At 40.1% G+C, this 70,758-nt stretch overlaps 5 protein-coding genes across 7 annotated transcripts in view; 2 read left to right on the forward strand and 3 right to left on the reverse strand.

Moving 5' to 3' along the window:
* Positions 1-3,164: 3,164 nt before the first annotated feature.
* mfsd2al2 (major facilitator superfamily domain containing 2a-like 2) lies at positions 3,165-14,811 on the forward strand. 2 transcript variants are annotated; one of them, XM_036140893.1, is made up of 13 exons: positions 3,165-3,276; positions 4,140-4,264; positions 4,515-4,647; positions 7,129-7,207; positions 7,903-8,066; positions 9,276-9,384; positions 10,892-11,013; positions 11,144-11,227; positions 11,313-11,396; positions 11,478-11,590; positions 11,801-11,944; positions 12,031-12,195; positions 13,367-13,828. In XM_036140893.1, exons 1-13 carry the CDS (start codon positions 3,178-3,180, stop codon positions 13,500-13,502), a joined length of 1,557 nt encoding a protein of 518 aa, XP_035996786.1. In that variant the 5' UTR covers positions 3,165-3,177; the 3' UTR covers positions 13,503-13,828. The 2 variants fall into 2 exon arrangements, with proteins under 2 accessions (XP_035996786.1, XP_035996788.1); XM_036140895.1 differs by lacking the exons at positions 3,165-3,276; positions 4,140-4,264; positions 4,515-4,647 and having other exon boundaries at positions 6,908-7,207; positions 13,732-14,811.
* A 1,438-nt stretch (positions 14,812-16,249) lies between these two features.
* On the forward strand, positions 16,250-24,263 carry fkbp1aa (FKBP prolyl isomerase 1Aa). Its single transcript, XM_012875568.3, has 5 exons — positions 16,250-16,386; positions 16,490-16,537; positions 17,004-17,116; positions 19,408-19,583; positions 23,187-24,263. The coding sequence occupies exons 1-4, from the start codon at positions 16,350-16,352 to the stop codon at positions 19,537-19,539; spliced, it is 330 nt and encodes a 109-aa protein (XP_012731022.1). The 5' UTR covers positions 16,250-16,349; the 3' UTR covers positions 19,540-19,583; positions 23,187-24,263.
* A 2,705-nt stretch (positions 24,264-26,968) lies between these two features.
* On the reverse strand, positions 26,969-36,232 carry LOC105935256 (syntaphilin). Its single transcript, XM_012875567.3, has 5 exons — positions 35,890-36,232; positions 31,717-31,845; positions 31,487-31,618; positions 31,236-31,385; positions 26,969-30,194 (listed from the first exon to the last, which is right to left on the reverse strand). The coding sequence occupies exons 2-5, from the start codon at positions 31,758-31,760 to the stop codon at positions 28,928-28,930; spliced, it is 1,593 nt and encodes a 530-aa protein (XP_012731021.2). The 5' UTR covers positions 31,761-31,845; positions 35,890-36,232; the 3' UTR covers positions 26,969-28,927.
* Positions 36,233-38,553: 2,321 nt separating this feature from the next.
* On the reverse strand, positions 38,554-47,631 carry rad21l1 (RAD21 cohesin complex component like 1). 2 transcript variants are annotated; one of them, XM_021323099.2, is made up of 14 exons: positions 47,502-47,631; positions 47,048-47,214; positions 46,791-46,920; positions 45,100-45,199; positions 44,763-44,866; positions 44,452-44,562; positions 44,146-44,256; positions 43,924-44,031; positions 43,596-43,825; positions 43,419-43,500; positions 40,263-40,405; positions 40,068-40,178; positions 39,787-39,861; positions 38,554-39,354 (listed from the first exon to the last, which is right to left on the reverse strand). In XM_021323099.2, the coding sequence occupies exons 2-14, from the start codon at positions 47,192-47,194 to the stop codon at positions 39,169-39,171; spliced, it is 1,638 nt and encodes a 545-aa protein (XP_021178774.2). In that variant the 5' UTR covers positions 47,195-47,214; positions 47,502-47,631; the 3' UTR covers positions 38,554-39,168. The 2 variants fall into 2 exon arrangements, with proteins under 2 accessions (XP_021178774.2, XP_012731020.2); XM_012875566.3 differs by having other exon boundaries at positions 38,555-39,354; positions 44,452-44,559.
* An 8,829-nt stretch (positions 47,632-56,460) lies between these two features.
* opn7d (opsin 7, group member d) overlaps positions 56,461-70,758 on the reverse strand; it is a 22,114-nt gene continuing 7,816 nt past the window's right edge. The window contains exons 2-6 of the mRNA XM_012875487.3: positions 62,366-62,456; positions 62,114-62,276; positions 61,755-61,882; positions 61,285-61,619; positions 56,461-60,122 (exon numbers count right to left, since the gene is read on the reverse strand). Of these exons, the coding sequence (XP_012730941.2) occupies positions 59,646-60,122; positions 61,285-61,619; positions 61,755-61,882; positions 62,114-62,276; positions 62,366-62,456 (1,194 nt within the window). The 3' untranslated portion in view covers positions 56,461-59,645. The remainder of the gene's footprint in view (positions 60,123-61,284; positions 61,620-61,754; positions 61,883-62,113; positions 62,277-62,365; positions 62,457-70,758) is intronic.

Here is a 70,758-nt window from a genome sequence, read left to right on the forward strand (position 1 = left end):
ACACAGAACCGAGGAATCTTTTCTAAAGTAAAAGTGATTAAGTTGTAAATTTTTCATAGTTTTTGAGATGTCATCATCATTTTTTAGAATTTAAACCACCAAATGACACTAGCGGTACAATGTTTTGTTTAGTTTTTTGTTAGTTTCTTTTCACAAGCCTGCAAACTACTTGTTTCTTTCCCTTCCTTTGATTCTAATAATAATATTTATCTCTTACCGGTAAGAAATTTGACTGTGAAATGGGAGCTTACTGCTCTGAGTGTTCCATAGTTGCTCATATAGGAGATATTGTGAAAATTCCCATTTTTTGTCCTTAAATACGTTTCGTAGTATTAGAGTCTCTAGGAATGCAGAAATGTAGAATTTAGTCTGAAGGTGCCGCTTTATATTCAGTTTGGGTCATATTTTTCAATCCGTTCAGTTTTTTTCTCTTCTCTGTCACGTTTTTGAACAACAGTATTTGCTGCGGAGCTGCTAAACAAGGTCATGGGCCTGTTCCTTGTCTCTAAAAAAAGTCCTTTGAATGACCTTCAAAAACATACATGGATGATACGAGGGAAATCCGGGCCTACAGCCTTCCGAAAATGAACTAGAAAGTGTGCGCTCTCTTCTCTCCGGACATTTTTATTAATTTCCATCAGGTGGGCTGTGCTCATATGTCATGTCACGCAAAGGATTGTGGGATTCCTTACAGCTCCTTAGACCAGTAAGGGCGGCGGGCTGTGAAGTCCTAACCTGACTCCGCCAGCTGTATTTCGCTCCGCCTAGCTCCACTCACATCCATCTGGGACCTCTCCATAGGAATTGCCTTTACTGAAGGCTGGGTCTTATCAAAAATCCTTGCATATGATTGGATAAGCCACTTGTCTGTCATCTTTATCGACGTGCTATTTCAACCACTCACACCGAAGCTAACCCGTGACGCTGATGAGAGCGACGCAGGAAAAAACAAAAGTTTTTTTTTAATGTGTTTGCGGCTCTAGTGGCACGTGTTTTATTGACAGTGAGCTGACAGGAAGAGGGGGGAAGACAGGCGGCAAAGCGCCGTGGGTCGGAGTCGATCCCGGGCCGACCGCGTTAAGGACTAAAGGCCTCCTAATATGGTTCACGTTAACCGCTCCGACGCAGACGCGCCCCAGAAAACAAAACTTGCCAAATCTGGTCGGGAGAAGGGCGAAAACATGGTTTCCACCAACAAAAGCCTTCAGAGCCGTTCTCTGATGTTCTTTTAATGAAACAATATTAGGTAGATTGGACAACACGGAAGAAATAGCAGCATCAATGTTAACGCTTGCTTCCTCGATGCGAGCCGCCATTGTTTTTTTTTTCATGGTCGCTTCTCCACTACGTCACATCTATGAAACTCCAGCCCTGCGTTCTGATTGGCTGGACAATAAAATTGGTTGGAGAAATCACTCTCTATGGGAGATGTCCCAGATGGATGTGAGTGAAGCTAGGCGGAGCAATATCAATCTGGTTAGGGTGAGGTTAGTGAAGTCCCTCCTTTAGATTTAAAGAGACGACACCAAAACGAGTTGCTCTCAGACAAACCTCAGAACAGGGGTAAAAGAGGGGCTGTTGGGCAACAACAACAAATAATTCAGACTAAAGCCTCGCTGTGCCACTTCATACAGACCACAACAAAATGATTTAAATTAGAGAAGGAGGACATTAAAAACCTTAATATTTACCCCTTTAAAGAAACAGGTTCACTTGAAGCTACTGATACAGAGGAAGTATTTTATGATTTGTGCTTCCAAGGAAATCAGAGTTTATAATTTTAATTTCATGTAGATAGGGTTTTATCCATCTAACTGAAAGCATTCACCTGGATTAATTTTTTGCCTTTTAAAACAAAAAGCTGCAACAAGTACCTGCTCTAGATGTAAAATGATCTGACTGCAGGAGAGTTCTGCACTTTCAGACAAAAAGAAGTTGCTCGACCAGATTTTAGTTTCACATGAGTGGGATTTGATCACCTCTCCGTGTGCTTGGACAGAGGTCCTTACGCAGAGTTTCCCAGGAGGTTGTTCCTCCTGCACTGGAACGATGAGCTGCTTCAAAACCTTTACAAAACAGCTGGAGGCGTTAAGGAATATCTGCTCAAAACGCAGTGAAGAGTCGCGCAGCACCGATCAGCAGAGGGTGGGTAACAGCCGTCTTCTGGTTTGGAGTCACAACATTTTATCAGAGCTAGTGGTGATTTCTGTCTTTTCATCGAAAATTACGACCCAGCAGTCCAATCTGAGGATTGACCTTGATAAAGAGCAAAAATAAAGTCAGCACAGGCTGTGTTTGCGCTACACTGGAGTTCATCGTTGATTCTTAGATTGTTCTTTATTCGCGAGTGCTCCGTATTGCTGAGGTTTAATGGTCATTTGGCCAAAAGAAACATTTCAAGTTGCTATAGGAGTTTGTTTTTTTAATCGCCTTTGTCAACAGAACAACTTTTGTCAAAGACAAGACTTGTTTAGAAGAATACGTGACATTTTCAGCAGCTATGGATTCCTCTGCCACACCCAAGTGAGCTCATTCATTCAGGGGATGCTGATAAATTTTGCTTTCCTCTAGTGCTTTTCTGTGCAATTCCCTCCGTCTTGTACCATTTAGGGGTTAGGGTTAACCCTACCCCTAACCCTATTTAATTTGTAGCCATCTCTAAACCTTATTCCCAAAGCACAATATTGAGGTCTGACACTGGTGTTGGACAGGAGGACCTAGCTCTTATGAAAAAAAAATATCTTCTGTCAAATTGAGCTCTGGACTCCGTAGGCCAATCCCGTTCTTGCGCACAGTCTCTTATTTAAGTCTTTTTTAACCTTGCTTTTTGACTGCAGACGCTTTGAAAACTATCGGTTACTATTACTACCGATTTAGTAGCAGAAATGGAAGTGGCACAAATCAGGTGTGTTTGGCTGAGAAGATCAGAATTGGGCCATTCACAGTTCCATTGAAAAAGTGGAACTGTGAGCAACTGTTCTATATGGTCATAATTTTTCTGTAGAAGCAGTTTTAGGCTCAGCTCCCAGATTTTAAACACCTTCGGTCTACGAAGTGAGTGGAACATCTGAATATAATGATTTAGGGTTGAAACCGTACGCATCACAAGATAAGACACGACTAAAACCGCCTGTCTGCCCTTTCTCTGGCCTCCAGGAGTCAGGGGGGATCCCGCTGATGAGGAAGATCTGTTTCGCTGTGGGAGGGGTCCCAAATCAGGTCACCTCCGCAGCTATAGGGATTTCTCTGCAGATATTCTTGCTGGATGTTGTGCAGGTAAAAGTCTAACCTGTTATTGTGACTTAATGTTTGGCTGACTTGCATCTGTAACTGTGAGTGAGCAGTCGATGTCCACAGCAAAACAAGAAAACATCAGTTCTTGGTGACTCCTGAAATCCTACCGAGATCAGGGAAACCCATTTTCCTCTCCTCCGACTAAAGAGATTTACTCAAGAGTCTTGTCCAATAGGATGTGCCGAGAAAACCTAAAAAAAAGAAGAGGCATCCTCATAAAATACCCAAACCAACTCACCTAACTGCTTCAGATACATTTGCTCTGATCCAAGCTCCATTTGGAGGATGTGGCTCTTCAGAAAAAGCCCAGTTGTCCTACAGCAGAAACTCATTTCAGCCTTGCTTCAGTGATGCGCCCCATGCTACCCAACACATCAATGGTCTATTAAAAGCAATAAAAGTGCACAGAATTACACCCCCTTTGGGGCAGACGCGTGCCATGCCTTTTAATTATTAGCAGCCACAAAGTTAAGGCTTCTGAGCTTCTCTTCAAAATGAGAAAGATCAAAATAATATGCAAATTCAGGTAAAACCGGTGTGTTTATATTTATGAATCAAAAAACATTGAGAGAAAAAAAACCCTCCTTGGTTAAATTAGCTAATATCTACACTGAGAGTCAAGTCTACCTTTTTCACACTAAGTGAAGAGAATGGCAGGAGAGGTGATAACATCTCCAGAGGTCACAATAAGAGACCTGCAGCAATTCCTTGGAGTGAATATATATCACAAAAACAAAAGATGAATGTTTATCTGAATTTTTACACATATTTGACAGCGGTGCTATTAATTGTGGAGGGTGCTGTACAGAGAGACATTTTCTGACTCTGACTCTGTCATTTACCAGATGAAAGCCTCCTCTGTATCTATGATTCTGTTCCTGAGCCGCGCCTGGGATGCTGTGACTGACCCTCTGGTTGGATATCTGGTGAGCCGCAGTACCTGGACACCAATCGGCAAACTCACCCCATGGTTAGTTGGTCGGCAGAGCTGCATGGCTGCAGCACTTATTCTTAATTTCTCACCATTCGTCCTGCTGAGTTATATAGATCTAAACCAGGAGGAACTGAGTCCAATCCTCGACGGCTACCGTCCTGCAGCCTTTAGCTCCAGCCCTGCTCCAAGAGGCCTGGAAGCTGGGATGAATCTAAAAGTTGCATGATAGCGGCTCTCCGTGGAGTTGAGCACCCCGGACCTAAACCGTCGCCGTTTTGTCTGACAGGCTGGTTGTTTCCACTCCGTTTGGCATCTTGTCGTACGTGCTGCTGTGGTTTGTACCTGCAGACTCCATGTCTGAGGCTGCCCGCGTGCTGTGGTTCCTCACAGCGGCCTGTCTGTTCGAGACCCTCATGAGTGTAAGTGTCTTTACTTTTAACTGTGACAGGACGTCACCATGTAAATGTACCTTATTTTCAGTGAAGTTTTTTTTTCTAAATTTTGTCATTACATGTGTCACAAATCAACTGTTATTGTTTCACATTTTGTCACATTACAACCACAAACTCATTAAAGAAATTCCATACATATTTTATGCAGTAGATCAAGACAAAGTTGCCCATAAATGCGGAAGGACAGGGATATGTGCTTTTCAACCCTTTTTACGAATAGAAATCGTAAACATTTTGCCATGCAAATATATTGCATGGATGCAGAATATGCAGAACAGGGCTCTCCAACTCCAGTTTGTGGGGCCACAGTCACTGAGTTTTTACATGCATGTATTGTATGTGCTGCAACACACCTGCAGGAAAAGGCTGTGCTCAAGTTCTGCAAAGGTTTGGTTGATTCAGGTGTGTTGGAACAGCAATTCATGTAAAAGTTTCAGGACCGTAGGTTTTGGAGCGCCCTTGTTGGTAGATATGATTCCTCCTGCTTTCTACATCTAGAGAACGACATTTGAACCCATTCTTATTTCCTAAGTAACTCGAGCTAAGCCATATTAGGCGGAGAGCATCTGCAAACATCGATTTTGAACTCTTGCAGCGGATTTCAGATTGGATTTAGGACATGGACATTTACTGTGTCATCCCAACACATGAACAGGCTCTGGCTGTATGTCTGCAGTGGTTCTCCCACTGGAAGATGAACCTCCATTTTTGCAGTCTCTGACAGCTTAATTGGATGTTCTGGTGAAGACAAGCATCCCTACTGCATGGCGCTCCCACCACCATGTTTTACTTTAAGATAGGTGTTACAGAGAAGTGCATTTAGTTTCCTGACATGCACAGTGTTTGGATGTGGTCCAGATATCTACATTTTATTGTCATCTGTACATAGCAGCTTCTTTCTCAAGTTTGCTGTGTCTCTGGTCTTTTTCCAACAAAGACTTTTTTTCCCTGGTCTTCCATAAAATCCACATTTATTCTGAGGAGTACACAACCCATAGCCTGCCTAATCAACAGATTTTCTCCCCCCTGAGCTGTGGATTTTTGCAGCTCCTCCAGAGTTACTCTGGGCCTAGTGGTTGCTTCTATAATCTTCTCTCGGTTTAGATGAATGAAAATGCTTTTTTTGTGGGTTTGCTTTACAGGAGAGATGAAGCTTAGGATATTGTTTTATAGCCTAAACCTGGTTTAAACTTCTCTGCAACTTTTATTCTCCAACTGCCTATAGATCGTTTGAGACGATTAATAATGTCCTCAAGTTGCTGTAGTGCACACAAATGAATGGCTACCACCTGATTTTCTCTGTAATGTTTCACTGAAGTATTTGCTGGTAAAATGAAGCGAGAACAGTTTCTCGCTTCATTTTCAGGCTGGAAAACCTTTAGAGAGCAGCAGTGTTACAGAGATTAAATTAGATACAGGTGTTAAATTTCTGCTGATTAGGTGACTTTCGAAGACAAAATGCAATTGCAGGCATAATTTATTTAAATTGTTTTGTTGTGCAAAAGTGTGCATCATTAAGCATGCAATAAGCACAGAGGGCCGTGGTTGTTTTATGACAGAATGTGTCAAACTTTAAGCATAGGGGTGTTTTTTTGCAAGGCACAACATCTGGATGTTAGACAAGAAATTAATTAAAGTACGTTGTTTTGACTTTTATTTATTCCTCTACTATTGTTTGAGCTACAATACCTTTTTAGATTTGACATTTTTAAGGGATTTACTTTGTAGATCCAAGATGGACATGTCAGGGTTTTTCAATCAGCCGTCATACTTGTAGTTTACTTTCTCTTTCCACTGTAAAGTCTACAAAAGCCACCGTTGTCCTGTTTTCTTTGGGCTTCACCTAAAACAGTGAGATTATCAGATAATTGGCCTGTAGTCCTTTAACAAAAGTTTAGGTCCAAAAGCTTTTACAAGTCTTATGCTTTTGGAGATTCTCAGTGACTAGAGAGTGGTTTGTATATTTGGGACCATATCACATATCAAGTTTGATGAAGTCTTTTAAAATGTTGCTTAGCAGTAAAATTAATTTAGAGCAGAAACAATTGTAACAGGAAAAATGTATCTTATTTAGTTCAGTAGACAAACTGGAGATCTTTGTTAGGAACCATTGAAATATCACAGTTTTAGGTTAGAGTCCAAATTACCACAATGGTTAATAATCAAATTTAGCAATTTATCAGTAAAATAAAAGAAAATTGATTATATAAGGTGAGTGTTTGCTGCTTTTTTTTAGTTGAGAAGGGCAGAATCAGTCTTTGTTCACTGTCCTTCACTTTCTTGTTTTAATCTTTCCCCCGTTGTCAACATGGTCACATGGTGGCGGCACTTCCTTCAGCTGTTTGTGCCGTTATCTCGCCCCGAGCTTCATCTCCATGGCTACTGAGTTTCTCACATCTCCTTGGCTGTCAGCTGGTGTCATGTTTTCCTCCTGTTGTCTGTGAGCAGTGCTACCACGTCCCCTACCTCTCACTGAACATGTTCCTGGGAGGACATCAGCGGGACAGAGACTCGGCCACCGCCTACAGTAAGAGGAACCGCAGCCATTTACGAGCTAATACCTCAGAACCACCGGAGTGCGTCTGAAACATCTACACACACCTGTTAGATCGGCAGATTTATGGGACACCAGAATTCAGTAGTTCATGAACTTTTTCTGCCATTGATGTGAAATTTAGTCTTCAAAATTTAACAAAAAAAAAATCATATCTATTAAAGGGGAAAATATGTGCAGAACCGTATCACATCTCACTGAACATACACACCGCTAATGAGGCATTGTTGTGCTTAGCATGGCGCATTCACATATTTCATAAAGATCGGATTTTGGAGCTTTGGACAGATCGGAACCAGTTGAGCTGAACACTGATCGATTCAAGTCTATTTATTGCTGCATCTCTCTTTGTTGGTAGGACACTACCTTGGCTATCTTGTGATGGACGTCTAAATTGTCCCGGAAAATTTCTTCAATCCCATTAGATTTTGGACCAGTCAGACTTTTTAAGTTACCTGTCATCAAAAAGTTTAAACGTGCCATTGGGATCTTTCTCCTACCGAAATTCTTCTGCTAATGTTATATTTTGCAGAAAAGTTATTTATACAAGGATTTCATCTTACAAAGGTTTTATAGACAAGCATGACATTTCTGCACTGCTGCACATTAACACCATCATAAATTCTTCTGGCCATAACTGGATTGACTTCTGGCCTCCTTTTATCCAGGAACGAGCGTGGAGATGATGGCGATGCTGCTGATGTCGGTGATTCAGGGACAAGTCGTGTCTTTGTACAACACTGAGAAGCAGGAGGCCTGTGAGCATCTGGACCAGGTCCATCAGACACCTGACAGCTCATCAGCACCACAAACTGCCTCTCTGCATGAAACGGTACTGCAACATTAACACAGAAATAGTAGGCTTGCTGTTGTCCTCAACGTGGTCCCAGGGGGATCTCGTTACTGTCATTGGCGTGCCGCAGGCATTTTTGTGCAGATCTTTGGAGATATAAAGACAATTTTAATTATCATTTTGAAGAAGTCTGCATCAAAAATTAGTTGGTTTTCACTGAATACATGGAAACTGTAAAATAATTAAGAAAAATTGAAAGGCACCAACCAATATGCCAGTTTCCCCTGATTGGGTTTCATTAGTCATTGTCAGGACAGATGCTGAAAAATAAGAAATTTTTACATTTCATTAAATGCATCAAAACTGGGAACTCCCATCACTCTATAAACCTATTAACCAATTACATGTAGTTTGATACTTTTGTTTAGGTTTAGTATAAATCAGATAAGGCATAGGGACATATGTTTTAATGCCGGAATAAGGTAGATCTTGAGATTTATTGATTTTGTGTTGAAATCAAAACAGCTACCTCTAAAAAAAAAACAAGAAACTGCAGATATTTTTTAGATTCACATGTTGAATTGTTTATGAAACTAAATCAGAAGGTCAGCTTGGCTTGACAGCTTGGCTTTAATGCTGTCTTACGCTTTTGAGCTCTTAATGATCAGTTTAGGTGTGACAAATCTTTAAAAGGGTTCAAGTGATTGCAAATGTCAAACTAACATCTCTGTGAAGTATAGCTGTATGAAAGTTTTTCCACCTGGACATTAAATGAAGAGAAGTGTTATACCTGTCAGTACTCTGAATGTTGTGTTTTTAATTGTTACTGTTAGTCACACAGTTTCCAGAAGGATTTATTCTGGTAATGCACTGGAGGGAAAGTTTAGCATTAAAAAAAATATTGATTTAAAAGGAAAAGGAAAAAAAGTTACCGTTCAGACTGCTGACGCTTTCTCTATATGTTATGTTTATTCCCCTCATATACAGTTTTTTTTATTGTGATGTTAATTGTGAAAAATATGCAGAGCTGTTTCATATTCTTTCCCTAAAAAGTTTTATGCAGTACATTTTCTTACACATCAAATTTTGAGAAAATAGCCTTCATGCTTTACATTTTACTAACTAAAATTAGAGCAACCAAGTAAAAAAACAAAACAAAAAGGTCAGGTTGTGTTTAGTCTGAGTTTGTAGACAGCAAATCATGCATTAATTATGAGATACACCTCGTTGTGTTCATTTTGCTTCCAGCAAAAGGCTTTCCTGACCTCAGCTGGAGTCACTGGTGGCTTGTTCCTCCTCAGCAGCCTGGTTCTGTTCTTCGGTGTGAGGGAGCAGCGGCATGACTCAGTCCGACCTGGTCGGTGGTCAGAAACTACAAATAAAATACTGAATGCAGTGCTGTTAGCAACAAAACACATTTTAATATCAGGCAGGAATAACATGCACAAAAACAAAATGTTGCTTTCAAATGATGATTTCATTTTACAAAGGAACAAAGTTAATTAGAGTAGCCTGGCCCGATGTCCACATATTATTGACCCTGTCGCTAAAGGATGCATTTTTAAAAAGTGGTTTCAGTTTCCCTGGCCACATCTAGACCTGATTGCTATTAGAATCGAGCAATTATTAAACAGAACATGTCTGACAACATGACTCAGGTTAAAAGACCTAAAAAAGCAACACAGCATGTCCCAACATAAAGCAATTCAAAACAAAAAATCTAAAGCCCCACAGATCTCACTTGCCTCAGTTAAGGTCAATATTCATGATTAAATAATAAGAAATAAACTAAGAAAAATTGGTATTCATGGTGTTCAGAACCAAAACTTCTGCTGACCAACAAGAACACAAAGGAGAGTCTCTTATTTACAGAAAATAATCCCCTAGGATTGTTAGCAAACTATGTTGTGAATTTACAAAACACAAGTGGGACTTTTGGGAAGATGTGCATCAAGTTACATCTTGCATAGAAATAAGATAATTTCAGGAAACGTCAAAGCTACAATCAAACTCAGTGGTGGCAGAGTAATAGTCTGGAGCTACTTTGCTGCTTCAAAACTTTACTGCCCTTTTGTAACCGATGGAACCATGAAATCTGCTCTTTAGCAGGAAATGCTTCAGTTCATAACCATAAGTTTGAGCGCACTTGGGTTACGCAGCCAAAATACCTTCGACTGTGATCCAAAATGCAACAGCCCATCCACTTCTGAATGGCTATAGAAAAATTGGATGTTTTTTACATGGTTTAGTCAAAGTCTAGACTTAAATCTGATTAGGATGGTGTGGTGTCCCCTCATAAAGATTATCTATGGTCAAAAACCTTCGATGTGGCTGAATCAAAACAATTCTGCAAAGATAAATGGACCAAAACCCCAACCCTACCCCTCCACAGTGATGCAAAACACAAACGTGATAATAGGCACTGCATGTTTACAAACCTGGCTCTTTTCTTCATAGGGCCACGTTTGTTTCGGATAGTTTTAGTCCAATAGCAAAGGAAGTCGTCATTAGAAAACTGCATTTCTTATTTACTCATGTTATCTTTGTCCGATGTTAGACTTGCTTTATTTGAAATATTTAAGTTTAACCATTGTAATAGACTGGCGACCTGTCCAGGGTCCATTGACAGCTGGAGATAGGCACCAGCAACCCTCGTGACCCCATTAGGGATAGACGTGTTAAAAAATGGATGGATGGATGGATGGATGGAAGTTTGACCAAAAAGCAAAAACAGAATAGAAAACTTGTTTTTACAGCACTACAAAATTCACTGTACATTTCAGCGATCCAACCTTTTTGCAGTGTGGCTTTTATAAAACGTGGCCATAATTAAAGTGATAAGTTTCTTTTTTTTTTTTCCCCAGACACTTACCGTCCTGAAGATGGAACACGGCCGTCCCTTCTGAGCTGCCTAAAGATGCTCATACGTCACGTTCCTTACCAGCGTCTTGTGATCAGCTTTGTCTTTAGTGTTCTTGCTTTTCAGGTACAGTTTAAGATCACCGTCCTTTTCTTTATTTCCCTCCTGTTAACTTTTTTTGTTCAACTCAAACTCATACATGCGTCTGAAAGACCAAGCCGTTAAAGCGTTTTCTTCTCCTTTTGTTTGGTTTCAGATGTCTTTGGGTAACTTTGCATTGTTTTGCAGTCATGCAGCTGGACTGGGAGCTCATTTTCAGCTCCTCTTGCTGGTCCTATTGGTGAGCTGCAGGTTAATGTTGCAGTTTTAGCTGAATTAATTAACAATACGTTTTCTCTGTGCATTTAAAAATAAATCTTCCCTAGATATCTGCTTCAGTCGCAGTTCCACTGTGGCAATTTGTCCTTCTGAAAATTGGAAAAAAGCCCACAGTTTTCATTGGATTTTCAGTAAGAAATTTAAAGCTTTTTTTTAGTTTCCATTATTGTCTGAACACTGTGTGTCTAAAAGGATCTTGGTTTCTCTCGCAGCTCTTCATCCCAGCAGCGATCACAGTTGCCTGCGTTCCCAGCAACCTCCCAGTCTTCATCACCGCGTGCATTCTGATGGGATTCAGTCTGGCGACCCTGTTCCTGCTGCCTTGGTGAGTCAGCCGCCCGTCTAAGTGAAAAGTCTAAAGTCATTTCCAACGCCTGTCGGATCCAATTTGCATGAAAACTGAATGCACAGCGCATGAATTATTCATCAGACCTGACCTCAGCCAGTGATGAGCACTGCAGAAACTTGGTTTTTTCAGACTATTAAGACATCTGCGCTGAAACAGACATGTAATTTTTATGCCTATATGATACAGGTCAATGCTCCCAGATGTGATAGATGACTTTGCCTTGAGACATCCTTCGTTTAAAGACATAGACCCTCTGTTTATCTCTGGTTATGCCTTCTGCAACAAGCTGGCTGGAGGCCTTTCTGTGGGACTTTCAACGATGATATTACAGTGAGTATAACCTCTGTTCATTCTCTGTGCATTCCTTATACATGTGCACATTAGTTGCTATTTCTGTTTGTTCTGCTTCTCTGCAGGATTGCAGGTTACAAAACAGGCGCGTGTAACCATGGCGGTGAAGTGGTGACGGCACTGACTGTGCTGTTCTCACCCGTTCCCGTCGCACTTCTGCTGATAGGGATGGGAATCTTTCACACCTACCCGATCAATGAGAGGAAAGGCTTACGGCTAGAGGAGCAAAAGTATGAGGCTTTTTGAGAGTATAGAGATCTTTTTTTGATCATCACATTATGTTAATACTGGTCGGAACAATGTTGCTTGTAGATGTTAGATCGAGGCTGGTGCAGATCATTTCTCTCCTTTGCTATATGTTGCACATTTGGTCGTTTCATACACAACATTTAAGGGTATGAACCCCACTGCAAAAACAGAACTAAAAATAAGTAACATTTTCTTAGTGTATTTGTCCTTGATTTGAGCAGGTAAATAAGATGATCTGCCAATGGAAAGAGTATTTTTACCCCTAAAATAACATAATTAGATATAATGCACTTAAAAAAAAGTTGATGGAGACCGGTTCTTCCTATTTTAAGTGCAAAAATCTTATTCCATTAGCAGATTATTTTATTTACCTGCTCAAATAAAGTACAAATACGCTAATTTCAAGAGAAATTAACTTATTTTTAGTTCTGTTTTTGCAGTGCCCTCTCTCATGGGACGTGTCAAGTTCATGTTTTTTACATCTCCCTTAAGGAACCAAGCATTTAAACAAATTTACCATAATCTATTTATAATCTACTGCCTATCCTCTAATGTTAAATTGAAGAACGATATACAGTTAGCGCTTGTTGTCCGTTTTTTATGTATTCTTCTGAACCGTTAACCCCCATTTGGGTATTAGCCGCTAGTTGTGTGCACATACCATTATTTGACTAATCTAATAAACAAATGGGGTTTTTAGACTGCATTAAATTTTGGTTTGATCAAAGATCCTCATCTTGTTAATAGATGTAAGCATTGTGAGAGAGTCAGGGATGAAATGAACAGAAATGCAATGGTGTGAAATTGCGGGGGGAAAAAAGGTGAAATGACTAACTTCCCTGTGTTTTATACATGCAGTCGTTATATTTAAGGTCATGACTGAACTTGAATTTATCCAATTGGAAGACAGCAAAATTAGACTTCCAAGTACAATCGGTAAAACCCCATTAACAAGAGATTTGCTGCTCTGAATCATTCCAGGTTTGAAAGTTATGCTGGTGTCACTTTTTAATGTCTGAAATAACCCCTGAGGCCTTTCAAAACAACCTACAGTATGTAAAAACAGGGAACAATAAATAATCTAATGAAAATAGTAAAAAGTATTAAATAATTCACCCATCTGTTGTCTTCTGCTTATCCGGGATGCCAAAGGCATTCCCAGGCAAGAGGGGACATTCTCTTCATAGAGTTCAGGGTCTTTCCCTGGGTCTCCTCCCAGTGGGATGTGCCTGGAAAACCCCTCATGACCACAGACGAGGGTTGGGATGTAGACAGACTGGTAAATTGAGAGTATCTTTGTGAGAGATACAAAGATACTTAAAGACTGACTGGCAGATTTTTAAAACACTGTAGTATTATTAAAAATCTGCCAACATAGGATAGTTTTGCTTTGTTTAAAATGTAACCCTTTGGTTTTAAAAATGGCCAGAAATCTTGTTTCACAGAATATGGGACAGTGGTGACATAAACCCTAATGTGTTCTAAGGCTGAATATCACTTTTTCCTCCCACACATAGCGAAAGAGCCTCCTCCTCATCATCACCAGACCAGAGAGAGCACTCAGAACAGCCAACAAGTTCTCGACGGTCCCGTGTTGATGACCCAGAGCCCAACAGATTTCACAGGTGTGAACTATCCCCATGCTGTCAGTGCTCAGTCAGGCCATCCTCTTCCTCAGCCGCATCAAACAACCCTGATGGAAATTACAGCAGGAAGGCATCACCAGTTCAGTTACAAGTAAATCCTCAGTGGCAAACACCGATACGCTACCACCCTGATGAACGCTCAGAAGAAATCACGCTGAGTCAAAGCTTCGCTGTTAATCTTCCCCTCTGTAGAAGGTCCCACGTCCGATCCAAGGTGTCCTGGGTGTAAGGGGAGGAGACCTCAGAGTGGTACTGAGGGTTAAGCCGGGCGTACACTGTACAATTTTATTTTTTGCCCTTTTTGGGCCGATGCTTCAGTCCTGCGAGAATTTTTTTGGATCGGGCCGAGTTTCAGCTGCATCGTGTGTCCGGCGTCGTGTCGTATACAGGCGGTAACGAGGGGCGATTAGCCTCTCACGACCGCCAGGAATTGCACGGTCGGATGAAAATCAAACATGTTTGAAATTCACTATAATCTATAGTGAATCTATAGCAGCAGTTTGATTATTTCAGCTTTGTTTAAACGTCGTGTCATTTAATTTCCCTCTGTGTTGTAGATTCAACCGTTGTTCCTGTGTAGCAGTAGATCCAAAATAAAAAAAAACCCAAAAACAATTAGCTGAACCACTCCTTTCTCCTACATCCAGCTGTGACTGCACTCACAGCATGCACCTCTTTAACTAAGAGACTTCAGTTTTACTTTATCATCATCATCTCCATAGCGAAGTGTCCAAACCTAGATGGACGTGGAAACAGGCCAGAAACAGACAGATGACAGAAGGATGACCGGTATCCATCTGCTGTGGTTGAATATCTGGCACCACCCATCTTCCTGTAAAGCTTGGTTACCATGGATACTGGACACAACCGGTGGATGATCATTACTGTTTATCAAGTTTACTTTACTGTTTACTGTTTTATACATCACTACTGGCTGCACAATAAATAATAAATAAATAATAAAATAAAGAAATCACCTTGGGCTAGCATTTACTTATTTACATCAATCTCATTACGTTGTTTTTTTTAGGTATGTTTTACAAGGTCAGAATGCCCAGGAAAAACTAATCCATGCATTTATTTTTAGTAGACTTGATCACTGCAGCGGTGTTTTCACAGGTCTGCTTAAAATAAAATGGATCAGACAGCTGCAGCTGATCCAGAACGCTGCTGCCAGCGTCCTCACTAGGACTAATAATGTAGAGCACATCACCCCAGTTCTAAAGTCCTTCCACTGGCTCCCTGTATTTCAGAGAATAGACTTTAAAATACTTCTGTTAGTCTATAAATCCCTGAATGGCTTAGCACCTAAATAAATCACAGACTTGTTATCAGTGCATCAACCCTCCAGACCACTCAGGTCTTCTGGCTCCAGCCTCCTCTGCAGAACCAGAACCAGACATGGAGAAGTAGCATTTAATTCCTATGCTCCACTTATTTGGAAGAAACTTCCAGAAAACTGTAAAAGTGCTGAAATCTTGATTCAAAGAGTTCCTTTGAATCAAGATTAAAAAAACACATTTGTTTAGGATTGCCTTCGACTGTTCTAGTTAAACTGTTTTACTGAAACATCATTAGTTTAAGTTAGTAGTCCAACTGTTTTTAATATTTGCTTTTAGTCTCTATTTTCCCGTGTCTTATTTTGTTTCTACATTTTATTCCAACTTGCTTTTATTTCTGTTTTATTTTCCTATATTTTAATCCTGTAAGGCACTTTGAATTGTCTTTGTACTCAAATGTGCTATACAGTGGCACCTCCCGAAACGCTTCATAGGGGTGGCCAGATGGAGCCGCTTAAACTCTTGGGATGGCACTGAAACTAAAAGCCATAATTCCATGATTTTATTCTACTGTTGTAACAAAGATGCCTGTAGAAAACTATCAGAAAGACTTAAACGCTTACTAATATCTTTTGGTTTTTAATGTTTTTTTTATTATTTTTAATGTTCCTACTGATCTAATGTGCATAGACCAATAACTGTATAGTTAACATTTGGAGTTGAACAACAATTCCTTTTTATTGTGTAATTATATTTAGAATAAGGTGTACATTTATTAATTTATTGGAAAACAAAACAGTTACTTGGGGAAAGTAGATACTGGCAGATACAAATAAAAGCGTGATAGAAGCTTAGGAAGAGCAGCTGCCTACAATTTACACTGGCCAGGACAGGGCACGGAGGGTCATGGCCACCCCCGGCCACCCCCTGGTGGCGCCACTGGTGCTATACAAATAAATTAGCCTTAAAACTGTTTTATTTACACCAGATTAAGGCTCACCCACAATAAGTACATTTACATTGAAATGTCTTTAAGAATGGCTGCTTCAGGTGTCAGCATTCACAGTCTAGAGGGAGGATTGTACCCAGCTGTCATCGCCACTTGGTGCATTTCCCTCCCCGTCCGCCCCGGCTGCTCCTCGGCGGGCCGCCCTCCTCCGACTCCCACCCTCCAGCGGTTGTCGACAGAGAAGACACGGCAACGCGAACATGGGAGTGGAAATTGAGACGATATCTCCGGGCGACGGTAAGGACAAAACTTGTTTTAGTTAGCGGTTTCATTAATGGTGCTCCGCGGCGAACCTTAGCTTCTTTATATTTTTAGTTTTGTTATTTTTTTTAATTCTTAGGAAGGACATTCCCGAAGAAGGGGCAGCGCGTCGTGGTGCACTATGTCGGTGAGTGGGAAGAATGCTTAAATATTCACACACAGAATGTTTTAATTTTTGGTTACCTTTTATCTATCAATTCAGTCTTTAGAATATAAAAACCTATTTTTTTTATTATTTTTTTTTTAAAGGAGCGGACAAGTTGAAACTGTTTAGCTAACCGCCGGCTAACTCGGTTAGCATGGAAGCTACGGCTCGTACTGATTTCCTGTTATGTTTCTGCAGCTAAATTAAACTACTTTTGTGTTAAAACCAGTTAAATCTGGCCTCTAGCGCGTTCTCGCTGACGCAGAAGTAAATAATTTGTCTTCATTTTGGAGGGATAATTAGTTAGACTGCTGTTAGCTGAGTGGTTGTAAGCTTTGAGGTTAGCCCAGCTAACGCTAGCTTTCTGTGACTTCCTGGAGGCTGCCTATTTCTGGATAAAAAAGCATCACGCTGGTTAAACCGGTTGCTTGTTCCCTTATTTATACAGGTACCCTGGAAGATGGAAAAGTCTTCGACTCGTCGAGGTCCAGGGGGAAGCCTTTTAAATTCAGGATTGGACATCAGGAGGTTATCCGAGGCTGGGAGGAGGGAGTAGCTCAGGTGAGGAAAGTCTCCAGCAGCTGATAAAACCTTCGTCTCCCTTCCTTTCCTTTCAAAGTTTTTAATGAATATGAAGTAGGTACATTAAATAAAATATGTGGTTTAAACATCTTCATTGTCATTAGTCTCCATGATTCCTGAAAATTCTTAAAGGTGAACTGAAATCAAATCTAAAAAACAAAACAAAACAGAATTCCAGGTCAAAGACATCCACAAAACATTGCAGTGAGTAGTTTTCTGATGTAAAACTCAAATAAATAGTTTTTTAGCCTTTTAGTCGATCATTTCTGAAGTGGGTGGTTTGAGTTTATTACGTAATCTGTGCCACTCACTTTTCCTACACGAAGAACATCGCTACTATTCCACCGTTTAATTGCGGACATGGAAGAAAAAGCTTTTCTGTTTATGAAGAGATCCCCCCCCCTGTAAACCTACTTCCAAACTGAAGCTTATATTTGTTAGTGTTCGGTTCACTGATATGTTGAAAGAACAGGTTTTTGAGCCAATCAAGCTGAAAATTTAACGATTCTGTTCATCGGCCCATTTCTAGGTGCTTTTGTACTTTTATAAAAAGGTATTTATTACAAATGGAAGATGTTACACCAAGGCAGTCTGTGCTCACAGATATCATCTATGTGTCTTAAGAATCTATGGGTATGTCTGTTAATGTTAGGAGTTTTTAGCAATCGCTGGAGAAATGTACTTTTCTTCTACAATCTGTCTGTAGACACACAGGAGCATTTTCCGTTTCACCCGTGTCACATTAGATGAATATACACTGTCTGCTGTGGACAGTAAAGTTGGACTGTACGACAGGAAGAGGCGGCATGATTTAAACGCCGTGCCGTAGAAATTTGAACTGATTCATAATGTTACAGGTCGGAGTTCGAGGGTTTCTATGGGTTAAATGCGAGTTTAATGCCGACTTAAGGTCGGTATGGCCGAAAGGGAAAGAATAACCAAAAACAGTTAATTTTCCCCAATCTTTATTGTATATAAATAAAATGCAAATATCAAAATTTTTGCAGGAATGTAAACATACAGGAAGTGACAAGAAACAGGCAAACAAAATAAATGGAAAGGTGTTAGTCCACCCTTACAATTACTTAAAAGAAAACACACAATCCAAACTGGGTGGACTAACAAAAAAAGAAAATCAAACTCTAAAAAAAGGACAGCAGGAAGCATTGACAACCCTGTCAAAACAGAAATACAAAATTACTAAATGCTCATTAAAACACTTCAATCAAATCAGTCTAGCCACATTAAAACACCACACCCCTGTCCCAGACACAGGAAGTGAACTCCTGGCCTCCACCCTTCCAACTTCCCCTCTTATAGAGGCTCAGGCTACGGAGATTGTGACACCTATTTGTGTCTTCTGTTACAAGAAGTGAAAAGCATGAAATGTTAACATTTTTAAATACAAAAAACAGAAAAACACTGAAGGAAAATTTGTCAGGAAATATGATAGTTTTCCAACAGTAAAAACACTCAACATATGTGCCACCTTTTGTAATTTTGTTAAAGGCTATAATTGAGTTTTTATTTATTAACAGATATAATTCCTGACCTTTGATTGTTTTAGAGATTGGAAAAGAATAAACGTCTCAAACGAGGACTTGAAAACCTGAAATATTCTTTGGGAACTGCAGTCGTTTATTATGTTCTATTATTAACTTCTTTACATTTCACCTAGGGCTGGACGATAATTTAATAACAATATATATCGATTGATAGAAAAAAGTGTCGATTTAAAAAGTTCAATAGAATAAAAGTTTTCCTTCCTTTTGCATTCTACTCTATCATGTAGGTTAATATTACAGTCGTTACATCCTCCCAACCAATCAGACGCAGACCCTAGAACACTCCGCCCCCTACAAAGATTTCAGATAGCAAGCTTCTTTTTTTCTTTTTTAAAAACTTGCAATTTTGGTAAAAAGTTGGTTGAATAAAGAGTTGAGTTTGAATTAAATGCTTCTATATCTTTATCTAAAACTAGGTCACTTAGGAACAACATAAAATGGCCAGGGCTGCACTTCTAATATGTGTTTTTTGAATTTGTTGATAATTATCAACATCGATCAATATGATTTCTATTTTATCAATATATACTTTATAATGTATACTTTTTTTTCCCCTATATCGTCCAGCCCTAACTTCACCCAACGTTCCAGCTTTTTGGGGTTCTATTTTGTGCATTGTAATTTATCGTGTGGCCCAGATAGACGACTGTAGTGTGACTCTAATGTGAAAAGCAGCGGTTGGATACGTGTCCCTGTCGTCCACAGATGAGTGTCGGCCAGCGGGCGAGGCTCACCTGCTCCCCAGACTTTGCCTACGGCGCCAAAGGTCACCCAGGGATCATCCCACCAAACGCCACTCTCATCTTCGACGTGGAGCTGATTAGTCTGGAGGCTTGAAACTCGTGCACTCAGCTTTCTTTATTTCCACTCAGATTTTTAGGGTAAGTTGGAAATCACTGATTCACAGCGTGGTCTTTGAAATGTTATAGACGACCTCCATTTATCTTTGGCAGATACCACAGATTCATCCCTCACATATTTCTTAAATGAAGTAAAGCTTTTTTTTTTACATGTAATCTGGTTAACGTGGAAGAAGAAATGACTCTAAACTGCCAAATGATAATCGTTTAACCTGAACTCCCTATCATGTCTGCAATTGAGCCCCTTGGCCCTCATTCTTGGGGAATATTTCTGAAATTTGTCTTTGTCACGTCTTATTCATTACATCACAAAAAGAAACAAGTTTAAAAACTTGCGTTTATTTCAAGCACTTCGTCTGGGAGTTGACCTGAATTCAAAGAACAAAAACTACAAGCTGTGAAACATGCTTGTAAAACAATTAAAAATATAACTAAATGTTTGCTGCTAGCGGTATTTCACAATGGACATGATTCACTTCATGTCCAAACAATTAGTCCACTACTAATTGTTTGGTGCCATAACGACCCAGGCGGCACAATATCAAGTCACATCGAACTACGACACTATAGCAGAATATTGAGATGATGACATCAATTATGATTACCTATTAACCTTTTCTGACTCTTGTCTTACATTTTCTAAAAATGTCCCTGTCACCGTTTGTCAGGTTTAGCATCTCGGCCACAGAGAGTACACATCGGTTGTGGTCATCGAAGGCCGCTAAAGCCAACCAACGGGCCAAATGTGTCGTCGGGCTGCATGGCTCTTGAAAAACAAATATCAAAACTAAATATTTAATTTCATTTGTTGCATTGTATACGGATAGCGCGATAACTGTTATGAGTCGACATGTGCAATGATTTTGTTGCACAAAACAACTGATGCGGATATTAACAGAGTGATCAAAACAAATCTTTGCCAGTTTGATTTCTAGTACCAATTACTAGAAATTATTATTATTTCCATTTTCTCTTCTTGTAACTAAGAATTTGATGGAAAACAGGGCGACGTTTTGACATATGAGCGTGGACAAATAGGCTATAAGCAGGAGTTTGCTTTAATACTTTTTTAGATGTTGGGAACAGCAGAACAGTAGGAAGAGATAAAGCCCACAGCTGCACTGGAGAGAATTAGGATGTGAAACATGAAGGAATCTGAGCAGAATGAGATCACTGATCAATATTGGTGTACAGCAGGACTAAGGCAACCTTGAAAATCTGTTAGAGAAAAACTCCAATGCCATCGGAACCAGAATATTGTTGTTTTTGTTTAAAAAAGTCACATAGAGAGACTGCAGACTGTGTAGAAATGTGGCTGCTACACTTGTTCCTAGAACATGTTTCTGCCCTGGAATCACACCTCATGACTTATCTGCTTCGTTGAGGCAGTTCTTTTAGCCACTCTTCAAAATGGGAAAGACAAGAGAACATGTCGTTAAAGTAAAATAAGAGCGTTGGATCTTAAGTCGGGCAATGGCTACAAAAAAATAGCTACTCACCTGTTCGGGAGTAATGCCTAATGCATGAGCTATGAACAGAAGCAAACATTTGAGGTTTGCTCAACACAGTCGGGTCAGATCAGAAGTGATTTAACTTTTCTCCAACAAACTCTTCCAGTGGGTTTGGCGTAAAACAAGAGATGGATTTTTTCTGTTTCTGGGCTCAGGCTTTGGGACAGCTTAAATGGGGCCATTAGCAACATCAAAGCAAGCAGCAGCAGTTTAAGTCACAGCACAAAGGAAAATGGGGTTTATAGAAGATGAGGTGTAATAGCTGTTTTTTTGTAAACTATTATTATTATTATTATTATTATTATTATTAGATAATGATTAGGTCATTAAGTTTCGCAGACATGAGTTAAGAGGAGCTAGCATTTAAAAAGTGGCCACTCCATCGCACTTCTTTTCAAACGTGTAAATGAATCTATGAGCTTTTAAAGTAATATCTCATCCGTGTGTGATTTTGTTTTCAGTGGCTTGTTAGAACCTGTATTGTTATAACAGACACGGTTCCACTGTTGCACACGGTGGGGGATCTGTTACGCTGTTCTCCTGTTTTCTGTTTCCTGGGAACCTTGTTGGGGTGCGTCACGTCGGGAACTCTTGGGAAATACCGGGATAGTTTTCATGTCTAAGCGTGGCGGCGTCTGCCAGTAAGCTGAAACTGCTTCTTAACCGCCTCTTCAGTAAGGACAATGATTCATAACTAATGTCCAAATCAACACGGAGCACGTTCACCAGAGGTAAAATCCTCCCTCTACGACTGCACTGCAAAAATGTAACTAAAAATAAGTCAAATTTTCTTAAAAATTAGTGTATTTGTCCTTGATTTAAGCAGGTAAATAAGATGATTTGCCAATGGAATGAGATTTTTGCACTTAAAATAGGAACAACTCATCTCCATAGTCCTATTTAGATGGCAGAATATGTAAATATCTTATTTTATAGGTTTAAATACTCATTCCATTGGCAGATAATCTTATTTACCTGCTCAAATCAAGGACAAATACACTCATTTCAAGAAAATTTGACTTATTTTTAGTTACGTTTTTGCAGTGGCTGTTCTCAGGCCTAAATCCTCTGGGGAAACCGGTGGTAAAAAGGAGAGAGGAGAGCCTTAGAGAGGACCCTGGATGATCTAGACCAGGGGTGTCTAACTCATTTCTATTTTGGGCCACTTTGGCACCATGAAGTCATTAAAAAAGGGCTGGTTGCACCTGCATAGATGACACTTTTGATTTCATAATTTCATTTCATTTTACATGAAAATGTAACATCAAAGTAGCCCAGTTTATACAGTTTATCTGGGAATAAAGTTGATATTGGGGTGAGTTACACTTTAAACTCATCATTCTACATAACTTTTTCTCTTTTTGGACATTTCTGGGTTGTTTTAATGTCGGAAAAACTGACATCTAGTGGCAGGATGCTGTTACTACGCTGTTTAAAAAAAAATCAACATTTGTTACATAAGGCAAAGTATTAGCCACTTTATATGGCTGCTGAGGGCCGCATAAATTGCCTTGATGGGCCAGATTCGGCCTGCGGGCCTCGAGTTTGACACGTGACTTAAGAGATTTGGTCCCTTTGGATACTGAGCTGTTGGCCAGATGGGCCTGAAAAAGGATTTACTCACCTGTCAATTAACATATTAACATATTAAGTTTGATTTTTCTAGTTTAATAATTGTAATTAAAGTAAAAGTCGGATTTTTCTAGTTTGTTCATTTTGGGTTCGTGCTACTGAAACCAAATTATGTATTTTAGTCACACATCTTTACCACAGGCGTCAGATCAGGCACTTTAACCATAGTCTTCTACTTAGATTTGTTTTTATTTGTGTTCTCTGGCCTCTGTTAACTTAATGAGAAGAAGATATGGAAACATCTCAGGCTGTACATTATCAGCCATGCATTTAAAAGATTAAAAGAAATAAGGTCAAAGTTGCCCCCTCTGGTGGTTAAAATGCGAAGTCTCTTTATTTTCATTTTGACCGCGTTTCTCTTTTTATTTTCCCTGCAAAGTTAATCCGGAGGAACATCTATAACAAGCTTTGGTCTCTTCTCTCTTTCTCTCCTCAGGAATAATCTTATTTTTTTTTCTTTTTGTTTTTATATATGTTGCAGGTTTGACTCCAGTCCCGGGAACATGGAGGACATAAAGATGATTCCTGCATAGGACCTACATCACTTTTTCATTCTCCTGTCCATTCAGATCCATGCTAAACAATCTCACTGTTTAGGTTAGACTCCAAGTCATAGGTCAGCCCACCCCGAGTGTTTTTTGCTCTGTTACTGGCGTGTATTTAGAAGTTCTGTTTGTTTTTGGACTTAAATTTGACGTTATTGGCTATGTTCGCTAACAGGACCATGCTTTAGGTAGATGTCATCATTCCTGTGGCTCTGTGGTTCCTACGTTGTATCAAGAGTCAAGAATCGATGGTGATAATGGGAGGGAAAAATTAGAAGTGATGGACGGTGGTGGAAATATCCAACAGGGGATAAAAAAAAAAAATCATAATTGAAGGTCTTAACAAATGTGAGACTTTTTGTTCAGCCGCATTGGTTTCTTTATTTTCAAAGTGACTTAATTTGTGTAATGTTTACAACAACCGCAACAAAAAAAAAAAAGGTTAGACCTGCTTCTTTTGCTTCTTCCGAGGACCTTAAGGAGTCATTTTACCCAAAGCACCGCTTTCTCATGCACAGTTTTGTCACACTGCTTGGCTTTTCCTTAATTATGAAGTGTTATTTAATGGTGTTACAGCACAGTAAAAACAAACGGGAAATAAAGGAAACAAGCTTCTTATTTACCAAAAGGAAACAGGGTGATTAATGTGCCATTTACACTTTCTGACAGAAATTAAATATACACTGATGCCCATATAGGTGGAAAAAAAACTTTTTAGATATTCTTTTTTTTTTTTATTGATGTTAAGCTTTCATTGTTGCATTTTTTTTTTTTTTTAGGAGTCGATCAATAACTTTTGAGAAGATCCACTCTCAAAAATCTTAACTCACATTTTCACAATTATTACATAAGAGATGAAACTCATTTTTTTCCAACTTTATGGGCAACAGTGTTGAAGCACATCTGTGAATAAGGACTTTTTTTGCTTTGGATACAAAAGTTGGAATATGGCAATATTAAGTAAACCATATACAAACCATATTTTGCAATAAAATGCTCTCAGACTGCTCAAACTGTCTTGTTGATTGCATTGATGGTTTTGCTCCTTATTTTATAATTAACTAAATCTTTCTTTTGAAGGATGAGTTTAAGGTAGAATAAAAGCAGCTCATGAAGCCCTGAGTGTGTTTAGACTTCTTGTTGAAACATAAAATCAGTTTTAAACTCCTATATTTGTTTCAAAACAAAACATTTGGGAGCTATGCATAATTATGCATAGCTCTCAATTACAAAAAATAAAATTCAATGATTGGTGCCCTTAAAAAAAAAGTCGCCCTTTTGACACCATTTGTAATAAGCAAAACTTAATTCATTGTGCAAAAGGTTTGTGCTATTCTGTTCTTACAGTTAAGGAGCAACAATTATATATATTTTTTGCATTACTTAAGTGTTTGTGATTATTATTTATAAAGGCTTTCTAATAGTGTTTTCAACTTTAATATTTTCCCAAACCAAGAGGATGAACCAGAGAGGTGTCGACACAAAACAGGATTTGGCAAAGACCTGATTTAAAAATCTGAAAGCACCTAAATGTACAACTTTTCCCATTTGGGCTTCACATCCTGTAGAATCACAATTGTCATTATAAAATTTCTTCTTCTGTAATAATCTGTGTCAAAGCATTGGATTGCTTTGATACAGTTTCTTTAAAACACCATGTTTCAAGTGTGTTTAAACTGTTTGGTCTGCCAGATGGACTCAACTGCCCGCGATGTCAACAACACTGTACCTGGGGAATTAAGTATATATATATATATATATATATATATATATATATATATATATATATATATATATATATATATATATATATATATATATATATATATATGAGAGAGAGAAATGCTAAACCCCAAAGAGTACATTGCCATCATGGACAATATTGATCATTATTGGAATCAGTGTACCATATTTTCTGCAGGGTGAGCAGTAAAGTTTTTTTTTTTTTTTTTGGTTTAATCTTTAAAATATATACTATTGACCATTGATAGGACAGTTTGGCTGCCAGAAATTGGGCTTTCACTCTAAGTGAACTCAGAAGAGCTAACAGCTGAAAACTTAGCCCAGAACAGACGAGTGGTTGCATGGTGTCCATTTCTCTGTGTGCTTCTGCTCCTGCATGAACTCCTCATCACGGCATCAAAGCTCTGCAGAAACCTGCTTATGAGAAATGCATTTCAGTCAGGTTTGTGGCAACAAGGAAACATCTAAACATGGGACGTAAGCCCTCCATAAAAAAAACAAAAAAAAACCAACTAAACAGAATTGGGTTATTTTGCCCTTAAAACAATTTTAGATTCATGAGACCTTTATTCTCTTTGCAAAAACACAAAATCGAGCGTTTTGTATCATTGTACATTGATGGCTGAATGTCAAACAAGTCCATCAAAGAATTTAAATATCATGAAAAACTTAAATATTTCTGTCACTTGTTCAATAAATAAACATGTATATGTAGATTCCTTACACGGTGAAATATTCCAAGCCTTTATTTCTTGTCATTTTGATGACTTAAGGTTTACAGATAATTAAAACCCAAAATTGAGTATTCCAGAAATGTTGAATATTACACACCACCAATTATATAAATGAAATGTTTTATGTATATATGTTTTATAATATGATATTCCTCATATACGAGGAAGATTGTTGACTTGATAGATGTCCAAAAGACAAGAGTGCTGTATCCATGCACAGAAGGTTGAGTGGAAGGAAAAAGTGCAGCAAGACGTGCACCAGAAACAGGGATAACCACAGCGTTGAGAGGTTTGTCAAACAAAATCCAGCGAACTGAGGCTGGATTAAGTGCAGCAGGAGACTCTATGCGCAGACAAATCCTTTACATAGGCTGCAAGTGTCACATTTCTCATGTCAAGCTACTAAACTGGTCTAAAACTCCACGATGCTTCAAGCCAAGTGTGAAGTTTCCAGAAGTTTCAGGACTGATTTAGGGAGCCATGTCATCTGCTGCCGTTGGTCTGAACTCCACGCAGCCATTTGCCAGAAAATCTTAGTGTGCTTCATGCTTAATGGAGACGCTGAATTCATTTTCCAGGTACTGGCCCACGCAGCCAAAGGTACCAGAGTCTGGTTGGATGATCATGATGTCCCTGTGCTTGACTGGCCAGAAAACTAGCCTGACCTGAACCGCATAGAGAATCTGTGGAGTATTGTCTGGAGGAAGATGAGAGACACCAGAGCCAACAAAGCAGATGAGCTGAAGGCCGCCATCAAAGCCACCTGGGCTGTCTGAACAGCTCAGCAGAACCACAGGCGGGTCGGTTCCGTGCCACGTCGCACCGATGCAGATGTTCATGCAAAAGGAGGAACAACCACATATTGAGTGCATGTAAATTAACGTACTTTTCATTAGCCTGAAATGTCTGTTTAAATTATAATTTTTTTTTATTGATCTAATGTGCTATTCCAATTTTTTTGAGAAACTGAATTTTTTGTTTATTATCTGTAAGCCATAATCATCAAAATTACAAGAAATACAGGCTTCACTTTCTAAAATGAGATAAAAAAAAAACATTGAACTTTTTCATGATATCCATATTTTCTGAGTTGGACCTGAATAAAATTAACAACCAAGGAAGGGCACAACACTTACGCCCTTCATGCAAGAACTGGTTCTGACTCAAATAAATCTACATTACAAAGTTTTCTTTGGGCCGGAGATTATTTTGTCCCACTTTCTTAACTTTTAAGCAAACACTGTAAAATAATCTGTAAGGTCCGGTACAAGGACTGGAGAGAGAAAGAGTCAAAAAGCAGCAGAAGTCCAAAGAAACACTGAAGGACATAAAGGAAGCCTAAAAGTCTGGCTACTGTATGTGGAAGGAAAACATTCAGTAGTTAGGACAGGTTTAAAACTTCTGCACAATGCTGTGCATACATTCATGCTCTTTTTTTCTTTTTTGCAGATTCTAAAAAATGCTTTCAAACATAAAGTGTTTCATGTGTGAATATGTTGCAATAATAACATAAATGGCTGTTTTTGTTTTGTTGTTGCACTCAGTCACTGTGTCCTGTTTTACCAAAGAAAGATACGCACCGACCGTAAATAATCGCTCTCTTTCTTTAAGATGCAGATAACATCTGTCATTTCCATATAATCAATTTGATTAAAAAAACAAAAAAACAAACTGATCATCGCAACCAGTGCAGAGACCCAAACAAACTGTAAAATGCCGGAGAAAGGAGAGCACTTACAGGCTGTATCACAATCCAATTAGAATATCCTTCTGTTTCACGGGTTTGTTGCTGTTCATTTTGATGATTATGACTTATAACTGATGAAAATCTAAAATTCAGTTTATAAAACCAAAACCAACACAAACATATTTGGAGTACAGAAATGCGTAATGTGCAGCTCAGTAGTTGGTTGGGGCTCCTTTTGCATTATTTACTGCATGAATGTGTCGTGGCCTGTGGCTCTGCCGAGGTGTTTCCTGATAGCGGCCTTCAGCTCATCTGCACTGTTGGCTCTGGCGTTTCTCATCTTCCTCTTGACATAAAATTCTCTGTGGGGTTTAGGTTTGAAAACCGCAGTAACACCACGGTGATTAAAGCAGGTAACGATAAATTCAGCGGTGAGGAGTGACCAAGCCCCGCTGCTGCTAAATGAAATCAGCATCTCCACAAAGCTCGTCTGCGAATTTCCTCCGTTGACCGCAGAATTCATAAAACCCAGCGGACCGACACCAGACATAACATGTCAGGTTCTGGTTTAACACAAGGACCGGGGCAGCTGTGGCCCATTTGCCGGACAGATGCCTCGCCCAATGGGCGTCACAATCCTCTCAAGTCTGTGGTTATTCCATGTTGTTCAATGTCAGTTCTGTCTCTACAGCATCTATAAAAGTAACAAAGTTAAACCATTGTGCTTTACCAGGTAAAAAAAAAAGCAAGCAGGGAAGGTCATAAATTATTAAATTATGTACAACCATGTGAAAAATTAAACCATTAAAACAAACAAATATGATAAAATCAGACTCAAACTGGCTAAAAAAATGGACACCCACTGATTAAACGATGTGATAGAACTCAAATAGATTTCAAATTAAAAGCCAATTAAACAAATATGTTTGCAAGCAGGTTTTAAAAAACTATTTTTTTAAGCATCCTTGTCCCTCCACTGAACTTCCCATTAAGATTCATGGTTACAGCACTCAGTGAAAAGCTTCTTTTGCATTGAGTCTTTGTGGAGGGTGCTAATGGTAGCCCGCTTCGTATAACATAACATAACATAACATAACATAACATAACATAACATAACAAACATAAAATAGTTTTATTCTGTCATATGTAATATTACAAAAACTGAATTTTGGGTTTTCATTTGCTGTAAGTCATAATCATCAAATCTACCATTGAAAAAACTTAAATACATAAACCCTTTGTACAATGAGTTTGCCTTTTTGAACTGAATGAACTTCATGATGATACTCTAATTTACTGAATTACCTATATAAACTGCAGCGAAAGCAGAAGGAACATATACTGTAAGAAAAAAATGCTAATTTTTGTTCTCTTAAGTCAATGACTGAGAGAATTACACGCGGGTTATTATACTCTCGCTAAATGTCCTAAAGGAGGAGGAGTCCAACACGCGGCCGGGTTTTAAAAGTCAGAGTTTGTATCTGCAGAGGGTTCGACTTGTGGGCTGGAGGCGTCAGACTGAAGTCGTCCCGTTCACGCTGGTCGGCCTGCGTCCCCGGCCCGCCCCCTGCCGCCGGAGCGAGTGCAGGGCCACGGCACAGCAGCCTCTCAGCATGGACCCGATGTGATACACGGGCATCACTTCCTGCGGGGCCCCCCTGCACAGCCACGCCATGGTTGGAACCACCGGCATGGCCAGAGCCAGAAGATCTACGAGAAAGTAGCGGCTCCAGTGGGACAGCTCTGGGGGGGCCCCGTCCACGTTGGCTCCCTCTGTGTTGTCCTCGTCTATCTCCACCACAGTAGCGTCCTGCCTAACAGGGAGGGGGTCTACGGGCCTGGGCTGACGGACGTGGGCGTCTAACGGCACCTTTGTGACGCCCCCGGGTGTGTCGGCAGTGCTGGAAAAGAGATCTGGAGGAGACAGAGGAGGTAAAGACGTTGATGAGGACCTTGGCTCCGAAGGCTTGAGCTCTGCTTTCGCTAAAGAAATTACACTCAGCTGTTCGGCACTGCTCTCCTCACTGAGCCAGGTCATAGTAGGGCTGCAGCCCTGAGACCGGACATCGGGTTTCTTCTCTGCCGCGGGGACGTGGACGGGGTTGCTGTGAGCCGCGGGGACATGGACGGGGTTGCTGTGAGCCGCAGGGACAGCGGCCGGTGCTGACGAGACTGGAGGCTCCTCTTGAGGTAAGTGGAGGAACAGGTGATGATGGGGGAGGTAGGTGTGTCCGCTGCACCTGCAGGTGCTGCTGAGGGTGTGGCAGGAGTGAGAGATGGGCAGCACAGCCCCGCCGCTGCACAAACGCTCGAAGGTGGGTGAGCGCGACACGGCTGGGGGCGCCCGGAGGGAGTGGGCCGGCTGTGGCAGCTGCTCGGACAGGAGCGCCGCCTCCAGCAGCAGGTGGGTCTGTCCCGCAGAGCGAGCCGCGCCGCTCGGCTCGGGAGCGTTGGGGCTGCGGTCCAGCTGCAGAGCCTCGCTGCTCCGTCGGGTTAAGGTGGTGCCGCGGCTCAAGGTGCTGGCGGGGGAGCAGCCACAGGAGCGGGACTTTCCCCCGGGACGAGCTCCCTGAAACCCTGAGTAAGGCTTGTGATCGTGAGGGTCTTGTTCATGGACGCTGATGTTGGACTTCACTGACTCCACCACCTCATGGAGGGTCTGGATCTCCTTACGAGCCTCCTTCAGAGCTAACTGGGCCTCCAGACGGTGGCACTCCTCCTTTATCCAGTCTTCCTGCAACTTGTTCAGTTGGGTCCTCAACTCTTCTATTTCATAGTCCCTGGAGAGGCAAATACAAGAGTTATTACAATGTTCCTGCTCATTTAGGATGGAGGGATGGATGGATGGATGGATGGATGGATGGATGGACAGATGGATGGATGGATGGGAGGATGGAGGGATGGATTGATGGACAGATGGATGGATGGATGGATGGATTGACGGATGGATGGGTGGATGGAGGGATGGATTGACGGATGGATGGGTGGATGGATGGATGGATTGATGCACAGATGGATGGATGGACGGACGGACGGATGGATGGATGGGTGGATGGAGGGATGGATTGACGGATGGATGGGTGGATGGAGGGATGGATTGACAGATGGATGGATGGACGGACGGACGGATGGATGGATGGATGGATGGATGGGTGGATGGATGGATACACGGAGGGATGGATTGACGAACGGACGGACGGACGGATGAATGGACGGACGGACGGATGGATGGATGGGTGGATGGATGGGTGGATGGATGGATGGATGGATGGATTGACGGACGGACGGACAGATGGATGGATGGATGGGTGGATGGATGGATGGATGGATGGACGGACGGACGGATGGATGGATGGGTGGATGGATGGATGGATACACGGAGGGATGGATTGATGGACGGAGGGATGGACGGACGGACAGATGGACGGACGGACGGATGGACGGATGGATGGATGGATGGATGGATGGTTGGATTGTTGGATTGATGGACAGATGGATTGATGGACAGATGGATGGACGGATGGATTGATGGGCAGATGGATGGATGGACAGATGGATGAATGGATGGATGGATGGATGGATGGATGGATGGATGGATGGATGGACATATGGATGGATTGATGGGCAGATGGATGGATGGATGGATGGACGGATGGACGGATGGATGGATGGATTGATGGACATATGGATGGATGGATGGCTGGATGGATGGATGGATGATGGAAGGACGTGTTTTTCTGCTGAGTCATCCTTCACTTCGACAAACAGACCACAGAACCCTTCAGAGTAAAATCTGCTGCTGAAGGAGAAGGAGGCTCCACCTGTGCTGCAGTCTCTCCACGTTCTCCCTCAGCCGGGCCCTCAGGTGCCGTATGCACACCTCCTTCTGTTGCAGCGGAGTGAGGTACTGCTCCGGGGCCGGGGGTTTGATCCCATGATTGTTGACGCAGGCCGTGTGCTTCGTCTGACGCCTGACTCAGCACAAACGCAAACAGGGACACAGAAGGCCGTACGTTAACCAGAAAACTTTATCGTTCCCCACATACAGACGCAGCCGTCACAGTAAACCTACCTGGGCGTGCTGGGATTGGTCCGGGCGGTGGGACTCCCATCGGAGGCCCTTATCCGGCCAGGATAGGTGTAAGTGCTGGAAGTGTCGCTGTGGGAGCATCCCCTGCTGCCGCCACTCGTTCCGACCGAGCGCCTAACAGGCACAAGAGATTTTACGCCACAGTAAAAGCTTTAAAGACGCAGACGAGTGAGACTTTAAAAAGGAACGGGGCGAGAAGGAGGGGAAATTACCTGCGCTGACTGGAGGACGACTTCCGACTCGGCGTGAGCGACATCTGGTGTGGGAAAGCAAATCCAAAAGGTCTTCTCTGCTGTTTCTAACGGGGGACACTGGGGGCCCTCACCGCCAGATGGTAATAACTGCAGCAGACAGCAAAATAAAGCACATTACATGATCACAAACGGGCTCAAATCCTGCTAAACGAATCCCAAAACACGCAGAGAAAGGCATTTTTCTCTCCCCTGAGCGATGCGTTGTGTGCATATAGTCCCTCTAACCCAGTGACAACAGTCTAACCCCCTCACTGAAGATGTGGTGTGCCAGCAGCAAATAGAGCCGTCTTTCTGCGAGGACACAAAGCGCTCCAGTGAGTTTGCAGCCGGCGCCGCCGCCTCTGTCTGAGCTGTCCTTCTGCAGCGCAGCTGAAAATAAACATGATTTGACTAAAACTGACTGCTGGCAAAAGAACAACAGAGGACAAAGGCTGACTTAGGGGAGGTCGGCAGAGACATTTACTTACTTTTTTTTTATTATCAGTAAGATATCAGCCTTTAGCCTGCTTATAAACAGCCAGATCACTGCGTTTGCTCACTAACAGTGTAAGGTTTAAAAATAAACAATTCCCCAGTCACGGTGCTCTAAATCCTAGTAACTTCCAAGGATATTATTTTTACAAGTGAAATCCTTAAACTCCCTGTTAAAGCTATATGTACACTATTGTGTTTTATGATCGCACATATAGCTTTTTTAAATGACTTATCTAAATAAATTTGGATAAAAACAATCAGACTATACCTGTGGCTGGACATCCTGCCTCTATGGACATTTAGCTTTCAGCTGAAGCTCACCTTTTCTTTCTCTTTTCTCCTTTAATGGTTCATTGTGACATATGTTTCCTTTTTTATTTCTTGTAAATGGTTAGATTTCAGTGTTCTCGATTAACCATCTAGTGCTACACAGTTTTGTGTATAACTAAATATTTTTGTACTAAAAATCAGCTTTCATGGGAGAGTGAGGTTTAGACCTGAATCTGTTGATCTAAACCTAAAATTAGCCATTTTTGAAAAATACTGAGTCTGGACTATAGCAGAAATATCTTAATTTAGACATGTACAAATGCAGCTTTAATGTTTTTAAAGGGGGAAAAAACCCTCTTTCTCTTCAAAATGTAATAAATATTCTGCCCCTCCGACTTGTTTACATTTTGCTGTGTTACAGCCACAAATTGCAGTGTGTTTTATCTGCATATCTACTCCCTTTTTTAACTTAATTTTATTCCACTTAAATATTTCAGATCACACAAAAAAGGTTTGAAATTTGATAATCTGAGGATATATGCAGTTTTCTAAGGATGATTTGATTTAAGTGTAAAAAGCTATCCAAGATGGCGCCGCGGACGGCTGCCAAGGTGTGTTGGTGTGCACTTTTTTGTCTTGTCTTACTATTTAACTCTGGTTTTTGCGATGATACCCAGAGCTCTTTCACCAGAGAAGAACTCATGAACATCAGGGCTACATCATCAGAGGATTTATTCCCTATGAGTGTATATAGCTTCTGTATATATATATCCATTTTATTTTATTGTATTTTTATTTAATTTTTTTTCTGCACCATCAACACCAAGTCAAATTCCTTGTAAGTTCGAACCTACTTGGTGATTAAACTTGATTCTGATTCTGATACTGAAACCAACATGGCCCGATGTGATAAATCATATTTAATAATAATAAACAAAAAAAACAAAAAAACAGATTACTGCCAGACTGGAAGAATCAACTGTTTAAGTAGAACCTGTCTGACAACATGAAAAAAATTAAAAGATCTCAAAAGGCACAACGTCATGCTGTGATCTGAAGAAATTCAAGAACAGACGAGAAACAAAGTCGCTCAGATCTCTCAGTCTTTAACAAAGCCGCTTCCACAGCACCGGCATTGTTGATCCTCGAGACTATTGACAAAATATTAATTGGTATGCGCTACAGTTGTGATTAAAACGGTCCTGGGTTCAAATCCTGGCCAGCGCCTTTCAGTTTTCCTGTTCTCACTGTGCATGTGTGGGTTCTTCCAGGGTACTCTGGCTTCGTCCTACAGTCCAAACACATCCCTGTTAGATTAGCTGTAGACTCTAAATATTACCAAGGAGTGGATGTGGATGTTCATTTCAGAAATAAAACATTGGTACCGACAGTGAAACATGTCGGTGGTAATATGATAGCCGGGGACTGCTGGCCCGCCCTGATCACTGCCTTGGCTTCACCTGTGTGTGGCGCTACTTAAGCCTGCTTTCTCCTGGGTTCTGGTACCAGATTCTCCAAAACCCTCGTGTGAGTAGAACCATCCAGCGTTCCTAGCCTGCCTTTCTGTGAGTGACCCTGTTCGTGTTTTGGGATTTCTGCCTGTTTGCCTCGCCTTTGTCGGACTCTCCAGGTACTGGAGACCTGTGCCTGTTTCTCGTCTCTGCCTCTCTGCCCAGCCCTCCTGAACCTTTGCCTGTTGGACTGTCTTTGGGTTTGTGGACCCTGGACTGGACTCAGGACTCTTGTCTGTTGGATTTCCCCACTGGAGCCTCTGCTTGTGTCCGTCTGCATGTGTATGACCTTGGACTACCTCCGGATCCCTGCTCCTGCTTCCGGCCGACTGAGGACATTAATTTCCTGCCAGCAGAAACACTTCTGGACCACGTCATGAAACCCCTTTTGGATTCTGTGCCATTTCTCGGATCCAACAAAGTGGCGCCAGTTCCAGATGGTTCCCGCACCGGCTACACCAATCTTTAATAAAATCTTTGAACTTTACTCTGGTGTCAGTCGAAATATCGGGTCCAGACCCAGAACCTTGATGGAACCATGACTTCAGCTCTCTACCATAAGATCCAAAACGAGAAAGCCTAACCAATTGGTTTGGGACCCTAAGCTCAGCAATGAACAAGCTTTAGACTCTAAATTGTCCCAAGGAGTGGATGTGGATGTTAATTTCAGAAATCAAGCAAGTCCACATCTGGATGGCTCGATGAAATAAATAAATGTACGTTTTTTTCTTTAAGTGACCTGATTCAGATTTAAATCCCACGCTGGAGCATGACCTCCAAAAGCGTTTCACGCTAAAATAAATCTCCAATCTGGCCGGATTAAAAAATTCTGCAACAACAACAAAAGCGACCTAAATACTCGTCGTCAGTAACAGCTGAGGGTGGGACAACCACTTCTTAGATTTAAAGGACACTTTTACGCAGAGTGTCAGGTTGGTTTGGATGGTTTCCTCTAATAAATGAATTCATGATTTAAAATTTTATTTACTTTTATTCACCCAGCTTGTCTTTGTTGGATATTAAAAGTTTTTAATGATCTGAAACATTTAACTGCACTGAAAAAAGTAAACCCGGGTAGTTGTTTGAAAACAATTTTCAAATTATTATATGTAAAAAAGAATTGGAAAATTTTGAGTCATTTCATTTTCCCAGATATGCACCACAGTTTGTGATTGTAAGGTGAAAAATCAATTGGAAACAGCTATGAAGCACTGAAAATGAGACCTAGCTTCTCCTCTGTACTCATTTGGCCCTCCACCTTCATCATTTGTTAGCAGACGCAGGTATGTGCACAATGCACAGCAGAGAGTAAACACTGAACTTAAGGGGAAAGCTGATGACGTCTTTGTCATGTAGAGCTGAGCTTTTATCCAAGGTGAGCACAAAATGTCCTCATCTTCTCTCAAAACTTCCTGCAGCCCAGCGGAGTTTCAGAGACGCCGGTGATGAACAGAAAAGGGAGGAGGAGGAAGAGGAGGAGGAGGAGGAGGAGCTGCAGTTTTCCAGGCGAACCTGCATCTCCTTTCTAGGACGATCGCTCTGCTCTGCTGTGCGCAACAAGTGGCACAGAGCTGGTGAGAAATACGCAATCACCTTACGTAAGTGTGGAGCGCGTGTTTACCGTGGAGGAGGATGAAACCAGACCGTTTCACTTTAAAGGGATGCGGGCATGGAGCGCCTATATGCTCATGTGTGACAAGGTTTCTTCCCATCTTTCACATGCAGAAAATAATTTAGCAGAAATCCAATAATAAAAAAAATAAAATAAAAAAAAGTCACTGCACAAGACATTGAAGTCGCCACGAATTACTTTCCATTTATATCACAACGAAGCCAGACTCGGCGGTGTCCTACATACAGTTATGGCGGATCCTACCTCTTCGCGTAAAACGGCGCCGGCTCCGGCAGGTGGACCGCAGGAGGAGAGCCTCTGTTCCTGCCCGACTTCATGATCCCCGGCGGCGGCGGCAGGAAGCAAAGGCGCCGGCGGTGCTGATGAGAGTCCATCCTGCAGCCATGAAGCGCCGAGATGAAATGAGGCGAGCGCGTCCGTCTGCTGCATTGCCGCTTCTTAAAGTGACAGCGGGGACCCATCCACGCCTCATCCGGAGCAACCAACCGCAGCATCGCCCAGATCAGCCCCAGCCCGACCAGAGACATGCCAGGCTGGGGTGGCAAAGAGGATGCAGAGACACAGGAACGTCTCACAGCAGCGGAATAAGTTCAACATTGTTTGCTCTCTTTTTTAGAAGATGAATCTCATAACAGAGTGGAGGGGGGAGTATTTCAAGGCTTTTGATTCTTGTAAATTTGATGATTGTGGCTTCCAGATCATGAAAAACCAACATTTTCGGGTCTCTAAAATTAACATTATTACATAATAAAAAGATATTTTAAACAGAAATGTCAAGCGACGCGGCATGGAGATGCTGAGGTGATCAGGAAGCTTTGACAGCTGCCTCCTGGATCATCTGGTCTTCCTCTCTTGACAATGTTCCCCAGGTTCAGGTCTGGGCAGTTTGCAGAGCAATCATTCGCAGCAACCTGATGGTTAGTGAACCAGGTTCTGGTAACCCTTGGCAGTGTTTCCTGCTGGAAAAGTAAATCTGCATTTCCAGCTTGTCAGCAGAAGACATGATTCATTTATAGTTATTTTGATAGTGGACTTAAAAAAACCCAGTGGACCAACGCCAGCAGATGACATGGCCAGCTCGATCATCACTGACTGCTGAAACTTCACTCTGGACTTCCACCCATGTGGATTCTGTGCCTCTTGACTCTGGGTTCTTGATTTCTAAATTAAATTGCAGAAGGTTTTGTAAGTGTGTGTACTCTGGACGTGACAAACAGGCCCATTCTTTGTTTCCTCATGTGAACGATTCATCTGGGCATATTGTTCTCTTGATGCCATGACCCACTGCTTTTTTTTTTTTAAGCTCCTTCTAATTATTTAATGGATTTTTCTTGACAATCCTCTGTAGGCCACTGTTAACCCCACGGCTTTACCTCTTTCCATACTTTTTCCTTCCACTCAACTTTCTATGACTATCCTTTGACTCGGTGCTCTGTGAGAAACTAGCTTCTTTATCAACTGCCTTTTGTGGCTACCCTGTCTTGTGGGCATCTGTCACCCCCATGTAGGTTATCACATGGCCATTAGATAACATATAGACATTAAAAGGTGTTTTTTTTATATATTAGTCTTATGTAATATTCAAATCTGAGAAACTGAAGCCACAAACATGTCTGCCACAATCATCAAAATTGCAAGGCGTAGATGCTTGAAATATTTCCCTATGAGTAACGGATCTAAGAGTTTCACTTTCTGAAAAGAGCGACAAACAATATAGAACGTGTTCACACTCTTCTAATGTTCAGAGATGTATCCGCATACAAGAGAATATATATATATAAAAAATACAATCTAAAACAAATTAAAAACAACACAAGTTCAAAATAACTTTAATACAAACATGTTTTTGTTTGGCTGCACACAAGGTCACCGCTAAAAAGAGCGGGGTGTTCAGAGACGTCTTCATCCAAGAATATTACTGGAAAGTTCAGTGGAAGGAAAAAAAAACTGGTATAATAATACGTGCAACAGGGTCAGCCGTCACCTTGAGAGGATTGAGAAGAACGTTTAAGTGGTGATGAAATTAACAAGTTGTGAACTGAAACTGGACTCAGTGTCTCAAGAACCACACAGACATATATTAGGAACACATTACCCAGTACACATGGGATTCCTCGTGTTAAGCAACGATGACCCCATTAGAGATGTCAGAAGCGTCTTCCATGAATTACGGGAAAAAAAACAAAAATACTTTTGCTCAGTGGTCCAAAGTTCTGTTGGCAGATAAAAGTAAAGTTTGCATTTCATTTGGAAACGAAGGTCTCAGGAAGTTTGTGCCTTCAGTGATGGTTTGGGGAGCCACGCCATTTGCTGTTGTTTTGTTCAATCCAAAGTCGGCGCATTCATCTGCACGGAAACTTTAGAGCACTTCATGGTTTCCTCTGCAGATCAGCGTCACGGAGCTGCAGATGCTAAGTCAGCAGGACCTCCCTGATCTGAACCACAGAATCTACAGGGTACCTTCAAGATGAGCCAACCATGCACAAAAACTAAAGACTACGATTGAAGCAACAAGGGCTTCAATCCATGCAAAGCCTCCATGCAACACTGCACTGATGCAGTAATTCACGCTACAGGAGCACCAACTGTAATCTACCAGCCCACATTTCTGTATTTAATTTCTTACTTGCTTCTACATGCCACATTAATTCTCCCAGAAAATTCATTTTGGGTTCTCATTAACTACAAGACATAATGTACAAAAATAAAGACTTAAAATATAGGCATCTGTTTAACAAATCTGCGTGTTTGAATTACTGAAATGAATTTAGATTCTAATTTGAAATGAAAATAAATCGACTTCCTGACTGACTGATGTAGACCAGATCCAAACCACATCCATTTATTCCAACCACTTATTTTAATAAAGCTGGAAGTCAGAAATGGAGTTGTCAATTTAGAAAGATAGCAAATAAGAGCACTGAATGTAGGCGGTATGTGGTAACCTGTAGTCATCCTCTTTGCCTTGAACCAAAGTTAAGTTTTAATGACTTAAAGGTTCGTCTTCAGAGAGAAACACTTTGTTGTGTCAATACGAGTAAAAATTAAGGGTTTCTTTGCTCTGAAAAAGTTTCAGTAAAACAACATACTTGTTATTGTAACGGTGCAGTGTAATCAAACTTTACTGGTTTAGAAATTATTTGATTTCTTTTTTATTCTTATGGTAATGCATCACTTTTCTTTTCTCTCTCAGACAGGACGTCCCTCACACCTGGAATGGAGCTGCTCTCACATGCAGGGGACATCTGAGACGCTTTAAACAGAAACGGCAACCGAACGCGTGGCTGCAGAGAAGCCGCAGCTGATACCAGATAAAAGTAACATACAGAGAACAATTAAAAAAATAAATACATTTCCTTCTACAGAAACAGACCAAACACGAACTCTACACAACTGAAACGGCCTTGTAGCGTTCGGGCGTGTGTTGATGTGTTTAGCTAAACTTGCTAACGCGCCTCCGGTGGACTCAGAACTGCAACACGTCCATGGAGCCACCGCGAACTGAACAGCTACAGTCACTTCCTAAGCGTAGTAGTTGGGCCCAGGAGTCACGGAGATGTCCTGGTAGGGGCTGCTCTGGAGCAGCAGGACGATTTGTTGCTTTTTCAGCACGAGGAGCGAGAAGAACGTGGTTGCGGCCTGCGATCGAGTGCTTCCTTTGCAGAGCGACTCCAGGCTGAACGTGGGGTCTCTGACGGTCTGGCTGTGCTGCGGACACAGACACGAACGCAAGGATGAGAATTTAAAGTTTCCCAACGGCAATCCTAATACCTGTGCATGCGGGAAGGCTAGAGTTGTGTGTCCTACACTGCAAAAACGAAACTTAAAATAAGTAAAATGTTCTTAAAGTTAGTGTATTTATTCTTGATTTGGGCAGGTAAATAAGATTATCTGCCAATGGAATGAGTTTTTTGACCCCTAAAATAAGATAATTAGACATCCTGCACTTGAAATAAGATGATGGAGATGAGTTGTTCCTATTTTAAGTGCAAAAATCTTATTTTATTGGCAAATAGTCTTTTTTACCTGCTCAAATCAACGACAAATACACTTATTTTAAGAAAATTTTTACTTATTTCTAGTTCCGTCTTTGCAGTGTAAACACAAAGGTTGGAGTGTGAACATTAGGAGGCTTCTTACTTTCAGGTGATACAGAAGTCTCAACGCTCTCCTGGTTATTCTCCTCTCCTCGACTTCCTGGGTTCCCAGCGTAGACTGCGGGTTGGAAAAGCATCATGTTTTAATCAAGGCAGCTGGGCACATTGTCAAGGCAGCAGGGGGGGGGGGGGAATTACCACCTGCCATCTGTTAGGAGACGACAGACTAAAGCTTCTCTACCACCGTTTACTGGCTATTTTCAGACAACGTGTTCTTCAAAAGCCAGAGAGGAGGTCTGCAAAAGGAAGAAAACCAAGAGAAACCTGAGTGTGGAGAGAAGCCGACTGGGTGCACTGCTCCACAGTGGAGGGATGGACAAACATGGAGTCCTCCGACGGCAGGTCTGGGTGTGAGAACGACACGCTGGTTCCATCCTGACGGACACACAGCACAGGTTACAAAGGGAGTAGAAACCCGGTCCCGGCTTTTCCGGGTCGACCGCTCCTGTTAGAGCTCACCTGTGGGACCTCACGGTGGGTCTCGCTGTCGTCATTCCAGAGGTCGAAGGCTGTCAGCTCGGTGTTGTGGGTCTTCTCTGAGCGCACGGATGAATCGACAGCACTGACGCTGTCCGTGGTGAGGGCGCCACGGTCCATCTGAGCTACAATGAAACCAGTCAAAATTAAACAAGTGACGCAGACAACGGCACGTCTGGAACAAACATGGATAAAAGGCCTTAAAATAAATCAATCTTTTAATATCACACTGAAATAATAATAACAATAAAAAAACTCCAGTACATTCCTCTAGTGGTGGATAAATAAATCCCATGATAAGAATAAAATAGGTATGAGCAAAATAAGGGTGGCACCAATTATTGGGACTTCAAAAAACCCTTTAAATGAAAACTGAAGCCTTTTTCAATTGATATATTAGTTTTTCTTAAGATAAGTAAAGTTTGTATGAATTTTTAATTAGCTATCCATGACTTTTTGGTTCCCCTGGACAAAAATATGATGTCTTTAAGCCAGTGGTCACTAGGCTGCACACAGTCAGCAGGGTGGTGAAGGGGTAAAAACCTTCAAAGCTGACTGAGAACTGCAGCAAACAGTGGCATCCTGGGCTCTCTACAACAATCACATGATATGAACACAGTAACCGGTTCTTTCTCAGCCATGTGAGTTTTTTTTTTTTTATATGTCCAACACTAACAATAAGCATGTGCCGTTTGCTAAACGTGACTAGGACTTTATGTGGAGCTGTGTGTTTTGGTCAGACGACAACAAGTCTGAGCTTTTCCACAACAGACACCAGGTGGGTTTGGCCTGAAACGATGGACAAATACCCGGGAAGTCCTCTGATAGCAACTTTTGAGTATTTTGGGGGATCTTATGCTGCACTATAGCTGTAACCATAACTGTAATAACTAATGTGCAATAATCTATTTAATACACTGTGCTATAACCCGTGCAATAATCCTGAAAGAGGTGACTTCTGCTGCTATCACCAAGTGAATATATATCAATACATATGTATATACACATATGTATACATATGTATGTATATATATACATATGTATGTATATATATACATATATATATATACATATACATATATATATATACACACATATATATATATATATATATACATACACACACAGACTAGTACATATAGATATAGATATATATATATATATAGTATATAGATATATATATATATATATATATATCTATATATATAGATATACACATATACATATACATATAATATATATATATATATATTATATATATATATATACACACATATATATATATATATATATATATATATATATATATATAAATATATATATAACCGTGAATGTACATATGACATCATCTGCCTACTCCGATTTCTTTTGTATTTTTATTCTTATTTTTTCTCATTTTCTTTTTGATCCACTGTATATATGAAGATACACTGTATATAACTGATGCACCTTTTCCTACTTTTGGCACCTTCTTCTGACTATTGATTGACTATTGAGCCGATGTGACTAGTGAATTTCTCCAACGTGAGATCAATAAAGCCTATCTTATCTTATCTTAACTGGGTTGCTGTGGGCCTGTTTCTCTTCCAAAGGACCACAGTGTCACAAATTCTTTGAATAACCAGGAGGAATCTGGTCGACTCAACCCGTAAACTGAAAAAGGGTCACAGGATCGTTCAGCTGTATAATGATACGCATCACACGGCCAAATCAGAGGCAACGTTTCAGCAGACACAAAATTAACCCTCTTCCAAGGTCATTCCATGCATCAGACATGAAGGTCAAAGAGAAAAAGACCTCCAGGACTCAGGGAGTGATTATGTAAAGACGGACGGTCCATTAAATTCTGAACAGACAGTATGTCAAAAGTTAATATTGTATTTGCACAGCTGTTTGTATGTAAGTCACTTCAAATTTTAAGCTAATTACATATAACTTTATCCATGCAGAAAGCCTGAGTTCTTTCAAATCAAGATTTAAAACACATTTGTTTAGGATTGCCTTTGATTGTTCTAGTTAAACTGAACTGAAAGATCATTAGTTTAAGTTTGTAGTCCAACTGTTTTTAAAATCATTAATATTTGCTTTTAGTTTCCATTTTCCCATGTTTTAGTCTGTTTACATTTTTCTACATTTTATTCCAACTTGTTTCTATTTTCCTATATTTAATCATGTAAAGCACATTCCATTGTCCTTGTCCTGAAATGTGCTATATAAATATATTTGCCTTGCGTTTCCCCTGAAGTTTGTGTGTATGAGGTCTGGCATGGGACGCCAGCGCTTTTACACCTACAGGTTCCCTGGCTTCAGTGCCTTCAAACACATTATACGGTAACGGTAATGTGTTTTAGTCGACCACTAACAAACCAAACCCTGTTAAAGATGTGCCTTCTTTTGACAAAGGATCTGGTTGTAAAAAAGCTAACAAGAACATCTTGATTTTATTTCACTTAAGAAACAATAGCAGCCAAGTTTAGGGAGGATATTTATTTTCCAGGGTTCTGGGTAAAGACTTGCATGTCTGGCTTTAGATTTGTCACAACAGTAACTGTTGTTTAAGCCCAACTTATAGCTTTTTAAAATTGTCACGGCACCTAAAAAACTTCAGACACAACGACAACACGTGGAAGGAAGGCCAACAAAGTATTTCACAGGATAAACGGAAAAGTAAATTCAAGGAGCAATGAATGAACAAATGTGCAAAATTAGGACATAACTAAAGGTAACGAAAGAGCTTGTTCAGGAACCTTGGGATTATCTAAGAACTAAATCATAGATTTTTAAATTTAACACCTGAAAACACTTAAGACCCTGAAGAAAGCCTCTGTCTGTTTGCTGACACCTTGTAAACGGGTCCTACACCGTACACAGTACATCAAAGTCTTATCAGCAGGGGTTTCAATGCTTGTGCCTCCAGCGGTTTTGCTGTAAACTATTATTTATCAACACTGGCTCATTTTCCTCACTGAATAAATGTACTTAAAGGTTAGCTTTTTCTTATACCTTCTGTTGCATATTACAGTATTGCAATAATTTTTTTTTAACTTATTTTAAAGCTTTTTACACATCTTTATCAGAGCGTTCAGTGACTGCAGCTGCAGCTCATTTAATTTCCTCACTAGTTCAACAAGTTTTTACCTTCGTGCTCCTCTTGCCGTATTTGTTCGACCTCATCCCCCACGCTGTAATACTTGATCTGGAAGACACTTTTGGCAAAGAGCTGCAGACGGGACATTTTTTTTAATATACACAGAAGTCACATGCACACTGAGGTTAGAGAAACTGTACTGATATAAAACACGCGGCAGACTTTACCAGATGTATCTGTGGATTCACCACAGTGCAACAGGGTTTGGAGAAGAGTTTGTCGGCACCTCCGCTCTCCTTCCACCGCATGAGCTGCACGGTGGGCGGGGCCATGTTCAACGGAGCCAGCAGATCTGAATAATCTGAGATCTGATCCTTGATGAATTCGTTGCTAAGCTCCTTGGTCTGGTCCACCACCAATTTACGTTTCCTCTTACCCATCTTTGTTTCGGAGTTTGCTAGAACAAAGATCGATTCTTTTTAAATCAGTAGGCCACAAAGATTTCGCAGTGATCACAGGGAGGAGCCCCGGCTTTTTTTTTTTTTTTATGCTTACGCGTGACGGGAACAGGTTCTAAAGCGAAAGCGGCCTCGTCGTTGGTGAGCAGGGTGGTCTCATTTATTGCGGGAGCTTCTCGCTCCTCAGGAATTCTGCTGTCAACAGCTGGAGAACATGTGGAGCACAAATGAAGATCGTCATCAAACAATAAGCGAGAGTTAAGAGGGCGTGAACTTTCTACAGTACATAAATACTCTGTGTCCTATTAAACAAAGTCACCCATTTGGTGTTGATCGTCACTTATTATAGAACCGCAGGTATTTTCATGTTGTGGCTCATCCTGGGTGAAGTTTGTGGGCTCAGACTGATCACTGGGGATTGTCAGGAAGTCTAAAGGCAGATTAAGATGCAGTCAGTCCATTTCATTCACGACAAAGAGGCAGGAAAAAGAAAAACGTCAACATTACAGGGAAAAAGGTTAACCACCATTTAACTTTTTTTTACAGAATTTACTCATTTATTAAACTTGCTTTATAGGACAAATCATGGTAAAATGTTAAAAGGGAATATTTCAGCACAGACTACCAAGAAGGTCGAAATCGTTCTCCTCATCTCCAAATCCGTCTGTATGTGGTGCGAAGCTGGCAAAGCTTCTGTCCAGCAGTGTGTTTGCCTGGCTCTGTGACTCATCTCCTACTTGTCAGAAGGACCGACGTGGGGGTGGGAAAGATACAGAAAAAAACACAAAGATAACAAGCAGCCTTGACCTAGAAAAAGTGGTGTCGTAGCAAATGCATACTCCCTAATAATACAGTATAAAATGACATCCCCCTATGATCAGCATTAAACTATGGAGGAGTAGTGTGACCTGACAGCAATCTGGCTCTGGCTCTTACCGATGTCTTGGAGGTTCAGAAACTGATGCCCAAAATCCTCTTTCAGAGTAATTTCCTCCGATCGACACTGGTTCAGAGGCAAGGGGTCCACATCGTCAACGTCACTGTTCCAGCGGCACCGCGAAAGCACAAAAACGATTATTGAGTTGACCTGATTTATTACCCAGATGATCACATATTTAGGAGGAAATTGGAAGCACAAAACACCAGAAATATGATATTGTTGATAAACCAATTTGAATTTTTTTTCCCCATGATTGTGATAAAGGTGAAAATGTTTCCAAGAGAACTGGAGTAATGTTACTGGGGGGGGGACGTGTGAACGCTGAGCCGTCACCTGGGCAGTGGCAGCGGGGTATCAAAGGCATTAAAGTCTTCAACCAGAGTAATAGCTTTCACTGTTGCCTCCAGTCCTTCCACTGGCATGTCCGTCTGACCTGGGGAAAACAAAATGAAAAGACATCTTGCTCAGAACTGAAGATAGTAACAATGGCTAATTGTGCTAACTAAGGCAGCATAAGAACAGATATGAAAATTCAACAAGTATTAACTATTCTGGAAAAAAGGATTTTGCTTCTTTATCTGATCTAGTTTACAGCACATGCTGGGATTAAAGGAGTATAGATGGGTTTAAAAAAGGCGACGTGGCCCTCTGGTGGCATACACGTTAAGGACAGAGGTTTTCTCGGTTCACCATGTAAACCTGAGTTCTGTAATAAATATGCCTTGATAATACAAATTTGCATAATCAGTTATATCTAAAATTGGATTCTGAAAACTGTTGGGATTATATTAGAGTTTAATTAAGTGCATCATCAACAACAACAAAACCCTCAATACCTTTGACAAACGAAACACGCTATGGCTTCTCAAGAAACACTTATTATAATTAATACATACAAATATAAATGTATGTATTCTACAATCGGCAAGAAATGGCCTTATATATGTACTATACTGGCTTTTGCTCATTTCTAAAACATTATTATTTAGTGCAGCTTTTTATCCAAGAATCTCAATCATGAGAAATTACAGTGGGTGACTGAAAATGGCCAGCAGTACTCTTTAAAAGTGTAATAATTACTAGACGTTTGCTACTATTAACTCCTATAAATTGTATTTTTAGTAAGATTTTTCTTTTTATGTTGTGCTTCTAAATGTTGACCTTTCTTCTTAAGCAAAGCTTAGATTTCTGTTGGTTTCCTGTAAAACTACTTGTGTGTGAATAAATTTGCATCGCCAAAAAATGGGCTGCTACATTAACTAGGCAAAAATAGCAAACGCCTAAATTTCTATGAAAATTTCCAGCCGATTTTTAACAAATAAATACAAAGACAATATATAAACAGTAGTCGGGCTTTAAGTTTTTAAGCTGGAAACACCATCTTAAAACACACACTGCATGTAGGAGAACAAGCTATGCATGAATAAATAAAACTGCTGTGAACTCCTCTTCTAAAAAGGATGTCCTATTTTATAATGAGTCTATGACATAAAAAAAAGGTGTTTACCCTTTTTAAATTTTTATATCATTTCTGTAACCCCTATCAGTAAAATATTTAGAGTTGTGTTATTTTTGTGAATTAAATTTTTAAATAAAACTTGGGGAAAAAAAAGACTGACTTTATGGTAATTATGTCCATGTTTTACAAATTACGGTACAAATTTAGATTCTTCACCTCTAGAAAAAGATTCAGGAAATAAAGTCTGGAATCTACCCAAGATCTTCATACGCATTTTTCTTCCACAGTAATATAGAGCTGTAAAATACTATATTATATTTTAAGTAAATGTTTTTTGATAATGGCAGATATGTATTAGTGTCCTGCTGCTGTTTCTTATCCTGTATATTTTATCTGGAGCCAGAGTCTGAAGTAAAGTTTCTATCTATTTCACAGAGAGCACTGAAATTGACAATTTCTTGGAGCCTCCAATTTCTTACATATCAACCTTAAAAGGCCTTTTTATGTATTAGTACAAATAAAAAATGACGAACAATAGATAGATATGTATTTTAAAAACTTGTACCTGGCCTAAAAGCTATTTTAATTTTCACCAGGGCATCGCTGCAGTCTGCAAGGAGGTACTTTGTCTTCCTGGAGTAGATCCTGACCACACCAAGCAGCAGATGACCAGAAGTCCTCAAATTCATTTTCATCTGAAAAGATCCAACTCACATCTTAAACAGAAGCTGTGTCTTAGCTGTGTTACTTAGTGCAACTGGATTTGATGAATTTACATCACAATGTGTAGATTTGCTGTTTTACTCTCTTAGCAGGTCGTACCGTAGGGTTAAGGATGTCTCTGATGGTTGTTTCCAAGTTGCATTCAAACACATGGGCCTTTGTAAGCTTCTTCTCCCAGTGAGCTGCCAGCCAAATTTTGGCTAATGGACCCCTCTTGGACGTAAACAGTTGCGTGAAGAACATCATAGTGTAGCGATGTGTGTGAACTAATAGAGAAAAATATACTCATTTTAAAATTGCTTTGGTAATGTTTATTAAGTTGACAACAAACAGCACTGTAATGCATTCAGTGTGCCGTGTCTCTTAAGGTCCAGGTCAGAGTGGCTAACGTTAGCAGCAACTACATTATTAGCTAAAATGCGACGGCGGCGGCAGTTTGAGGCTAAAACATTACGTCAGCTAAATGTTTAATGTTCCATAAGATATACAGATTTAGACGTCACCAGGGATAGCATAACTACAAAATGTATTCGATAATATCAGGCTGACTTACCCTAATTTTGAATAAAACCGCCTTTGACAACCATAACGCGCCTAGCGTCACGAGACGTATCCTGTTACTAAGCAACCACGCTGAGCCCAAGCCAGCCGCCACGACGGTCTAGCCAGGCCACGCTGATTTTTTTGTACGTCACGCATACATCATGCAATACGGTAGCAGCGCTGGTTTGGACCCTCCTAAATAAAAGCGGTACGTTTAACGTTTATATGGATTTTTTTCTCCCCAAGGCGGAAATACGTAATCAATCAGACATCATTGATTAACAAAACAACTTTACTAATTAACTTTTAAATAATTATCTTACACAACCAAAAAAAAAAATAAAAAAAAATACATAACTATTTTTCAAAAATATTTTAATTTTATTTTTATTTATTTTGTGTTGTCTTATTCAGGGTAATATGGTGAGTGGTGACAGGTGGGGCGGCACCACCGGTGAGAACGATAACTGACGCAGTAACGTCGTGTGACTCCCGTTAAGAGTTGTACATGCGCAGTAGCTCCTCCAGGGGCGGATTTATCCTGCGCTCAGAGCTGAATGCAGCTTGGTTTGCACATACCCTCCCGCCACAGGTACGACGGATTTAAAGCACTTTTCAGAAATGGCAAAAAGACACGAGCGGTCTGGGGTTCACGTGGAAAATGCACTGGGACGAGCCATGTTTTGGAAAATAAAGATGTCCTCTCAACTTGATGAAAGCTACTGCTTAGAGATCTACAAACACAATGAGGAAATTGACAAAAACAGGCACATTCTTTCAAAAAGTAGCCTGGGTCAAGTTCTGTGGTGCATTTGAACTTGCCATGATGAAAGTGTACGTTTTTAGAGGATTGGTGGATTTTGTAGCATCTCTGTCAAAACCGTCCCAGACTTCAACCACAGAGTTATTGAGAAATTTGCTTAGATGCTTCTTATTTCAGAATGGCCATTTATTTAAAGTTTCTGTGGTTAGTAAACCCAAACTGTGTTTCCAGTGAATACTTTTAATTTAGGATGACAATAGAACACCTCCAGATGCTGCCCACCAAAGGTGATTAAGATCTGATGTGGAATTTCAAAGTTAAAGCCAAAATCTTTATTTTGGTCACATTTGCTAAACTTTTACCTCAGTTGCTGTCAATAGTGAATGGAACTCTGTTTCCAGTCTATGATTTCATTTCCGAGTGAACCTAGAACATGTCCAGATTTTGCTCACCAAAGGTCATCAAGACCTGATGTGGGATTTCAAAATTACAATTACAAAATGTGGGGAATTGTGAACGACCCCTAACTAAGTGAGCTTTTCAAACTATTAAAGTTCCTTATAATAAATTTAAATAGTCATACCAGTCCACAATAAAATGACATGTTACCTTTTATCAAAACCAACTGAAACCTGAAAACTTGCTTAACAAGATACTTGAGCGCATACATTCATCTGTGTTGTTTCTATGAAAAAAAAGAAGACCTTGGGTGGATGTCTTGTTTGTACTAAATGCTAAAAAAGAGACATTTGCTTTGTGTTTGGAAATAAATAAATAAAAATTTGCTCTAATATTTTCCTGTAATCAGAGAATTATCACACCACCCAGCAACAATGTGTCCCACTCTAGTCATGTTTCTATTTACATGCTTTGTGATCAGTCACTATTTTTGCTGTTGCCTCCTTAAACCTCGTTCCTAACAGCATGGAAGAAGACTGTCTGCCTTTTAAAAAAATCTCTTGATGTTTTCTCCCACATTTGCTAAAGCTGCACGAGTGTGACACATTGTTTTGACTCATATTCATGTGTGGATTCATTTCCCAGCAAAGCCTTGTAGATTTTGATTAGGGTCGTAATCACTCTTTATTTCTGGAAACATCTGCGTGGGAGTGCAGAGCTTTTCACAAGGGGTGCTGTGGGAGCAGTGTGCTGGATTTGCTTTTATTGACCAATCTACTGTAAGAGTGATTATGTGTTTCATTCTGGAGCATGTAACAAAAATAATTTCCCCCTGGGATCATTAAAGTAAGTCTGATTCTGATTCTGATTATAAGACTAGATGGAGTTCAGTTTACATCCACTAGAGGGCGTCAGAGCTCCAAATAAAAAAAACTAACAGGTGTGTGTAGGTATGGCTAAGTATTTTATCTGATTGGTGTCTGTAAATATTAGCTGAATTATTTATTACTTTTTTTTAGCATCATAATCTAAATTTCAAACTACAATTTAGTAAAAATGTCTGTGTTTTTCTCCCTAATACATTGCAGAGTTTTGCAAGCTAATATCTACAAGAAATACAATTGTTGTCAAAAGCTTGGAGCTTTAAATCGTTTTTTTTTTCCACCTCTTATGCTTCAAATAGATATATGCACTGTTCAGCATTTTACAACAAATGTTTTAAATGTAAATACGTGTTTGTGAGGAAGAGAATCACATGTCTTCTCAAGTCATTCAAATCCAGAGCAGCTGCATCTATTCTTAGATTGTCAATGACAACTTTTTATTGTCAGAGCAGGTCTGGAGGTAAATGGAAACTGCTTGAACACCCGAGTGTCACTTAGTAATTCGACAGAGATTACACTTCATTCCACGAATGAGAGAAAACACAGAAGATTCAACCTAAAGATTCATATACAAAAAGTTAATTTATTATAAAACTGAAGGTTTTCAGCAGAAAATCAACCCATCACATGGATGGTTCAGAATTAAAACAGCATTGATTGCACGGCAGGACCTGCAAAACAAATAAATGTTCATGCTTTAACATGAAAAAGAGTTAAACTGAACTCCATCATATTATTTAAAGCGTCTATTCAAGTATAAATTCTGCCATATGCTTTGTTTTATTATTGAACAAATTTGTTAAAAAAGTTTAATAAATATAAAGGTTTGTAAGTGCATTTCTTGTGACCCAATTTGTACAGAGCCTTACTATTTAAAGTAAACATGTAGTTGTGATGCAGTTGTTAAATATTGCAATGATTATATGGATTGCCATTGATCTACATTTCTCTGGCTTCTTTCTCTCTTTTCATTCATCACAATGTTCTCACCACTCTGTAAATGTTAGCATCCCAGGCCCTTTATATACATCCTAATGTTCTCCAACTCAAATCCTTAAGGGCCGGTGTCCTGCAACGTTCAGCGGTTGCTTGCCCTACAAACCTGAATCAAATGGCGAAACTACCTCACTAGCGTGCAGTCAAGCTCTAAAGTGTCCTGCTAATGAGCCAGTATTTGAGTCAGGTGTGTTGAAGCAGAGAAGGATCTAAAAGTTGCGGGTCATTCGCCCTCGGGAACTGAAGGACTGGATTTTGAGTCGGTGGAAAAAAAACAACTTTTATATTTTATATATGAATGCCTCCGCACATTCTCTTCAGTTATTAGATTCTGCTTATCACAGAGCGCTAAGGTTTATAACCGGATATAAATATCCTACCTGCCACTGTGTTATGTGTTGTTTAGCTAAACGTCCGTCTCTTTCTGTACACAGTTTCCCACTGTTACAGTTTTATCTATGAATCAATTCTTGGTTTGTTGCCCTGCTATCTACCGTATATTTCTATATGTTACCCAACCACACCTGTCACAAACCTCCCATCCCAGGACATCATTACTCTCCTTATTCAGAATCAGAAGCAGATTTATTCGCCGGGTACGTATACACCTACGAGGAATTTGACCCCGGATTGCACAACGTTCACAATGTGCTTACTTATACAATAATGCAACAACACAATAATGCAGTAGTACAATCATGCAATGCATTAGCAGAGTGCAAAGGATGCAGGAGTAAATATTATTTCCATTATTGTTATCATTATATATATGCCGGAGGTGGAAGTGATGTGGAAGTGCACATACACATACAAACACACATGTTCACAGTGTGAGGAGTACAGAGAATGAGAATGCTGGAATAAATGAGAATTATATACGGTGTTATGTACAGAAGGTGTGTAGATTTGCTACTGTACTGTACAATAATGACAATATGAACAGTAAAAATTAACAGGAGTTGGGTTTTTTGTCAGTCAGCTGTTGAGTAGAGCGATGGCTTGTTGGTTTTGTTGCACAGTAATCTGTAGCGCCTACCAATGGGGAGAAGTTTCAATTTTAAAAGAAACAGATCAATTAGCATAAACCAACATACTAGATATGCCATTTTATGTAAGCTAAATTTAATTTCATTTTTATACATAAAATTACGAATAAAGGCTCACTTATATTCATTTATTGAACAGAAAAGATTCACATCAATCCTTCAATGAGCCAGCAAGGCCAACCAACACTAGATAGTCACAAACTTTCTGGCAGAACGTAAAAGTATAGTGTGTGCATTTCCAGTATTTTGATTGGACGATCCAGGCTTGGGGCCAGAGGATTTGTGCCCCACAGATTTCTACTGAGGATTTACTTTCAAGAGGATTTAGCCTCTGAGCTTGTCAGTTTTCTGGCAGACTTTGATATTTAGACATAAATGTTTAGAACATAATTTTATTGGTAAGGGAATCAGCCTTTTTTACAATATCACTCTATAAAGAATGATCCTGTCCCACTGATTATTGTGACATAGAGTTCCACAGCGACATTTGGTGAGGCCTGGCGCCACTGGGTCCAAATGCAGAGACGCCACAGATCTTAACCATTCCCTGACTGTGGAAATGTATGGGTCCTGAACAGAGGCCAGGTTGGCACCGATGGTCTTTTCTGCTGTCCTGACCGTCCATTGCTGTCTGGCCCTGTCCTTTTTGGTGACAGATCCAAATCAGACAGTGATGGATGAGCAGAGTACAGACTCGATGATGTGTAGAAGCTCCTTAGGTTGGTTGAGGTTCCTGAGCTGACACAGGAAGTACATCCTCTGCTTGGCCTTTTTGTTGATGGTGACAGTGTTGTTCTTCAACTTTAGGTCCTAGGCTATAGATTCCTCCCTTTGGGGGTCCAACTGGGAACAGACCCCAAGGAGTACCCAGAATTCAATGGGGGGACTATATATCCAGTCTGGCCATGGAATATCATAGAATACCCTAGAATGAGCTGGAAGATGTCGCTGGGGAGAGGGATGTCTGGGTCCTGTTGAGCAGAAGATGATGGATGGATGGATGGATGGATGGATGGATGGATGGATGGATGGGTGGATGGATTGATGGATAGATGGATGGAGGGATGGATGGATTAATGGATAGATGGATGGAGGGATGGATGGAGGGATGGATGGATGGATGGATGGAGGGATGGAGGGATGGATGGATTAATGGATAGATGGATGGAGGGATGGATGGATTAATGGATAGATGGATGGAGGGGTGGATGGAGGGATGGATGGATGGATGGATGGATTAATGGATGGATGGATGGATGGATGGATGGATGGATGGATGGATGGATGGATGGATGGATGGATTAATGGATAGATGGATGGAGGGATGGATGGATTAATGGATAGATGGATGGAGGGATGGATGGATGGATGGATGGATGGATGGATGGATTAATGGATAGATGGATGGATGGATGGACGGATGGATGGATGGATGGATTAATTGATAGATGGATGGATGGATTAATGGATAGATGGATGGAGGGATGGATGGATTAATAGATGGATGGATGGATGGATGAATGGATGGATGGATGGATGGATGGATGGATTAATGGATAGATGGATGGATGGATGCATGCATGGATGGATGGATGGATTAATGGATAGATGGATGGAGGGATGGAGGGATGGATGGACGGACGGACGGACATTTTAGAATGGCCAGTGAACCTAACTTGATTTTTTTCCTTGCTCAGGACACAGTAGCATCACATGTATGAAAATACAAGCAAGATTTAGTAATATTATGTTTATATGATTTACATCTGTACTCTCAGAAGCATAAACTCTTCTGGTGTTTTTATGTAAAACATATGTTGACAATCTAATCCTTTTATTGATTCTCCAGGCGGTGGCTGTCTGACACCTTCAGGTGTGTGTGTGAGTTAGATAGAAAGAAAAGGCAGGGAGAAAGAAAAACAGAATACAGTCTATAATTTGAAAACATGTAACCATAAAAATTATAGCCTAGGAAAAAAAATGAATACATTTGCATATTTTCCACCGTAGATCCCGTTTCTCTTCTGTCACACGTGAAAGTGTTATTTGGAAAGTTATTGAAAGAGCTGTGTATCAGTGTGTGAAAATGTCAGCGTAACCATTAGTGTAACAGAGCTTTGTGTGGAAGCCCATTCATCATTTAATCAAACTGTTGTTTGAGCTTTAAATTCTAACTCTGAGTACGAGCAGCGACCAAAACACCATGCAATAAATGTTGGTATATTTTTAAATCCATTCTGCACAATTGTTTGTGACTTTTGAAGACTTGTGTATCATATTAACTCCTTTTATTCTGATTACTACAGAAGTGCATCAAGATTAACCTGACAGAATTAAAAACGGACTTCTACTTAGATCAGCGGAAAAAAAAAGCTTTTGTTTTTCCTTTATTAATTTTTTTCCGTTCACAGCTACAAAAATACTAAATATTTACTGTTTTCCTTCAAGGCAGCAATGCTGGGCTAAGAATTAAACATGGCAAAATGAATTTCTGCTGTTAACTGGATGCCTGGGGTCGTGCAGCTGCACAAGACTACTTGCTATGTCAAGTCACGGTTTGGATTCCCTTCTAGAGAGAGCTTCAGGGAACCCAAGGGGAAGCGAGTTTATGTAAGAGAATAAGACTTTAAAGAGAAAGATCATTTGAGGATGAACGTGAGTAAACTCTTCATTAATTCTGATTGAAGCGAGCTTCTGACTCAGGCTCAGCTAGGAGTTAACCTTGATCATAAAGTGTCCGTTTGATTAGGTATTATCTCATTTAGAGAAACTCCCTGTCTGTCTGAGTAAAATATATTAAAGAAGTAATTTAATCGCTGCAGGAATCAAAATTAAATTACCCTTTTTTTTCATGTCAGTTCTATCTTTTCTTCAAATTTATTTTCTAATATTATTTCTTAAATCTGCATACCTCCCTCTTTTCTATCGCATTAAATGTGTATTCCTGATAATATTATTTATTATTTCTCAGTAATAAGCAGCTTTGTATCTAAGTCTATTCTTAGTGCTTGTTTGTTTTTTGTGCTGCCTGCAGGAAGGGGAGTTAGCAATTTTTTTTTTTATTTCTGCTCAGCTCAAGTCTAGCAGAAGAAGATCCCTTCAGGAGACGGGTGATATAGCAATATATATTATATTTCTTATATAATTCTACATCAGTTTATGGATTTCTAGCTCCGCAAAGCAGTACCTCCCTGGATAAACAGGCTTTATGTTTCACCATAAATTTATACTAACACTCAGAACTTCTCAGCCGAATGCTCAGCGTACAGGTTCATCTCGCATTAGATTAGTCATCTCATCTATTTCTGTGATTCAATTCGAAAAGGGAATATCATATAGATGCACTACAAACAGAACTGTATGCTTTACAATAAGTGTCTATTTATTTATTTTGACTCTTCTGGTTTACAGCTAATGAAAACCAAAATCTCAGTTTTTCAGAAAATCAAGATATTTTGTAAAGCCAATAAAAAGGATTTTTAATTTGCAAATATTATGGCCCACTCAATCATAGGAAGACCGCTGACTTTGCAGTCGTCCAGCAGACAGCGATTCCCTCACTGAGGCGGACAGGCCACACAACGTTATTGCTATTGTTTGCACGGAGTGGATGTTAATGAAAAGGTAAGTGCAAGGAAAAAGTAGGATAGAAAGAATTGCAGAGGCAATGTACGTTTATGTGTATAGCACATATGACCTACAAGACAATTCAAAGTGCTTTACATGATGAAAACGTACAGAATGAATACACAGAGAAATGTACATGTGCAGTTATAAAAAAGGGAATTAAAGAAAGGTTGGACTACAGACTGAAATTAATGGCAAAGTGAGTAAACTGCAACTGAGTCAGAAGTTTAAATTCACAGATACGTAGGCAGGATATGGACTGCCACAGTCCGAGGGAAGAATGGAGAGGCCCAAAATCTAAGCCGCCTGCAGTCCAGCGGGAGGATTTCAGAGTTCTCGATGATTAGGGGAGCCATGAAATCTGCTGGTGTTGGTCCACTGGGTTTATATATCCAAAGACCCAATAATGCAGCAGAGCTGAAGGCCAGTATTACATCAACTTAATCAGTCAGCAGAACCCCAAACTTATTGCTTCAGTGCTGCACTACATCGATCCAGTAATTCAAGCAAACTGAGATCAGACAAGTACTGAGTCCATATACTGTATAGTACATGGACATACTTGTCAGTAGTTGGACATTTATGTTTTGTAAATATGTTTTTTTCCCTCTCGTAAACCCCAATGTTAATTTAGAGTTTTCATCACCTGTAAGCCATAATTATCAAAATTACCTGGAAAAATTATTACGTTATTAATCACTCTATGCCCAGTGCTATCCATATAAAGTTTGAGTTTCACTGCTTGAACTGAATTACTGAAATTAATGATACTGAGCTGCACCTGTATTTGAAAATGTTGTCTGGGTTTTCCCTAAATATAAAAAAATATGTATTTTTCATCTGCTGAACATTCATAATGTGGCAAGGGCAGTCTTTTCTCTACAAAAATACAGCCCATCTCTTTATTTTGGACCTTTGTGTCCTGGTATTCTTTAGAATAAATAGCTGCCCCCTATATGATCAACACAGCCCTTAGGGGAAAAAAGAAGAAGTAGTTTGCTGAATGAAATTGAAAACCCATGATTCTCAATTTAATGAACAGTTTCCTAAGCAACAGCAAGTAAAAGTCTCAAATATTGACTTATTTATACAGAAAAAAGCAACTATTTGTGGATTTTCATCTTTCTATTTAACAGCTTTACTATGAGTTTAAACATCGAATGAAAAGAAAGATTTTTGTGGATCTTTTTTCAATCCTCCTTTAAAAGATGAAAGGCTCTCCCTATTTCAGGAGAAATATAACATAACAAACCCTGAAGTTCTTCAATTCTTTATTAAATAATTTCTACAATATTTTATTTCTAATTTGTCAATAATATCTTTACATGCACATAAAGCCACACAGCACTGTACCACATGGAAAAAAAGAAAAGAGCAGATTTAAATATAGCAAAGTGCTGTTTGTCATTTCTGGGAAAGCAAATTTTTGGGAGCAGCATGCAGGATATCAGATACAATCATTTCCTCAATTTAAATGGATCTAAGGAACATTTTTTTCCCTGTTTAAAGCTATTCACATCAGCTGCTGGGAAAGATGAGCAAGACATAGATGAAAGGAGCAACAGTTTAATCTCGTTTCCATATCAGATGAGTGGCCTTGATATGTGTGAATGATTGCTTAAATAAAAACATTGAAGCAATAATTAGGGTAACTATATTTTTTGTCAGTTTATAAACCACTTTGGAAATTACATTTTTAAAAAATGTTAATCTTTCCCTGGTTTTTGCTCTGAGATTAATATAAAATCAGTAAAACATTCCTTGTTATCATGTACTAGATTGCAGATGTCTTTCAATTCTTACTTAAATAATGGATCTCCATTAACACAAATCATCCAATATCTTCCAGTATCTAATCACAGTTTGAATGCAGTTAGCCTGCATGATTGTGCTTTCACTATGCACAGATCAGAATCAGCCAATTTACTGTTAATTGGCTCTGATCAGTGATTGGCAGGTCAGATTGTGAAACGTCAGATTGTTTTTCTTTCCTATTCATTAAATGCAGGAACTCACTCCTTTACACTGTCACGCAACATTTTATTTCTATTTTATGTGTTCACTATTCTGTTTCTAGTTTTGGTTTTGCTGCAAAAATCTGCCACAGATGTGTTTTTTTGGACAGGTTGAAAAATTTGACAACATGAGAGCCGCAGGCCTCACACGGCAAGTTCACTTAAGGCCCAAAATTCACACCCATGGCAGATTTCATATTTATTTCATTACACTTTTTTAATTTAATTTAATTCAGGACTCTGGCAACAAAAATGTGTCTGTTGAACCAGTCTCCCATCGCAGACATGAAGCTGTTGGAGAGCTGGAGAGCTCATTCAGTCACAGATTGCTGCATCCTAGGTACATAGAGGAGTTTAATGGTGAATGGGAAATGGCCAGCACTTGTATAGTGCTTCATCAAGTCCTGAGGACGCCAAAGTGCTTTAAACTACACTCAGTCATCCACACATCACACACTCACATGCTGATGGTGGTAAGCTATTTTGTAGCCACAGCTGCCCTGAGGCAGGCTGACAGAATCGAGGCTGTCATTCAATCAGCACCACTGGGCCTTCTGATCACCAACAGCAGGCAAAGCCGGTGAAGTGTCTTGCCCAAGGACACTACAACTGAGACAGTCAGAGTGGGGGTTCGGCAACCCACCGGTTATAGGATGAACTCCTAACTCCTTGTGCCACCGTCGCCCCACATTATTGCAGATCCTTTCTCAGCAGCTGTTACAGTTTATAACCATCAGTGCTCCCAGCAAATTCAATATGTGTTGACATGGCTGCTGTTATTTGCAGTTTTTCCATTTCTTGTACACAGTTTGTTGTCTCTTTAATGCACAAATACACTTGTGCATGTTGTGGTTTTTTTTTTTTAATTATTATCCTTCTCAGATGCATATTCCATTTGAATCGGAGTTTGCTATTTTTAGTAACAGCACAGTATTTTTATATTGTAAATTTGCCCTTACTGTACAGTCACTTATACCCTATTTTCTGTTTTTGTATTTGTGTTAATCTGCATGCTCCAACTTGCCTGTCAATGATGCTGGTACACACCAATTTCCCCACTGAAGAACAGTAAAGGATATTTCTATTCTATTTCTATTGTATTCTATTTTGACAATTTATCTTTGGTTAGGAACTCCAATTCTTGGAGGTTGGAAGGCCACCTTGCATCACTCCAATCTGTAGCTGGAATGACAGATTAGATCAGATTCAAGTGGGTAGTCTGGCTGGGCCTCCAAAATTAAGTAAGTAAATTAAGTAAATCTGCCAGGGGTGTGAATGCTTTTAGTTTTAACTACATGATCTCAAGCTACACTTTGCAGATGCTTCACTCACCCCAGGATGCTGGAGGCTTGAAACTGGTGGCAGCAATTTCTTTCTGATGTCTTTGGCTTACTATCTAACCACTTCTAGTACACATTCGCTATTCAGAACTTAAGCCAGTCAGAAACAACACCCATACATACATCAAAACCACGACAGAACATGGTGTACCCCAAAATCCCCATGGGGTCCTCAGGGTTAGACCCACACTTGTTTACTGCTTCAATGGAAACCAGAAAGAAAAGGGGGTAACAGAAGCTGCAAAAACAAAATCAAGAAATGTTTCCATATCTGCATCAGATGCTCAGAACTGGTATCTGCATGAAAAGCTTGATTGGTGGATCTCTAACAGAAAGTGAATGAAAGTCCAACAGTCGACATAAGAGTTAGAAAATCCTCTTCAAACAGAAATAGCTGACTGACTGCTGGTGACAAAGCCCCACAGATCCATGAGCTCTCACTTCTTCAGTAAATCTTTCTTTTTGTGTCAGGTACTCAAACCCCTGAAGGCTTGAATGGACCATGATACGTGTGTTTGCTCCGTGCTACCAACACACAGCAGCTGTCAGTTTGATTTTATCTTTCTTTTTCCATGGATCCCAGTAACGATGAGGACAAAACATTCACACATGACTTTAGGTCAACAGAGCGTTGGGGGTTTTAGGCTGAGAAACACTTTACAGCTGTACATATACCTTAATTCTTACAATGTGGTCGCCCACGTTTCGTTGTTTTCACTTGTTACCTGACAAATAGTGTTTCCCTGATCCAGCAGGAGCACCAATGTCTTATTGTTTTTTTTTTTTTTACATTTTTGGAATCTTCCTAAACGTCCGTTGGTTAAAATAAAACCATTTGCAACCTTCCAGGTTGTGCGACGTAAACCTTGAGACAAACATAAACGTCTGAGGCAGGTCTTTTCTGATTGACCCAGACCAGTGCAGATTCGTAATTTCAGTCTTTTGGGACTCTGAGTTCATCGTCAACCCGTGGAGTCGCTATGGTTTTAACTATTAGTGGGGAACACAAGTTAGAACAGGTCTTTTCTTGTGTTTGAGCGTGTGTCCAGAGTTGTCTGCTTCATGCGACCAGAAGATCCTGCCGTTAGATGAAATCAGTTTCTGGGTGGTCTGAAAGCTGACTAACTGTCACCTCTGTGTAGGTGGATCCCGTCAGGATGCAGGCAGTCTTTTGCGGAGCGGACGCATTACACAGCGCTGTGTTCTCGGTGTAGTTCAGACATGCCCCGTAGCTCTCTTGCTGTCCATTTGAGAATCTCGTGGAGGCACTCGTGTCCTTGTTGCGCTGTGGAGTAAAGCTAAAACGTTCTTGGGGCTGTGGACTCCCCCTGTAGATCATCTGTCGCAGCACAGACGTGTCGCTACATAAACACTCCCGGAAGTTGGGCTTGCACAGCAGGTAGACCATGGGGTTGTAGATGGTGGAAGATTTGGCGAACACCGCGGCCAGGGCGAACGCAGCAGGAGGGACACGTGTGGCGTCTCCGAAAGCAGCCCACATTGCTATGACGGCATAAGGGGTCCAGGCTCCCAGGAAACCTATGCACACTGCTATGGACAGCTGTGGAAAATGCATCAACACAAGCAGGTAAATACACACAAATGCTAAAGAGAGGCAAAAAAAAAACATAGCCTCATAACAAAATGCATTGCAAATGTATTTCAACCACAGAACTTTGTCCCATTCTGACCAATATTGCCAACCTGCAACCACAAACCTTAGTGTGTTTTATTGGGATTAAATTTTTCTGGTTTATTTTGGCTTCATCAAAAACATTTACCTTATCAGATTACTGACCTAAAATCCTGTCCCGCGCAAAAATCTAAAAACCTAAATCCAACTTTTTGTTTTAAGACTCTCCAGCTGCTGCAAGTGGAATGGTTTGTATTTTTTTAGTTTATGAATGCACTATTTGAATCTATTTTCAGTAATAATATATGTTTCTATTACAATCGCTTATTAAAGGGAAACTTTATTATAATAACGTTTATTAGGTGTAAGAGTGTAGGAGTATGGTATATTTATATAATATAGATTGGTGCAGTTTTATGATTGTATATTGAAGTACACTGTATATTAAAATTATTATATGTAAGTATTATATATAGGAGTAAATAAGTGTATAGTTCTTCCTGCTCCTTTTAGAACTGATTTCTGTATATATATCTTCTCTTGTGTTTTTATGTCTTTTTTGTTCAAAGTTATTATTCGACATAAACTTTCATTCATTCATTTATTCCCTCTAAATTACACGCTTGAAGACTAGTTAGATGCCTTCTGATGCGGATTGGTTGAACTGTATTTTTTTAAGGTATATTATAGTAAAGGGGGGTGAATACAAACACACTCCACTTTTTGAAATTTTTTTTTAAAGACCCCATATTCCTGCCATACCACTTCATAGTAATGCACATTTTGTTGTTTGTATATTGCATAAAGTCTCACTGAAATACATTAAAGTTTGTGGTTGTAGTGTGACAAAAATGAAATCGCTTGAATACTTTAAGATGCTTTATTATGAGAAAAGATTGATTCCCATGTCAGTCATCTTTCTAACTGTTAATGCTGCTTAATTATGTAAAATACATCATGAAAAAAAGATAAAGGGAGTGAAGAATTTTTGTGTTATCTGAGAAATCTTTTGTCACATTCTTTAATCCTGTCGTGTGCAAAACCTGAACAGTTTGATGCCTCTGTATCAGTGGTAGCAACATCCTCCGACCTTCACAATGAGAGCATGTGCATTGGTGGTCTTGGTCTGCGGTGACACATGCTGCTGCACGGCCTGACGGGACCCCCGCACGGTCAGCAGAATGAAGCTGTAGGAGAGGAAGATGACGGCGCAGGGCAGTGCATAGCAAAAAACAAAGAGGCAGACGATGTATGTCAAAGCTAAAAGCTCCTGGTTGGGTGCGTGCCAGTCAATGCAGCAGGCCGTGCCATAAGGTTCAGCGCTGTAATGCCCCCAGTGTGCCAGGGGCCCCAAAGCAAACACAGATGCGTAGCACCACACCCCAGCCACCAGGAGGCGGGCATGTGAGGGGGAGAACTTGTTCCCTGTGAGGGGAGATATAAAAGGGACTTTGCTATTGTAATGTTAGTTTTTTTCCCCTCTATGGTGAACAGATTTTAGAAAAAAAAAAGGTCTGTCGAGTTAACAACATTGTGCTCGTTTCATTATTGTCCCCTCACCATAGGTAGGGAAGCAGACTTTAAGGCAACACACCGAAGAGAGGGCTGTGAGGTTTGTCAGGCTGCAGAGTCCAAACAACACTCCACACATGGCATAAAGCTGGCAGGTAATTTCCCCAAAAAGCCACCTGCACACATGAACAACGAGATGGAGATAGGCCTGCAGCTAAAAAACAAAAAAAACAAACAAACAAACAAAAAAAAATCACTTCCAACCGGATGATGAATCTCTACAATTTTTCTGATTAAACAGAAAAACAATCACAAGTCGGAAGCAAATTTTTCTGTCTGTCGTTTCTGATTAAAATTGATCTGTGGTTTTCTGAAACAGAAAGAAAAAAAATGGGTGCAAGAGATACCTGTGTGCAAAAGCTGATGGTATTGCCAGTGGAAACAAAGACAGCGTCATCCCAAGGTCGCTGATGGAGAGGTTGATGATGAAGAACTCTGCCGGTTTCAAAGTTGATCTCTTGTGATGAGCAACGAGCAGTAAAAGGCAGTTGCCTACGAGGGACAGTACACCTTCGAAAAAAGAAGACCGGATTTGCGGACATACTAAATGTCAAGAAACATATGAGCACTGCGCACATTGGATCATTGTTAGTACTCACAAAACAAGCTGTAGAGGGAACCCATGAGGATGTCATGCTCCTTGGAGATGCTCGAGGCGAACAAAGTGGCTGCGTCTGAAGCATTTCCCATCTAAAATGTTTACACAACCATATAAATTAGATTATCATTAATAATGCTTCAAATGACTGGAGAACTTGTTTACTGAGCCTCTTAAATAGACTAATGTTGAAGGCTTCACTGTAAACAGAAAACAATCAAATACAGTCATGGTAGAAAGAATAATATTCAGATTTGACATTAGGGTTTTAAATGTTCTGCAGTAATAAAAAAATATTTTTTTTCATTATTTATTAAAAAGGCACTTAGCCAAATTTAAAATGCTGTGCACAAAAAACAAACAAAAAAAACTCAGCACATCAATGATTGAATAAAACCAGCTGGATTGTCTTCTGTGCAGCTTTATCAGTCTTTCACATTTTAACCCACCTTATTTAAAAAGTGTTGCTTTTTTGTTGTATGACCCAGACTGGGTTAGACTTCAGCTGTGAGCCAAATGGTTTCACATTGACTCTGAAGGTCTGTACACACCAGGAAAGTCCTTTAGTATGCTTGTTTGGTTTGGAACATAAGCTGACTTTATTTTTTCCGCTGGTGCGGTTTGGTTATTGTACTTCTTGCAAGTGAATTATAACTTGTAAACAAAGCCCCACGTATGATGATCATTGTTCCCATTAGACACAACTTACTATGGCCGGGCGTAGCACAGACCAGGAATCAGAGGGAAACTGAAATACCGCGTACAGCATCACTGTTTTGCACATTTGTGCTGTTATTACAGCTGATAAATCATCGTGAGTGGCAAAAGCAGCTCATTCAACGCAGGTTTCAAGAAGTCTTTTAAAGCTCATTAAACACCAAAATTTTTTGTTTGAGCCATTGTTTTATAGGTTTTCTTCTTCAATATTAGCTTTATTTAGATCTCTGCTTTTGTTCAACACTGTTTCAAATGTATAATGTAATTACTGTCATTGTACTGTGCCAATAAAAACTAAGTTGACCTTGACTTTTAATCCAATCTATAAGAGTTGAATACCATCAACTACAACTGCTGACAAGCCTCCACCACTGTGCTTGACAGTTGCTTTGAGGTGTCTGTCCTAACATGACATTTTTGGTTTACATCAAAGCTGACTACTTCGGTCGCATTGGTCCAAAGGAAATTGTACCAAAGCCTAAACTTTCCACCTAAACGTACATCCACACACTGAGGAAAGGTGGCAGGTGCTCAGCTACGATGAAAATATAGAGCATCTTGAATGGAGAAAAAGGCTCGTAGACGGCAGAACTCCATGGTAACAGCGCCGGTGATGATGACACTGCAAGGTGATGCTTGGAGCACTTGGCTCTTTATCAGACACTTTCAGTCTGACGGGGAGCCAAGTGTTTGAAACATCACCTAGGTGCAACGACATGGTGTAAGAAATGAGGAGGATTGGACTCCTGCAGTGTCATGGTAACATGTTTACTGAGGTTAACAGATGCTAAGATGACGCTCTTCTGTTTTTTTTTTTGCAATTCCTCTGACCCCGGGATAAATTTCCTTGGGACGGTTTTGGGGATATGGCCTATTTGTGATGTTTCTCAGTATAGAATTAAGTACTTTAAATACATTAGAATCAACTGTATAAACCTTATAAGATTGATTTGCAGCAACAAATTGCTTCTCTGACATCATTGCTGATATCCAACCTACTCGCCATGTTGTTAACATAAAAACGAGTCTACAAAACCAAAAAACTCCTGTTTTAAAGAGGGGGTGACTTTGATAAAGTGTATTTGATTTACAGCCAATCCCTGCAACATTCTCCCTTGAAAGCAATAATAGGATGTACTTAGTTTTTAACATGCACTATTTTTTTTTATATATTGGCTTCTGTTAAACACAACAGTGGTGTGGGATCTGTTTGCCTTTTTGTACCCTGGAGGTTAGATTTAATTAATTTTAGAATCTGGTAAAAACCTGGGGCCTCAATATTAGATTTCATACCAGAAGTGTAAAATAATAATAAAAAAATGGCATATGGCAAAAAAAAAAACACTGTAGGGTATAGCACGACTAGGCAGGGTTTCCAAACGTTTTGGCTCGTGGGCCAAAATTGTCCCACAGCAACCAAACAATTGCTGTGAATTTTTTTTACCATCTCTACAAAATATGGTAGGTATAAATAAACAAATTAGACTATATGTATTTAGTCAATTTACAAAAATTAATTCCAATCAGGAATAAATTTTTGTAATTAACGCTCCTTTTATAGACTGAAAAAATGCGCGACACAGATGGTAAAGTGGTGAATTGCAGCCACACTGCATGATGATTCCTGTCAGACGTTCACTTCATATCAGACAACATCGACTTTATCATAAACACTCAAAGCCGCAGCGCTATGCATGCTTGCACTAGTGAATTTTAAATATACGTAAGGATCTTTCAAATAAATAAATATGCCTTTAAGCCAACTTAATTCGTACATTAAAGTCTGCACAACGGCAGAGTTTTCTACCGTCCATCACGTGTTAAAATGTCATCCAACATTTAAGACAGCAATAAGATACACGTTTTAACAAGTTCTTTTAATGTGAACAGCAGACATGCTTTTATCTTTGATTTACGCATTAACAAATGGCTTTCTCTCATTTTTTTTTTTTTTTTGCAGTTTCTGTGCTCTTTTCTCCGTGGCTGCCATTGTTAACCATGTAATAACAACTAACCAGCTGACTAGTTTCAATGTACTTTTAAAACATTCATGAGGTGCTTTGCATCGACCATTTATGGTTGAATCTGGGCGTGTAGAGGGCAGAACATGAGGCGTAACCAGGTACACAAACATTCAGGTACAGCTGTGATCTATGTATGAACTGAAATTGCTTGCTGCTGTGCGTATGCATGGTTTTAATAAACCTTCATTTTCGGCCTTTGGGCTTATGCAAACTTTTAGTATGGATCCTATGTACTCTTTTATAAATGAGACCCCTGATCACTTGTACGTTCTGATATGTAGAATTATATAATTAAGGTAGGTTACCAAACCTGAACATTGCTGTAAATCAGTATACCTGTGTTACTAAAAGCTACAGTAATTAAAACCACATCAGTGGTAGAGTAGCTTGACTTTTATCTCTCAGCTTTCCTTTGGCCAGGCTGTGTTCCCCTGCTGTTTGTTACTCAATATTTGCAGGCCTGCATTATCAGATATAGAAACAAATGAAAAAGATTTTCTTTGAATAATGACAAAAGAAATAATCCCTGGAAAAAAAAAGATGAATGCCCTTTTGTTTTAAATCCAAATGTGCTTTGCAGGATTGACAGATGGAAAGAATTACAAAACCTGTGCCTTTTAGCATTTGCAGCAGGTGCATGTGGGACTGAAAATACAGCGTCTACAATTCATCATTGTTTTGCTCTGATTTATACAGGAAAGTCAGTGGATATTCAGTTCTTTCATCACATAAATGCAAGGATTCAAATATTTACCCATGTATATGACATTTTAACCCTGGCAATGATCAAAGAAAGAACCAACAGAAAGCTTAGTATTGCACAAGGATTTTAAGGAGTTAGTAAATTAACTTAATATAGTGTTAGAGGAATTCTGTGTCTAGTGTCTTCTCAGCATCTCTTCAAGCACGTCTCAGACACTTAAGCTCCTACTTATGAGTCAGACTCCAATTTGAGGCAATCTGTGTTCCCTTTCCAGGCTGTTTTCAAACTTGCTGATTGTTATTCAGAACATCACTTTGCTTAATGGGAGATTGATGGGGGGAAAAAAGTAATGCTGGGAAGAAAAGCACAGAGCAGACCCCAATGTGGAGAGACATACTTTGTATCAGAAATGATGTACAGATATTATTGTCTCTCAATGACCTAGGGAATCATGCAGGACAAAGAATCAGACTTATTGTCATGCCAGTCAGTAGACTTGGCCATGATGACGTGTCCGGTCTGTCTGAGAGGAGGAGACCCACAGAGATATATAGTTATGGCCAGTTTGTGTGCCAAAATACTGGACCCCTCGCTGCGCAGCAATTGAGAAAGTAATACCTGGTTCTCCAGGTTTCACTGGTTCACACACAGCCAGAAGGAGACAGCTCAGCATATATTTGAAGTGAGATCTCCTTCTTTTAATCCACCTAACTCTGAAAGTTGCTTGACATGCCTTCTGTCTAAGCAAATCTAACCACTGTCTGGCCGGCAACACATGCGTCCTTTGCTGGTGAAGATTCTCAGTCATCCAGGTCATGGTCATTCCAAAAAAAAGTAAAAAATGGGTGATCAAAACATCGTACCTTTAAGTCAGCCCAATAACAACCCTAACGACTCCTCGATACAGAGGAGTGAACCAGTTTCGGTTCAATCTGCTGGCTTAATGGCTTTAAAAACTGCCCATTACTAAGGGGTGTATTTGCATGTTGTCTACGCCATTACAAGGCCTTTGTTTGGGCAGTAGTATAAAGCTTGGTACTCCACATTACAGACTTTTTGAATTGAGAAAGCTTCCTTGAGAGGAAGCGAAACGTCTTCAACTACAGAAAACAAGTCCAGTTGCTTTGTTTTTTAACTTTTTTTGGAATGACATGCGTCCTTTCCGGCGTTTCCTATAACTGTTTTAGCCTAAGTTGAACCTGTCGTCATGCTGTATGCTTCAGTTTAACCAACTGGTCCAGCAAAATCAACGAGCGTCACCCAGCAGGAGAAAAATGGATGCGCCGTTGCAGGATTTCAAAACGACGAGAAAAGCATTCCTACCAAAGGGCGGGCACCTCTGTTGGGGTTAAGCGGTTTTAAACTCTTTTCAGTCAGCAGGTCACTTACTTCCTTAAAACATCACACACTGAAATATTTGAGAGGCCGCTCATACACAGGTTTTCCGTTATAATCCAGAAAAGTCTGGAATTTGATTTTAGTGCGTCCTGCTGTACCTCCTTTTGTTGGTCCTTTCTGTTTCAGTCCTCGTTTCCTCTCTTGTGCCCTTTCTTACTCTTTTACAAGTCTTTTTTCATTTCTTCCCTACTTGCTTGTGTCCTTCTATGCCTCTTGTTTCCTTCCTACACTTCTTGTGTCATTTGTTCCTACCTTGTAACCTTTGCACAACCCCATTGTTTCTTGTCTCCCCCCTCGTCTCCTTCCTTCTGTCTCACCTTGTGTCTTCCTTGTGTCTTTCTTTCCTTCAGTGCACATTTCCTTTCTTTTAACACCTTTTCTTGTGTTCATCATGTTCTACCTCCTTGTGTCTTTCCTTCCCTCCTTCTACCCTAATGTGTGGTCCTTCCTTTTTCTTTTCCTTCTCTTTCATTCTTAGCTTTTTCTCGTTCTTTCTTTCTTTCAGGTAGCAGGCCTGCAGTCAGGCCAGTCTCAGCTTGCCAACTGTGTCTTCAGAGTAGCTCGTCTCTTTTGTGGACTAGAGGAATGTGCAGAAACAGGCGAGGTGAGGCACATGGAGAGATTTTAGCTCATAAACTTTTTATCCTTTTTTTTCTTTTTTTTTTTTGTAAAGCACATTGTGGTTTTTGACCTGCGAAAGATGCTATATGAATAAAATGTACTTACTAACTTACTCATAACATTTGTTAGTATCACATTAAAGGATCCTAAAACCAGGTGGATGATGCAATATCTCTTTGTGCCATACTCCAGGTCTATGGAAATCCCTCTGGTTTAGTGTCATGCTGTGTCAGTTGTGAAGATTATTGACTTTGGCTGTAACAGCTAGGCTTCCTGCTTCTCTCACTAGTTTCTCAGCTGCTCAGAAAGCTTACTAAACCTGACAGAGCCCATGATACAGGGTGTAAAATGTTGACACTTAATTGCAAAAGCTAAGATCCTCAGCCAGACAAGCTAATGGTCTCCATTTAAATGAGCTTTGGAGCTCTTTAAACAGGGGAGAACTTTAAAAAACATTAACCATCTTTTATTTCTCTTTCAAGCCAGCTTTGTTTTTGTCAGATGGGAGTCATTCCTCTCTGAAATGCTCTGGAAAAATAGGAAACATCTGTATAAGGCCAAGACTTTTAAAATAAAAACATTCCCAGAACTCATAATAACATAATGTTTCCTACAGCCCCATGTGGTGACGACTGTATTATTGTGGGATTTCTAAAGCAGATTTGCAGACAAACTGGTGACCATAGAAGGAATTTAATTCGGTATTGCTGTTTTTTTTGTGTTTTGTTTTTTGTAGAGAGCCCAGGATTTTAGACGGAGAAAAATGTTTGCTCATTAACCCAACAAAACATCTTCTGAGAGACCTGAAAAGGACTGTACAATAAGCCTCTTTTGCATGATGAGCTTGAGTGATGTTTGCATGTTCTGCTGGTGCTCGTGTGCATCTCCATGTACTCCAGCTTCCTCCCACAATCCAGAGACATGCTTGTTAGTTCAGCTGGCGGCTGTAAATTGCCCTTGGGCATTAGTGTGGTTGTGTGTCTCTGTGATGGACTGGTGACCTGTCCAGGATGTACCCTGCCTGTCACCAAATGATGGCGAGAAATGGACACCTGCGACCCTGCAAGGAGAATGGACAGATGTAAGCTATAAGCTGTCCTAAGCTTATAGCTTCTTTTTGAAGAAAAGACAAAGCTGCCATCAGTTGTGTGCTCACCGTTAATACTTATGCTAATGAGACATTTTAGTCTTTAATTATAAATAGATTCCTCAACTATGGCACAAAGCCTGCCTGTTTATACTTTAAAAAATAATAAATAAAACGTGTCTTAAAAATATGAGCTTGATTAGTCTTTGTAAAAAAAAAAAAGTTATTATAAAATAAAATTTGGTCAAATTCAAACATATTTTAGTTATTTAGGTGATTATTTCCTTGCTGACGCAGTGAACCATCAAATCTATCCTATAAACATGGCACTAGTCTCTGTCCATCAGATGTTTTATCCCTTCCAGCTCCGTAGAGAGAACCTGTCATGCTAGGAGGATTCAGCTCCTTATTTATCAAGTTCTGTTCTGGATTATTTTCTCCTAAATCTGCTCGTCTTAGAGCTTCTGTGCCTGGATAGTGAGCCGGATTTTTGGTTATTTTTATTGTACCGCTGTTAAATGTGTTTGATTTAACAGGCGATCTCAATGAGGTGTCCTTAAAACTAAGCGATAGTAAAAGATTGTTTGAAATATCAAACGTCATGCGTTTCACTATAAAACCTGCGGTGTACATGAACACATCAGATTTAACCCGTCACCTACAAGAACTGCTTGGAGCTAAGAGGAGAGAACTGAGTCAGAGGAAACTCGGAGAACCCAGAACCCAGCAACCCAGATCAAAGCTCTGCCGGCCGGGTCGGGGCCAGGATCCATCCCCCTATCTAGGCTTGGTTATAGTAAATAGATTCATTGTATGTTTAGCGTTTTATGTTTCTCAAGTCTTTTTGTAAAGTCCCAGTAAAGTTTTTGTTTTGGCTGCTGTGAGAGGCAATTACTTTTAATAATATTTAAATTTTTAATCAGTTTTTATTTTGTATTCTGTGCATTTGTTTCCCTAGCCATAATTTTCCCTTTTTAGCTTGTAACCTGTAAATGATAGATAATCATTAATAACCTTTTTAATAGTGTCATTAATAAAGTGATCAGGTCCAAACATTTAAAATAATATTTTCCAGCGATGATAAGGATAACAGCACCCAAAAATACAAAGTTTTTAGTGACAGCCAAAGCTAATTGTAGGGTTTATCTGTATAGAAGTATATCTGTTTGAGTGAGCTTGTATATGTGAGGTTGTCCATAAGAAAAATGCTCAATAGGCAAGGCAAGGCAAATTTATTTATATAGCACAATTCAGTACAAGGACAATGCAAAGTGCTCAATAGTGGTTGTGAGGAGCCAAAGACTCATAACCATACATTTGAAATAATAATATACGAGAATAGACACTGCACACACATTTTGCACTCACCACACACATACTATACTTCCAAACAAAGAGCAAGCTCTCTGTTGCACTAGAATTTTTTTCACTGGTTCACGATGGAAAGTGGACCCTGCAAAGGTAAAGAATGGGGTTGATATAGAAGCGTATGTGATGCAGATTGGCTGAGGAGGCTTTAGGTGGGCAGGCGTTCACCAACAGAGACACAGAGCAATGCAGAGCCTTGCAAAATTAGACGGCATTCAGAAGCTGGAAGTATAGGTACCGTTTTATGTTCGCTCAAGTGAAAGGCAAAACGGAGCAGGATGGGTAGATAAATAAAACAATGGAGGGTTAGTAGTTAGTCTGGAATGTTATTTGAGTTTTTAATAAATGGTCAGAAGGAGGCAAAGCTTATACTTTTTTGCTATTGTTTCTTTTAGGTTAGTTTTACAAACGGGTCCTTTAGTTTTGTGCTTTACTTCTTCAGTGGTAACTGTCCGGCACGTGTACAGTGCTTTACC

This window comes from Fundulus heteroclitus, chromosome 1, assembly GCF_011125445.2.
Source record: "Fundulus heteroclitus isolate FHET01 chromosome 1, MU-UCD_Fhet_4.1, whole genome shotgun sequence".
Lineage (NCBI taxonomy): Eukaryota > Metazoa > Chordata > Actinopteri > Cyprinodontiformes > Fundulidae > Fundulus > Fundulus heteroclitus.

Excerpts from the sequence above, each read along its gene's own strand:
- mfsd2al2 (XM_036140893.1), top strand. The coding sequence starts at position 3,178 with ATGAGGAAGATCTGTTTCGCTGTGGGAGGGGTCCCAAATCAGGTCACC. Across the intron at positions 4,265-4,514 it reads ATCGGCAAACTCACCCCATG|GCTGGTTGTTTCCACTCCGT; the intron begins GTTAGTTGGTCG and ends TTTGTCTGACAG. Across the intron at positions 11,397-11,477 it reads CAGTTTTCATTGGATTTTCA|CTCTTCATCCCAGCAGCGAT; the intron begins GTAAGAAATTTA and ends TTTCTCTCGCAG.
- fkbp1aa (XM_012875568.3), top strand. The coding sequence starts at position 16,350 with ATGGGAGTGGAAATTGAGACGATATCTCCGGGCGACG. Across the intron at positions 16,538-17,003 it reads CGTCGTGGTGCACTATGTCG|GTACCCTGGAAGATGGAAAA; the intron begins GTGAGTGGGAAG and ends TTATTTATACAG. Across the intron at positions 17,117-19,407 it reads GGGAGGAGGGAGTAGCTCAG|ATGAGTGTCGGCCAGCGGGC; the intron begins GTGAGGAAAGTC and ends TGTCGTCCACAG.
- LOC105935256 (XM_012875567.3), bottom strand. The coding sequence starts at position 31,760 with ATGTCGCTCACGCCGAGTCGGAAGTCGTCCTCCAGTCAGCGCAG. Across the intron at positions 31,619-31,716 it reads TCGTCCTCCAGTCAGCGCAG|GCGCTCGGTCGGAACGAGTG; the intron begins GTAATTTCCCCT and ends TGTGCCTGTTAG. Across the intron at positions 31,386-31,486 it reads ACCAATCCCAGCACGCCCAG|GCGTCAGACGAAGCACACGG; the intron begins GTAGGTTTACTG and ends GTGCTGAGTCAG.
- rad21l1 (XM_021323099.2), bottom strand. The coding sequence starts at position 47,194 with ATGATGTTCTTCACGCAACTGTTTACGTCCAAGAGGGGTCCATTAGCC. Across the intron at positions 45,200-46,790 it reads TAAAATAGCTTTTAGGCCAG|GTCAGACGGACATGCCAGTG; the intron begins GTACAAGTTTTT and ends TGTTTTCCCCAG. Across the intron at positions 40,179-40,262 it reads CCCACCGTGAGGTCCCACAG|GATGGAACCAGCGTGTCGTT; the intron begins GTGAGCTCTAAC and ends TGTGTCCGTCAG.